Raw genomic sequence first — 57,423 nt, 5'->3', positions numbered from 1 at the left:
GGGCTTTTGTAAAGCATTTTAAGGCTATTCTACAATACTTCAGACTAGCAAAACCCTTGGGAGGTAATGAAGCTTGATGTTACTATCCCCACTTCACAGATTAGTAAGAAATGGAGCTGGGACTAAAACCCAGCTCCTCTGTCCAGGCTCAAGTGCAAAGCTCTTTCCACAATCTGTGCTCTCTCTTTATAAACTTGTGATTCAAGTGAGGGGTTGAATTATGTGACTCAAGTTCAAATTGGTCAGCATTTATTGATCTCTTGATACTTGCAGAATTTCCTACTTCTTGTAAGTAAAAAAGAGGAACAAAAAAAGGTAAGTTCTCTGCCCTTAAGGCATTTAGAATGAAATATAATAATTTTTAAAAGTCCTAGAACACTTGCTATACAACATGTAAATAAACATTGATTGCTAAGGTATAGGCAAGAGGAACTGAGTACTGAGAGAATTGATATTTCATTGATCATTTATGAACTCTGCTGGGTTCCTTACTGTAAAAGAAATATGTGTGTAATGTCTATGACACACAGCACCTGCATTAATTTTACCATCCCAATTCTGAGAATCCTTGCAGAAGTTGTAGTTCTTGTTTGTTTGTTTAAATAGTCTTCCCTACTAGATTCTCAGCTCCTAAAACAAGTTGATGGTGATGAAGAAAGATAATGATAGAGAATGGTTTATTCGATAGAATTCATCAGGAAAAATCTAACTGCCAAAGACTAGAGTTTTGAATTGAATTCTTTGGTGGAGGAAGGAAAAAAAAGCAGAGCCAATTGAATCTGTATGTATGTTTTATTTACCAAACAAGTAATTAAAAACTAAGAAATATCCCGGTGAATGAGTTTTCCTAGTTCTTCCCAACACTCACAATACCCTATACTCAAAGGAGAGCTAGATCCTCATTAAGGAGAGCTACATCCTCTGTCTTCCACATACAATCCAACTGATGGAAGGAGCAGGGCTGGTAGGCAGAGAGAGTGCTGAAAGTCGTCATAGTACTCATGTTAGTGCCCTTACAAACTATATTTTTAAAGAATTCCAGCCCCGTTTGGTTTGGTGGATATAGCATTAGCCTGCAGACTGAAAGGTCCTGGGTTCAATTCCAGTCAAGGGTACATGCTTGGGTTGTGGGTTGTGGGCTTGATCCCCAGTGTGGGGCTTGCAGGAGGCAGCCAATCAATGACTCACTCTCATCATTGATGTTTCTCTCTCACTCCCTTCCTCTCTGAAATCAATAAAAAATATATTTAAAAAAATAATTCCAGCCCTAGCCTGTTCGGCTCAGCGAATAAGAGTATCTGCCTACTGAGTGAAGAGTCCCAGGTTCAATTCTGGTCAAGGGCGCATGTGCTGGTTGTGGAATCAATCCCCAATAGGGGGCGTGCAGGAGGCAGCCATCTCATCCTTGATGTTTCTATCTTCCTCTCTGGGGAAAAAAAATTACATGTGTGTGTGTGTGTGTGTGTGTGTGTGAAAAAAAAAAAAAAAAAAAAAAAAAAAAAATATATATATATATATATATATATATATATATATGCTTATTTAAAAAAGAAAAAATAATTCCATGAAAGGCTATGCCCTTTTTTCTAATAACTCAAACCACGTGAGTTTCCAAGTAAGTTATTTTTGTTGTTTATCCCTCTTCTCTTGAAACTTAAACTCTCTCTGAACTCTGAAAATAAAGGTAGGAAAGAGGCAGAAGGCTGGCCTTCCCAATAGCGACTAACCCACCGGTAGCCGGTAGCCGAGAAACTCGGCTTCTACTGGAAAACGTGGAGAAACTCGCGCCCCCAAGAGGTCTTAACGCCCAGATCAGCAGAATCCAGGAGGCTGGCATCACGTGAAGTGGCAGCGCGGCGGATAAACTACAACTCCCAGTGGTCCGCGCGGCCCGCCGCGTTACGCAGCTTTCGTTGATTGGTCGCTGGGGATATTTGAAAGGAGGGGCTGGCGCGGAAACGAAGGTTACATTTTGGGTCCTTGGCGGAGTACTCAGCCTGGCGGGTAAATCTTAGACCTGGAAAGGTGGGCACCTCTGGGACAGCAAGGAGGAACTCGTGAACTTGTGTAAGCACCAACGTGAACGGGGTTCCCAGCACTGACTTGAGGGAGCGGCGGGAGCGGCTCTGCCAGGGAGGGTCGGAGATGTCGGGACGCCCTGGTAGGTGTGGAAGGGCTCCGTGGGGCATTGGGATGGTGGGACGGGTAGAGTGAGTCCTGGGATCGGCCGCCTAGAAGGAAAAGCGGAGGTTTCGGTTTATAACGGGAGCCCGGCGTCCTGACTTTGGCTTTCTTCCTTTAAGATTTCTAATAAGATTCTTTGCTCCTGCCCTTCATCTAACTCCATTACGAATATCTTCTCCGCCCTCTCTAATCCGTTCTCCTTTCCCCTAGCCCTCCAGCGCCATGAGGAGCTTTAAAGGAGTCAACTTTGGGACTCTGCTCAGCAGCCCGAAGGAAGCTGAAGAGTTGCTGCCTGACTTGAAGGTGTGGGTGCTGCCTGGCTCTACATACACCTGGCTTTCCAAGCTGAGCTGTTTTGTTTCTGCCTTATGGGAAGAGACAGATTAGTAGGAACTCCATTTGTAGTTCCTTTCCTTATCTCTTTCCTTTTGTCCCATTCACATCTTCCTCTCCTCCTAGGAGTTCCTGTCCAAACTTCCAGCCGGTTTTCCCAGCTGCAAATTTGATGCGGAGAGAAGACATACTTGTGATGCCATCCTGAGGGCTTGCAACCAGCAGCTGACTTCCAAGCTGGCTTGCCGCAGGCACCTGGAGAGCCTGCTGGAGCTGGCAGAGCTGGCTTGCAATGGCTACTTGGTGTCCAACCCCCAGAGCCCACCCCTCTACCTGGAACGAATTCTCTTCATCTTCCTTCGGAATGTTGCTGCACAGGGAGTCCCAGAGGCCACACTCCGATTAGCTCAAACCCTCCATGCCTGTTTGCTGCAGTGTTCTCGACAAGCTGCCCCCCAAGACTATGAGGCTGTGGTTCGGGGCAGCTTTTCTCTGCTTTGGAAAGGGGCAGAAGCCCTGGTGGAGCCACGAGCTGCATACTCAGCTCGACTGAAGGCCTTGAGCTTTCTAGTATTGTTAGAGGATGAAAGCATCCCTTGCGAGGTCCCGCATTTTGCTTCTCCAACAGCCTGTCGAGTGGTAGCTGCCCACCAGCTGTTTGATGCCAGTGGGCATGGTTTGAGTGAAGCAGATGCTGACTTCCTAGATGACCTGCTCTCTAGGCATGTGATTAGACTCTTGGTGGGTGAGGAAGGGGACTCGCCTGGTCCTCTTTCTCCCCAGAGGGCCCTCTGTCTCTTGGAGCTCACCCTGGAACACTGCCGTCGCCTCTGTTGGAGCCACCTCTATGCCAAGGCCACTAGGGCCGTGGAGAAGGCCCAAGATTACCTAAGGAACACCAGCCTGGCTCCCAGCCTCCAGATATGCCAGCTGGGGGTGAAAATGCTGCAGGTCCAGGAGGAAGGACCCCAGGCAGTGGCCAAGTTTCTGACCAAGGCATCAGCTATCCTGAACAGCAGTATGGAGGCACCGTCACCCCCACTGCGGGCATTGTATGACAGCTGCCAGTTCTTCCTCTCAGGCCTGGAGCGGGGTAGCAAGAGGCGCTATGGACCTGATGCTGTTCTGAGCCTCTTTGCTCTTCTTGGCGGGTACTGCTCCCTCATTCGACAGCTTCGGGATGGTGTGAGTTACAAGGTCCTGGAGGTAGGGTGGGAATATGGCTCTGAGCCCTGGCTCCCTCCCTGGACTATCCTGAGAGGGCAGTGGTCCCACCTGATGTCCTTCCTGCTCTCTGGGTTGTGTCAGTTCTCTAGGGCTCTGGGTCAGGCTTTACCTTGGAGCTCACACGTTATCTCTGTTCCTCAAACTAACCTTTCCCTTCCTTCCTCAGGTCTGTGGAGAATCCTCCAAGCAGCAGCAGTCTTTGGTTCAGATGCAGTTTCAGGCACTTCACCTCTATACCGCGGTGGTTTATGACTTTGCCCAAGGCTGCCAGGTACCATCTGGGAATCAAAGAGACTGGACATGTCCTAGGATCTGGGGTTGTTCGGCTGCCCTCAGTAGAGCTTTGGGGTGGCTGTGGCTTTAGGTTATGGGGTGGATGGGTGCCACGTACCTATTTTGTCTCCTCTCACCCTCAGCCCTTCTTGTCCCTTTAGGTAGCAGACTTGGCTGACCTTGCCCAGCTAGTGGAAAGTTGTAAATCTACTGTTTGCTGGATGCTGGAGGCCTTAGAGGGCCTGTCAGGCCAGGAGCTGACTGACTACCTGGGGATGACAGGTTAGTGCCCTGGGGCCCAGCTGCAAGGTTCTTGGGAGGGTCATCACTCATTAGGCAGGCAAATAGCACTTGCTGGATGGTTCGGACCGCTGTGGGTGCCCCTAATGGCTCCAGGAGAGAGTGAAAAAGATGTGTGTAAGTATCAGTTACTCTATATTTAGCAGCAGAAAAGAAGTGATGAAACTAACTTGTAATAGCAGATACTAATTTTTTCTCATTGATTTTGGAATCTGGTTTGGTGTTTGTTTCATGAAAACGTTTTTACTTGATGTGCAACTTCATGACTTTCTATATATTTAAATTTTAAAGAACATTTACAATTTAATTTTTTAAAAACCAGATGATACATTCACCTCGTTCAAAGTTCAATTTGCACAAAAGGGCATACAATGAAAAGCTCTCCCGTTCCTAATTCTAATTACCCAAGTCTGCCTCTGTAGAGGCAGTAATATGATCAGTTTCTTATATATCCTTCTGGAGATATACTATGTTTTTATTAACTAACAAACGTATATACTTCGCTCCCCCCTTTTAATTAAAATACACTTACAGAAAAGTACTAAATCATAAATGTACAGCTTGATGAATTTTTTTTTTTTTTACAAAGTGAACATACTTTGTAACCAACATCTAGTTCAAGTAATAGCATCATTTAGACTCCATGGGCCATTGCTTCTCGGCCTTTTGGCTAAGATCAAGTGTAGACTCCATGGGCCCCCTTCTATTCACCGACCCCCAACAGCAACCACTGTCCAACCAGCAGAGATTAGTTTTGCCTATTTTTGTATTTTATAATAAATTTCGCCCTCAGTTTACAAAAAGCATGGCCCTTTAGTTTAAATCATATACACCTATCGAGTTCAGTCACTGGAAGGTTTTGGAGAGCTTGTGATATTCATGTTTTCAGTGGTTGAACCGTGTCATTGAGATGAAAATATAAGCAGGAGTCAAAAATTATTAGTATGAAAATTCTTCCCAGACTATTGAAGACTGACTTCTTCCATCTATCTGTATCTGCTATGTGCTACTGTAATAAACAGTACAATAATTGAATTGTCAACGTATTAGAAAATGATCAGAAGTCTGGGGGAAAGGACAGGGAGAGCAGGATAAGAGAATTAAAATTTCAAAGGGCGGGGGGGGGGGGGCGGCAACAAGTTACCATTGAAAACAGGATGGTCATGGTAAGCCTCATTGAGAGGATGCATGAGCAAAACAGGATATGATGGAGTTGGCCATGTAGACACCTGGGAAAGGACATCCCTGCCGAGGAAAAAGCCAGTGTCAAGGCCTTAAACTAGGAGAGGGTTTGATGTGTTCAAGGAATAGCAAGGAGGCTATGTGGCTTCAGTAGAATGAGGGAAGAAGGGGGAAGAAAGGGACAGGCCAGAGTATTTTCCTAAAATGCTGACCTTGGAAGGGAGGTGAAGACAGAGATTGGAATGTGAGGAGAGAGGAGCCCTGTTGGGGAATGAGGACTCTGCTTCTGTAAAACGAGTGCAGAGGCCTGGCAGGATGGAGGGCGCAGGCGAACGTGGAGCAGGAAGGGGAGTGCTACTCTTTTCTCATTCCCTAGCAACAGGCGAGGGCAGTGAGGACCATTCCTGTGGCCAACTGTTCGTTCTCTCCTGCAGCTTCTTACACGAGTAACTTGGCCTACAGTTTCTATAGTCACAAGCTCCATGCCGAGGCCTGTGCCATCTCCAAGCCCTTCTGTCAGTCCCTGGGCTTGGCGAAGCCAAATACCTATCCTGAAGTGCCTCCTGAGAAGGTATGGGGATGGGGAGGGAGGTAATGGTGGGGGAAGGAAGGGCCTTGAGTAGCATGAAAGGGCCTGGCCAAGACCCTGCTTTGGAGCTACATATTGGCACCATCACTTCTCAGACCTCACCTGGACTGTCATTTACTTAATTTTATTTATTATTTATTTTTTAAAATAAATTTTTATTGTTCATATTATTACAAATGTTCCTCCCCCCCTCCCCCATTGCTCTCCTCCACTAGGTTCCCACCCCATCCTCTGACCTTTCCCCACCCCCCATTGTCCTTATCCATAGGTGCACAGTTTATATTCAGTCTCTTCCCATATCCACCTCTCCCCTTTTCCTCAAGAATCGTCAGTTCACTCCCCTTCCATACCTCTGATTCTATTATATTCAATATTGTTCATCAGATTTTTTTTTTTAATTTCCTTGGTTTTTAGATTCACTTGTTGGTAGTTACATATTTGTTGTTCATAATTTTTATCTTTATTTACTTTCTCTTCCGAAAGAACCCCCTTCAGCAATTCATATAATTCTGGTTTGGTGGTGATGAACTCCTTTAGCTTTTTTTTATTAGTGAAGCTCTTTATCTGGCCTTCGAATCTGAGTGATAGCTTTGCTGGATAGATTATCTTTGGCTGTAGGTTCTTACTATTCATCACCTTGAATATTTCTTGCCATTCCCGTCTGGCCCCCATGGTTTCTGTTGAGAAATCAGCTCAATCATATAGGTGCTCCTTTTTAGGTAAGTACCTTCTTTGCTCTTGCTGCTTTTAATATTGTCTCTTTGTCTTTTGCTCTTGGAATTTTAATTATCATGTGTCTTGGTGTGGTCCTCTTTGGATTCCTTTTGTTTGGAGTTCTATGCGCTTCCTGGACTTGTAAGTCTAATTCCTTCACCAAGTGGGGGAATTTTCTGTCACTATTTCTTTCAGTATGTTTTCAATATCTTGCTCTCTCTCATCTTCTGGGACCCCCATAATTCTGATGTTGGTTCGCTTGAAGTTGTCCCAGAGGTTTCTTAAATCATCTTCAATTTTCTGGATTCTCTTGCCTTCTTGCTTCTGCGGAGGAGTGTCTTCTGGCTCTTTATGTTCCAAATCTTTGACTTGATTCTTGCGATCTTCCATTCTGTTGTTAGGACTCTGTATAATATTTTTTATTTCAGACAATGTATTCTTTATTTCTTGTTGATCCCTTATCATTTCTTGTTGATTCCTTATTAATTCTAGTTGATCCCTTTTCATATCCTCATAGGTCTTATCGACCTTTTCTAGGAAATTCTTGAAAAACCTTATAAGCGTAGATTTGAACTCTATATCCAGTCGCTTTTTGTCCTCTATTTCTTTCGTTTGCGATCTATTTTGTTGTCTCGGCATTTTCGCAGCTTCCCTCTGTTTATTATTTATTTATGTAAAAGAGAGGATGAAGGGAGAGAGGAGAGAGACATTGATGTGACAAAGATACATAGATCGGTTGCCTCCCATACACAAGAGACTGAGCTTGTAACCTAGGTATGTGCCCTGACTGGGAACTGAACCTGAGATCTTCTGGTGTGCGGTATAATGCTCCAACCGAGCCACACCAACCAGGGCAATTTTTTTTTTTTTTTACTCATTTTTTATACTTAGTTTTGTCCCAAGCCAATGGTTCCTAGCCTCGCTGCATATTAGAATCACCTGAGTGAACTTAAGAATAGAATTCTAGTGCCTTCCCTAAGCTAATTACATCCGATTGCATCAGAGTCTGTGGCACTGGGCTCAGGCATCTGGATATTTAAGGTGTTCTCCTACGTGGTCCTTTGGACAACCAGAGGGAGTCCCACTGTCTTAAAGCAAGAACACCCATGAAATGAGGGGTTGGCTGGATTGGCAGGCAAGGTGGGTCGTAGAGGGCCTTGGGTTTCATCATGAGGTACATGGATTTAAGTGGAGGCACGATAGCAGAGTGGCATCTTGGATTTTTCTCGCATCACTGTGATGAATAAACAGAGTGCAAGGACAGTACCGGGCACCCGGGTTGCCCTAGTACAGTGGTTGGTAAACTCATTAGTCAACAGAGCGACAAGCCGCGGCTCTCGAGCCACAGTTTGCCGACCACTGCCCTAGTAGCCTAGGCTGGAGAGGGTGTGTGTCTGAACTAAAGTAGCTTCCCAAGGAATAGACAGAACTGATGGGTGAAAGAAGTCAAGGTTTAACTGGTAAATAGTTGGCGGTGGGAAAGGGAGAAGGAAGAGTCAGCTGATTTATGGGAGGATTATAGGAGGAAGGGGAGGTTTTCAGGGTGAAGACTGAGTATGTGGGTGGGTTAGATTGAAGCCTCAAGTTGAGAGCACCCAGGGGATTTAGTTCCTAGGTGTCTCCTGCTTTAGGGCAAAGTGTTGGCCAGAGGACCACCCCCCCCCCCCCCCCAGCAGGTGATCTATGTACCTGTAGCTGCATGTCCTCCAACTCTGTTTTCATTGGGTCCCCTCTCCAATTTGGTCTGTTCCCTTTCTCTGGTCAGTTGCACAGGTGCTTCCGGCTACATGTAGAGAGTTTGAAGAAACTGGGTAAACAGGCCCAAGGATGCGAGATGGTGACTCTGTGGCTGGCAGCCCTACGGCCCTGTGGCCCCAAACACATGGCTGAGCCAGTCACCTTCTGGGTCCGGGTTAAGATGGATGCAGCCAGAGCTGGAGACAAGGAGCTACAGCTGAGGTGAGTTGAGGGGAGATAGACAACCACGTCTGCCCCATGGTGAGGGCTCTTTTTGTGTTCATGGTTATGTTCATCCTTATTCTGAAAAAGGCACCGATTCCTCCATTATTGTTCAGTGGGTGTCTACTGTGTGCCAGGCACTGCACTCGGTACCGGGGAGACGGTGGTTCAGGTAGTGTTCTTGCTTTCACGGCTGGACACTTACTGAGCTCTCAGCAAGCCAAAGCTGGGACTCCTTGGCCTGGGGTAGAGGCTCCATGCTTCACGGGTTCCCCTGGTGCTGAGCCCGCCCTCTTTCAGAACTCTGCGAGATAGCCTGAGCGGCTGGGACCCGGACACCCTGTCCTTCCTGCTCCGGGAGGAGCTGCAGGCCTATAAGGCGGTGCGGGCCGACACGGGGCAGGAACGATTCAATGTCATCTGTGACCTGCTGGAGCTGAGCCCCGAGGAGACGCCAGCTGGGACCTGGGCTCGAGCCACCCATCTGGTGGAATTAGCTCAAGTGCTCTGCTACCATGACTTTGCCCAGCAGACTGACTGGTAAGGGGAAAGGTGGGGAGCCCACTCTTGTTTCTTGCCCTGGGTCTTCTGACTCTGTGGAGCCTGTTTCCCTCTCTGTGTCCCCAAGCACCCCCTTCTGTGTGTGGCCGTGGGAGCTCCTTCGGAGGGTGAGGCTTGTGGTCCTGCCAAAGGCTCCAATTTTGGTTTCACCCTCTCCTTCCAGCTCTGCCCTGGATGCAATCCGGGAAGCCCTACAGCTTCTGGAATCAGTGAGGCCCGAGGCTCAGGCCGAAGACCAGCTCCTGGATGATAAAGCACAGGCCCTCCTGTGGCTCTACATCTGTACCCTGGAGGCCAAAATGCAGGAAGTATGTGGGCTGAGCAGCACTGGGTACAGGAATTGTGCTCCCTGGGTCCCCGTAAGCTAGCACTGGCCCTGTTTTTTCTGACCCTGATCTCTCATCCAGGGTATTGAGCGAGATCGGAGAGCCCAGGCTCCTACTAACCTGGAGGAATTTGAAGTCAATGACCTGAACTATGAAGATAAACTCCAGGAAGACCGTTTCCTATACAGTAACATTGCCTTCAACCTGGCTGCAGATGCTGGTAAGGACCACGGTCATCGTGTGCTGGGAGAGTCTCTATGGCTTCCTAAGAGCCAGCCGGGTACCCCAGGTGCGGGGGAGGCTGGCCCTGTAGGCTGGGAGATGAGCGGGCAAAAAGAGCAGAGGGTGTTTGGATGGCCCACGCTGAGAGAGTGGGTGGTCTCTCTTTTCTGACTTATAGCTCAGTCCAAATGCCTGGACCAAGCCCTGGCCCTGTGGAAGGAGGTGCTTACAAAGGGGCAGGCCCCCACTGTGCGGTGTCTCCAGCAGACGGCAGCCTCACTGCAGATCCTGGCGGCCCTCTATCAGCTGGTGGCAAAGGTAAGTGGGCAGGGCACTGACCCAGAACAGAAACCCAGTGCCTTCACTTTCTTTGGCCTCTGTATCTGCTGAGAAGCCAAAGGACCCAGTGTGGGCTCTATCACAGGCCTCGCTGAGTTTAAATCAAACTCCATCATTTATTAGTGCATGGCCTTAGGCAAATTACTTAACCTTCTAAGGCCAAGTTTCGTTATTTCTAAAATGAAGGTAATAACTACCTCATAACATTGTTAGCATTTGATGAGATAATTCATGGGAGATGTTGCACATAAACAGAATACTCAAATGTAAACCATAATTATAATATTAATTGTTAGATAATTGGAGACCGTAAATGCCTGAAAAATACATACATGCCTGTAGTCACAGTTCTGCATATTTGCATGCATTGTCAGAAGGTTTTACAGATTCCCTGAAGCTCTTCCTTGGATCCCACATTAGAAGCGTGGGCCTCACATTAGGAACCCCTGAAAGAGAACATGGCCCTTAAAGGATCTTTGTTATTGTGGGTCTTTGGGCTCTATTTCTAGCACAGGGAACCCGAGAATCTTCCTAGATTTGAGTCTTGGCTCTACCACGTACCTATTACGTGAAGGTAGACAACTTAACCTATGTGATTCTTAGTTTCCTCATCTGTTAAATTGGGATTAGAATTGCTATGAAGGTAAAATGAGCTGATGCATGTAGACCTCTTGGCACAGTGCTTGACACAGAGTAAGTACTCAGTAAATCCTGGCTATGGATGATGACTGGCGCCTAGGCTTTCACACAGAAGGGGGTAGGATGGTTTGCAGGCTCCCTCGCTGCTCTCATCTCAGGCTCCCTGAGAAGGGCTGATGATTGCTCTGTCTGGGTAGCCACATTCCAATCAGAGGTCAGACCAAGGTTCCAAAGAGCTCGGAGCAGAGGGTAGAAATAGAGGCTTGAGCAGGAACTGGGTAAACTTGCTGCTATTGGCCGACCAGCCCCTGCAGGCTCTGGAGGTCCTCCTGCTTGTACGGATCGTCTCCCAGAGACTGGAGGACCACGCGAAGGCAGCTGGCTCCTCCTGCCATGTCACCCAGCTTCTGCTGACACTCGGTTGCCCCAGCTATGCCCAGGTGAGTGCCCAGCCTGTCTAGCCTGGGGGTTGCAGCGGAGACATGGCTGCAGTAACCCATTTTTTCTCTCAGAAGGTAGGATACTACAGGGGCCACTTCGCTGGCTTCTCCCACCACTTGCAGCTGGAGGCTCATAAAGGGTGGAGTGGTTGGGAGGCAGGCATCCAGCTCCTTCTCACTGCAAAGCCAATTGTTCATTGGGTCTAACTGAATCTGCATCAGGAATATGATGCCAGTCCTATATTCGTCATTAACTTTTGTTGCCCTGGTTGATCCTCCTTCACTTAGGACTGTTACCACGTCCCCTAGCTGGTCTCCTTGCCTCCAGTTTCTCCCTTTTCCACGGTTGCTACTCTCATGGTCTTTATAGGAACAGATCTGATCTTAATCTCTTTCCTGCTTAAAGGATTTTAATTTGGCTTCTCCATTACCTAAAGGATACTGTGCAGACCCTTCGCTTTGTATTGACCTTCGGTATTCTGATTCTCATTTTTTTCTTGCCACTTCCACCCATGAACCTTACGCCCATCTATCCCAGTTACTTCATATTCTTTGCATGTGCCTCTCTGTCTTTGGTTGTATTAGTGTCTCCACCCGAAATGCACCTTCTCCCCCTGACCTGCTTATTTCATTCAGTAAACCTGTGCTTTCTTTTCAAAGCCTAGCTCAGTTCTTCGCTTCTTCGTAAAGCAGTTCACATGTTCTTCCCGGGCAGAATCAACCCCTTTCCCTGAGTCCCCATAGCACTAGTGGCATTGTATCGTGATTATATTGGATCGCCTGTGAGCCTACCGCATTGCAAGCTATTGGTTGGAAGGTCCTACTTACTCCTTATTTGTCTTTCTAACATAGTGGCTAACCAAAAGGTACTCAATGAACATTTTAGTGAGTGAATAACCCCTATGTAGATTATAATATCTGGAATGATATTTCATTAGACTTGTTTGACATTTGCTTGTGGATGCTTTAATCCACTTTAATTTGAAGGCTCAGCTGCCTCTCCTCACCAGTATGCTTGCAAACCCCCCGATTGCCCCCTTAGTTATACCTGCAAGAGGCGGAATCGAGTCTGAAGCTTCTGGATCAAACCACTGACGCTTACCTGCTCCTTTCCCTGACCTGTGACCTGCTGAGAAGTCAACTCTTCTATGCTCACCACAAGGTATTCCTCGCTTTCGTATACCCAAAGGTCCTGGGTATTAGAAGGATTTTAGGATTTTTCTAGATGTCTGTATGGCTTCTGAGAATTCCCTGGAGCTAAGAATATTCCTGACCCTGAGAAACATTGCTGCTTCCTAGCTTTGCCTTCCAAAGAATTGTTCACCAGCGTTCCTCCAATAGAGGTTTTTTCCTTTCCCTTTTCTCCAGTTTCCTCAGGGCAAGGAGGAAATTCTCCCAGAATAGGAACTGGGATGACACTGGAGCCCTGGCCTGAAATCCAGTGGGATCCAAAACCACCGGCAATTTCTCATAAACTAGCTGTGTGACTTTTCCAAGTCTTATGCCCACTCGTGTAATATATATGTTTTACAGCTTTTATCATTCTTCACAGCAGGGCATTGGGCCAGATGATCTCCAGGGGTGTCTCAAGCTCTGAATCGCCAATCTGACCTCACGGCTCTCCTCTGCCCCCCTCCTCCTTCAGGTGACAGAGGGCGCCTCTCTGCTGCTGGCTGTGCTTCAGGATCCTGCCCTCCAAAAGTCATCCAAGGCCTGGTACTTGCTGCGTGTCCAGGCCCTGCAGCTGGTGGCAGTCTACCTTAGCCTCTCCTCAGACAGCCTCTCAGCCTCCCTGTGGAAGCAACTCTGTGCCCAAGGTGAAAAAATAGGGGGAATGGCCCTCTGTGGATGATGTGTGTGGTTTGTGCACTGTCATCTCTTCTCAGCCCTTGTCCCCTCTGCCGTCCAGCTATGTGGATGAGCCTAACTGCATAGAACAGGCCTGGGATAGCAAATGAGTTTCAGTTCTCCTACTGACTCGAATCGATTGCCTAGTGACTGCCTGGAATACTGTACCAACCATGTTTCTGAGACCCCATGTAGTCTCAGGCAGTTCTGTGATTGATTAGCTCTTCCTGCCTTAGGTGCATATGGAAAAGAGTAGCAGCATGCTTTGCATTTGCTATCTCAGTAGTTGAAGGTGGTGAAGTTCAGGCCACATCCTCTCCCTTCTTGTCCCCTCTTCCCTCACTTGCACAGGCTGGCAGACACCCGAGACAGCACTCCTCGACTCGCACAAGCTCCTCCGAAGCATCGTCCTCCTGCTCATGGGCAGTGATGTGCTCTCAACTCAGAAAGCAGCCGTGGAGACACCTTTTCTGGACTATGGTGAGTCCGAGGAGGAGAGCAAGGTCCTGTAGGAATGAACAGGCGAGATGGTGGGGTCGGTAGTTTTGTCTCCAGAGGATCCCGGCTATGACTGAGTGATCATGGTCTGGTCTCTCTCCTTTGCTGCAGGTGAAAATCTGGTACAAAAATGGCAGGTGCTTACAGAGGTGCTGAGCTGCTCCGAGAAGCTGGTGTCCCACCTGGGCCGCCTGGGCAGTGTAAACGAAGCCAAGGCCTTTTGTTTGGAGGCCCTGAAACTTACCACGAAGTTACAGTTACCGCGCCAGTGAGTACAGGGACCAAGAGGATGCCAGTTCTGGAACCGGAGTGCCTGTGCCCTTGACTTTGGGTTCCCAAACTATCCCACAGATTAATAACACGATATGTGTGGAGGGGTTGGTGGAACCCCTCCCGTGGCTAAATAAGTGGAAAATGCTGAGTTAATCAAGGTTTGACTTTTTTTTAATTCACTATAGGACTTCTCATGTCCTTCAATATGCTAATACACATTATAGATCTCCAAATGGGAGACCTAGTGTACAGTCTTTCCCTAAATCTCTTTGCCCACAGGATCCTTTTATGGAATAATGCAGGTTGGGAACTCCTGTCCTCACACACAAGGAGGAGTTGGTTCGAGGGCAGCGTAGAAGGCTTTCCAAGGCTGGAAAAGACTGATGGCTCTGCCTAGGAAAGGAGCAAAAAGACTCCAGGAAGGCAAAAGGTTCCCCTAATTGGTTATTATCTCCTCTCCCAAAAGGTGTGCCCTGTTCCTGGTGCTGAAGGGAGAGCTGGAGCTGGCACGCAATGACATTGACCTCTGTCAGTCGGATCTGCGGCAGGTTCTGTTCTTGCTTGAGTCTTGCACAGGTGAGCAGCCATGCCCATGCCCATGGGCTATGGTAAGAGGGACACATACACTATTTAACAAATCTTCATATGTCAGGGCTTATGTTCCTTCTAAATCAGAGACTTCTGGACCCAGGGCAAAGCTTCCTTTACTTCAGTCAGACCGTTGGTGCCCCTCCTTCCGATAACCTGTCCAGGACTAACCCTCTTTGGTTCTAGTTTTCAGTATCATCTAATACATTTGGGCTACTTACAGTTAAATGGAATTTAAATAAAACTTAAAATTCAGTTCCTCAGTCACTTACCACATTTCACACATTCAGTAGCCACATGTATCTAATGACTATTGTATTAGACAGTACAAATGTAGTGTCCCCAGGAGGCTTAAGCTAATAATAAAATATTGTATTTATGTGGGGGTTTTTTTCTTACCAACCACTTTTATCTCTAGTAATTCATTTGACCCACACAATACCCTGAGAAGTCAGTTGGGAACATAGATTTTTTTTTTTCTTCTTTTTTTTTTTTTCCCATTTGTAAAATGAGAAAGTTGAGAAATTCAATGTTTTAGGCCACAGTCACAGAGCTAGTCAGGGGCAGAAGCCAGGATTAAGAGTAGTTGGGCCTCCCGGTGCTGGCCTGCTTTCCTAATCGCGCAGTCTTCTGAGCTGCAGATAATGGGGCTTTGTTGCTGTGTTGGTCCATTGTTGAAAGGAAAGATAACCTTAGGGATTTTATTAAGACAAAAAAATAAACCATACTAATATTGAGTGTTAGTGCCGTAATATGTGAGTAATTAGTAAGTAAGCAGCACACATAGCAGGGAGTTGGACCCTGGGGCAGCTCGAGAAGCACTTGGCATCATGCCCCCTGGTTGTGTCACTCTTGTTCTGCTCTCTCCTCAGAGTTCTGTGGGCCAGCCCAGCGCCCGGGCTCTGTGAAGAAAGTCCACTTGCAGAAGGGGAAGCAGCAGGCCCCAGCCCCCTGTCCCCTGGAGCTCCCAGAGGAGGAGCCCTTCCTAAGGGGCCCTGTTCTGGAGCTGGTGGCCACTGTGGCCAAGGAGCCTGGCCCCACAGCACCTTCTGCTAACTCCTCCCCAGTCCTGAAAACGAAGCCCCAGCCCAGCCCTGGCTTCCTGACCCATTTGCCCACCTGTGACTGCTCACTCTGTGCCAGCCCCGTCCTCTCGGCAGTCTGTCTACGCTGGGTCTTGGTCACGGCCGGGGTGAGATTGGCCATGGGCCATCAGGCCCAGGGTCTGAATCTCCTGCAGGTTGTGCTGAAAGGTTGCCCTGCAGCCACTGAGCGCCTCGGCCGAGCCCTGCAAGCTTCCCTGAATCACAAAGCACCTCCCCAGCCCGACTTGCGCCTCTTTGATGAGATCTTGGCTCAGGCATACACACAGCTGGCGCAGGAGGGGCTGAGCCAGCCATCAAACAGCCTGGGGAAGGTACTAGAGTCAGGGCTGAAGTTTGTGGCGGCACGGATACCCCACCTGGAGCCCTGGCGAGCCAGCCTGCTCTTGATGCAGGCCTTTACAAAGTTGGCTGGCCTCAGCTGCTGCACTACCCAACTTTTTGCAAGCTCCTGGGGCTGGCAGCCACCATCAATAAAGACTCCCCCAGGCTCAGAGCCCACGAAGCTCCGGAAGCAAACACATTCTAGACGGGGGCGCCAACAGGCGGTCTCTGCTGGCCCACCCCCCCACAATACCTCTCGGAAAGGCCGGGAAGGCAGAGGAACACCGTGCACACCTAAGCCCCCTGGCCGGCTTAGGCAGGCCGGCCCTCAAATCCCTTTCACCGTGTTTGAGGAAGTGTGTCCTACAAAGAGCAAACCTGAGGTTCCCAAGGCCCCCAAGGTGCAACAGAGAGTCCAGACGCGCCTGAAGGTGAGGTGGGACCGTGGCCAGGCCGTGTTGGTGCTGGGTGGGGATGGTCCTGGAGGAGAGTCCTATAGAGCAGGGGCCCTGACTAGCTTCCCAGGGCCTGGTGGCACCTTGAGCTCTCCTGTTACCTGCAGGACCCCTACATCTTCCTCATCTTCTAGTGCCCCTTCCTCTCCTGCTTTCCACACCCAGGGGTTACTGCCCCTGATTGAATGTGGCAGTATTTGTGGGAGGTTAATTCTTAAATCTTCCCCAATGGCCTGTGTGTTGGTGCCGCCACAGCGCCATCTGCTGTCAGGTGATGTCACTGAAGGCCCCTTGGCGCTTCTCTCTCTGCCTCCCCTCCCAGGTGAACTTCAGTGATGACAGTGACCTGGAAGACCCAGTTGAGGTACAGCTTGCAGAGGAGCCCAAGAAACGCAGCACTGCTTCTCGGGGACGAGGCTGCGGCCAGACTAGGAAGGGCCCAAGTGTGAAGACTAACGTGGCGGCTGACCCAGGCAGTGCCCTTGGGCACGCTGGCCACAGTGGCAGGACCCGGAGGGCCAAGAAGGTGGCATCAGGCCGTGGTGAGGAGCTGGGCCCCGAGATTATGCGGACCATCCCTGAGGAGGAACTGACCGGCCACCAGATGGAAATGAGCTTTGAGATCCTCAGGGGCTCTGATGGGGAAGACGCAGCCTCAGGTACGATGGCAAAGGTGGGGGGTAGAGATGCATATGTCTGGGGAGGCTGCCCTGGGACCAAAGCACAGGAACTAATTTGGCACAATAACTTGTGCCAAAAGACAGTCTTTTGTTGGCTCTGGACTAGATCCTAGAAGGGGAAACCAAGGGGAGGGCAAGAGCAGGGAGCTCTATAGAAAAGTCATGTTCTCCCCAGATGCGAAGACATCAGCCCCAGGGCCTGACACAGCCATAGCGGAGTGTGAACTGTTGAGACGGGATTCCAGCAAAGAGGAGCTGCCCGCCCTACGCCCAAGCAAGCAGACAGACAAGGATCTTGGTTCTCGGCGCCAACGTCCCGCAGCCCCTATAGCCATTGGTGAGGTCTGGTCACTTGTAGAGGGCTGAGCCTTTAGGACTCTTGATCCCAATGCTTTTCCAGTCTGTCCTTGGTTCTGGCTTTGGACCCCCACCTGGATCTGGTAGCCTTTGAACCTGGGTTTGAAGCCCAGCACTCTCTGCTACCCATGTGCAAGTCACTCAACCTCTCTGAGCTTTTGACTTAACTGTCAAGTGGGTTTGGGGAGGGTGGGACACATTCACGCATGTAAGTTACATAGGACCCTACTTGGCACATTGCCCTTGTAAATGGCAGCTGCTACTTTCCAAGTGGGAGATGATATAGGGACCTTGGCAGGTTCCTTGTCAGCTGGGAAGTAAGGGATGCATCTATAGCAAGTCTCGACCTTCATCTAGGTGTCTCTACCGTGGATTCCATCTGTGACTCCCTTAGCATTGCTTTCCGCGGGGTCAGTCACTGCCCTCCTAGCGGACTCTACGCTCACCTCTGCCGCTTCCTGGCCTTGTGCCTGGGCCACCGGGATCCCTATGCCACTGCCTACCTTGTCACCGAGTCTGTCTCTGTCACCTGTCGCCACCAGCTGCTCACCCACCTCCACAGGCAGCTCAAGTGAGTGTCCACCATCCTGAAGACTTGTTCTGGGGCCGATTGAGGGGGGAAGGTTGACTCTGAAGGAGGGAGAATTCACCTCTGTGTTGCTTGCAGCAAAGCCCAGAAGCACCAGTCACTGGAAATAGCGGACCAGCTGCAGGGGCTGAGCCTCCAGGAGAGGCCTGGCGGTCTCCCTCTGGCCCGCCTCCGGCACCTCTTTTCCTTCAGAACATCGGGATCTGGCCATTTCCCCCAGGCCGAGAAGGAGAGTTTCCAGGAGTGCCTGTCTCTGATCCCCAGTGGTATGGTGCTCTCCTGTCCTTTTATTTATCTTACTGAAAGGTTGGGTGAAGGTGTTTAAGGCATTAGTTAGCTCACATAGATTTATGATCCTTATGGAAGGATGTGTCATACCTTTTCATTGATTAGTCATTTTGTTATTCTCACCAAACAGACATACCCTAAATCTGGAAGTCTTATTTATTTATCTATTTATCTATTTATTTTTAATGATTTCAGAGAGCAGGGAGGGGAGAGAGAGAAACATCAGTGAGGAGAGAGATTCATTGAGCGGTTGCCTCTTACACGCCCCCTACTAGGGACTGAGCCTACAACTTGGGGATGTGCCTGACTGGGAATCAAACCTAGACCTCTTGGTTCATAGATTGACATTCAACCACTTCCAACACTGGTTGGGCTGGAAGTCTTTTTTTTTTTTTTTTTTTTTTTTTTAACCTCAACTTTGACTTACCAACAAATTCAATGTCTTTATTTAGGGATAAGTCCAGTTGTCCACGGGCTCCCTACACTAGCATGAAACACGTTAACAGATTATTTGAGTGCCTCCTACTGTGCAGGGCCCTTTGGTCATTTCTGTAAGGGACCCAAAGAAGTATAAGACATGGTCTCTGTTCCCAGGGAGCTCTCAGGACAAGTGAGAGCACCTTGAACTCCAGTGACCAGGGGAGACTTCTTAGAGTTGTCTTGAGTGCTAGATAGGGTTTGAGCGCAGAAGACATTGGAGGGAATTCCTTGTAGCAGCTGAATGATTCTGGGTATGTTCTGTGTCAGAGGTGACTGTGTGTGTGTTGGCCCTGGCCTCCCTCCAGCCTGGAACGGTGGGCAACACCCTCCTGCTGACTCGGCTGGAAAAAGACAATCCCCCAGTCACTGTGCAGATCCCAACTGCCCAGAACAAGGTACATTTCCTGGGCCAGGGAGGAAAGCTGGGCTGGGGTAGGCTTCTGGTCAGACTGCTCACATTCTGTGGCTGGGGATAGAGAGATGGTGATCACGTGGACAAGCAGAAATCTCACAACCCCATCTCCCAAAGCTTCCTCTGAGCTCGGCCCTGAAAGAATTTGATGCCATCCAGAAGGAACAGAAAGAGAACAGCAGCTGTACTGACAAGCGAGAATGGTGGACAGGGCGGCTTGAACTGGACCATAGGATGGAGGTGTGTGCCCCCAAGGTGGGGTGGGGTAAGGCCTGTCCTATGAATGACCTGGGGGTGCCAGTGTCTTCTTTCTCAGGGGTACCCTGTCAGTGCTCAGGTACCTCGAATCCTTTCTGGAATTGTAGGCCTAAATAAAAAATTACGTTACGTGGAAAGGATTTTAAACAAGAGCCCAAAACATGAAGGGGGTTACGGCAATGAAACATTTAAAGATATACACAGAAAAAAGGACTTAAGCCTTCATGTATCAGCTTCCCAGCTTTCTTTCACCGCCTACCTGTTCATATTTATACTCCCCCAGAGTCTCACCAAATGAAAAATGTGTCTAGTTTCTTGCCTTTTTATTAGCAGATACATAAGACAAATACACACATTGGAAAACCCATCTCCTCATCTCCAGATTGTCGGTGCCTGTGGGGAAAGAAACTGCTGCATCTCTGACTGCAGGTCCTGTTCTCTCTCAGGTCCTCACCACGTCCCTAGAAAAGGATGTGCTGGGCTGCTGGAGGGGGCTGTTGCTGCCGCTCAGCGAGGACCCGGGCCCTGCCCAGGAGGCCTCCCGCCTCCAAGAGCTGCTGCAGGAATGTGGCTGGAAATACCCTGATCCCACTCTGCTGAAAGTGAGTGGAGAAATCAGGGAAGGGAAAGAAGCTAGACTTAATTCCTTCCCACCTGCCACTGTTAGCAGACATGGAAGTGATGGCGCTCCCACCGTTCCCTTACAGATCCTGCTCAGTGGTGCCAGCACCCTCACGCCTCAAGACGTTCAGGCCCTGGCCTGCGGGCTGTGCCCGGCCCGGCCAGAGCGAGCCCAAGAACTCCTGAGTGAGGCCGTCGGACGTCTTCAGGGGCAAACAATACCAAGCAGTAGGCACCTTGTCTTAGTGCTGGACAAGGTAAGGCGCTAAGGGCCAGAGAGGCAGTGCCTGGTGGGCAGTGGGCACCAACTCACCCTCTTCCGACTCCTGCGTACACCCAGCTAGGGACCGTAACCTCTGACTGCTTTTTGCCCAGGATCTGCAGAAGCTGCCATGGGAGAGCATGCCCAGCCTCCGGGCACTGCCCGTCACGCGGCTGCCCTCCTTCCGCTTCCTCCTCAGCTATGCCATCATCAAAGAGGTAGGATTCAAAGTGGTTGGTGGCTATTGGGGAGATAGGAGAGGGTCTCAGGAATGGATCAGTCATGGAATGGGGCTTGGAGTTTGTTGGGGCCAGACCAGGGTCCTGATCACCAGTGTCTCCCCCTCAGGCTGGGGCCTCGCCAGTGCTGAGCCAGGGGGTGGATTCTCGCAGTGCCTTCTACGTTCTGAACCCTCACAACAACCTGTCAAGCACAGAGGAGCAATTTCGAGCCACTTTTAGCAGGTCAGGAGGATAAGAGTGAGAAACAGAGTGGGGAGGGGTAGCAACAACATATAGGGACAACATGTCCTTTTCTCAAGAATCAGGTATTGTAGCCAACTTTCTCATTAGTATTTCCCCTGCCAATTTGCCACATGACCCTTATTCTTTTTTATATATATATATATATATATATATATATTTTTTATTTATTTATTTATTTATTTATTTACTTATTTTTACTGATTCAAGAGAAGAAGAAGTGGAGAGATAGAAACATCAATGATGAGAGAGAATCATTGATCGGCTGCCTCCTGCATACTCCACACTGGGGATTGAGCTCGCAACCTGGGGATGTGCCTTTGACCGGAATCGAACCCGGGACCCTTTAGTCCGCAGGCAGATGCTCTATCCACAGAGCCAAATGGGCTAGGGCGTGACCCTTATTCTTACTCCTCCCTTTTCCCTGCAGTGAATCTGGCTGGAAAGGAGTGGTTGGGGAGGTGCCGAGCCCGTTACAAGTGCAAGAGGCCCTGACGGAGCGTGACTTATATATGTGAGTGCTTACGGGGGGGGGGGGGGGGGGGGGGGGAAGCAGCAGCAGAGAAGGGTATTGCTTTGGTTTGCTTTGGGGTTTTAAAGCCCCTGGCTGACTCGGGGCACCTCTGGAGACAGCAGAGGCCTAGTATAGCCAGGTCAAACTCATCTCACCTTCTGCTTTAGCTACGCAGGGCACGGGGCTGGTGCCCGCTTCCTGGATGGGCAGGCCGTCCTGAGGCTGAACTGTCGGGCAGTGGCACTGCTCTTTGGCTGCAGCAGCGCAGCCCTGGCTGTGCACGGAAACCTGGAGGGGGCTGGCATCGTGCTCAAGTATATCATGGCTGGCTGGTGAGTCTTGAGGGGCATGTCCATCCTCGGTCCCAGCCCCAGGCTTTTTCCTAGGTCTGAAGTTTAAATCCTTCCTCCTTTGTGCCCCACTTTCCTCCCATCCTAGTTCCCAGGGACTTCCTCATTGGCTCAGTCTTCTCTACTCACCCACCACCACCATTAATTGTATTTTCCTATGTATTCTGTTTCAAAGTCCTTTGTTTTTCTTTTCTTTTTTTTCTCCAGTCCCCTGTTTCTGGGTAACCTCTGGGACGTGACTGACCGTGACATTGACCGCTACACGGAGGCACTGCTGCAGGGCTGGCTTGGAGGAGGCCCAGGAGCCCCTCTTCTCTACTATGTCAGCCAGGCCCGCCAGGCTCCCCGCCTCAAGTATCTTATTGGGGCTGCGCCTGTCGCCTATGGCTTGCCTGTCTCCCTGCGGTGACCCCTTGGAGCTGTCCTATCGCTGATAGAAGCCATGTGACTGTTCTACCTCCCATACTTAGATTTAACCCTCAGGAAAAATATTTTCAAGTGATTTCCCCAATATTTTATATGAAACATTTCCTTTTAACTTAATATAATAAAGATTTATGGGTTAAACCCAGTTCTGTGTAGTTCATTTGAAAACATGTGAGGACAAGACTATTGCCCCTCCCACTGTGTGGTATGACTATAAATGGGACAGCTTGAAGCAGTTCCTCTGAGAGCATTGGGAAGAACGGCAAGACCACAGGACAAAATGGCCTGGCTTGGCCTCAGCAGAAAAGGCTAAAAGAGAGGGGCATCAAGATGCCCTAAGTGGGGACAGAGTTGTCAAGAAGGGTAGAGGTAGACCCATTGAGTCTTGACCTGATACCATCACCTCTGTCCTGTCTTTGCCCTCAGGTATCCTGGGAGTGGCCAGCTTTAATGCCTCACTTCCCCGCCCCTGCTATGTGAACCTTAAAAGCTGATGTTTTCTCCCCATATATAGCTGTTACACTTGTCAGTGTACTGTGGTAGCAGATTCTGTAGGATTCTGCTGCTTATAGTTTTTCTCACCACAATTAGATTGTTAATTTCCTCAGAAACACATATCTTACACGTTCATGTATCTAACACATGGTATAACTTATGTATTGATTAATAAACTCGTGCAGGCCCAGCCAGTGTAGCTCAGTAGTTCTGAATCAAGCTATGAGCCAGGAGGTCACAGTTATGTTGGATTTCCAGTCAGGGCACATGCCCAGGCTGCAGGCTCGTTCCCATAGGAGGTGTGCAGGAGACCGATGATTTCTCTCTCATTGATGTTTCTCTCCCTCTCCCTTTCTAAAATAAAAAAAATATATATTAAAATAATAAACAAGTGTTGTACTTGGTTGACAATATGCCTCCGCACTGTCCTACCACCAGACTCTTCTATTTAATTTTCCCAAAGCACCACTTTCCCAATGCTATCCCCTGGCCAGAGAACTTCTCCGGCTTCCTGGCTAATTGATCCCTAGATTTATACCACACACTTGGAGTAGCATACATTGCTTTGTATGTTATAATTATGGCCTATTTTATTTATTTTTTTTTATATTTTTTATTTTTTATTTATTTATTTTTTTTGCCGAAACCGGTTTGGCTCAATGGATAGAGCGTCAGCCTGCGGACTAAAGGGTCCCTGGTTCGATTCCGGTCAAGGGCATGTACCTTGGTTGCGGGCACATCCCCAGTGGGGGGTGTGCAGGAGGCAGCTGATCGATGACGCTCTCTCATTGATGTTTCAAACTCTCTATCCCTCTCTCTTCCTCTCTGTAAAAAATAAAATATATTTTAAAATTTTATATATATATATATATATATATATATATATATATATATATATATATTTTTTTTTTTTTAACTGATTTCAGAAAGTAAGGGAGAGAGATAGATAGAAACATCAATGATGAGAGAGAATCATTGATAGGCTGCCTTCTGCACATCCCATACTAGGGGGGAATCAGCTCGCAACCCGGGCATGTGCCCTTGGCTGGAATCGAACCTGAGACCCTTAAGTCCGCAGGCCGAAACTCTATCCACTGAACAAAACCGGCTAGGGCATATCTTAAAGATTTCTAAGCTCCTTGAAGCAGCAGTCATGTCTGCTACAACTTTACTGCGCTAGACTTGGGATGTTTTATGAAAACCACGCGCCGCTCCCTTGAGCAGAAGGCGCGGCTCTGGCTTCCCTCGCACACGGAGACCATAGAGACGTCCGTGCGGCGAGGCCTCCGGGCGCGGCCATGGAGACGCACCGGGGACGGCTAGAGCGTCGCTCGAGAAGCCGGTTTCGGCTCTTTAAGTCCTCCTTCCCAACATGGCGCAGTCCGTTAACATCACGGAGCTGAACCTCCCGCAGCTGGAAATGCTCAAGAACCAGCTGGACCAGGTGGGGACGGGCCCAGAGACTCACACCCCCTCCGCCTCACCCCTCTGCCCACGCGAACGCCCTCGCCCCCTCCCCTCCTCCCTGTGTGGGGGCCTCCCTGCCCGGGAAACCCTCGCCGCCCCTCCGGCGGAGCTCCTCCCCTCCAGCCCACACGGACTCTCTCTCTCTGTAGGAAGTGGAGTTCTTGTCCACGTCCATTGCCCAGCTCAAGGTGGTGCAAACCAAGTATGTGGAAGCCAAGGACTGTCTGAACGTGCTGAACAAGAGCAATGAGGGTATGGGGGCGCGCGGAGGCCGCCGGCGGGGGGGGGGGGGGCGGTGCGGCGAGCGGCGTCTGGTCCCGCCTCCTCAGCCAGTCTTTCCCCGCTGAGAGGAGAAAGCAGGCCATTCCTTACTCTGTACCTCTTGTGAGCGAGCCTCTTGCATGTGGCCCACCTAGCATTGAAATGTACAGGGCATTGCTCCTGTTGCCCCCGTTGCGATCTGCGCGGTGCCCTCTAACGTCTTAACGTTGGAGCCTGACAACCTTCCCCAGGTGTTTGTCTTGGTTGCTTTCACAGGGAAAGAATTACTTGTCCCACTGACGAGTTCTGTATCCTTTCCAGAGGAACTGTCCAGCCCTCCTCTTCTCTCCTGTACCCCTCTGGGGGGAGTTTTGATGACCCCAAAGTGCCCCATGATTCTGAGAGCTCTTACTGTACACACTGCCTAGCTCTCCTATCTATATCCTGGGGCCAACATCTAGCTATTGCCTTGTAAGCTCCGAAGAGTATATGTAATGGAGGTGTGACTATTTCCCTTTTTCGTCTGAAGATAGGATCTAATATAAAGATAAAACGTGGTTTACACTTTTACTAATAAGTTAGAACACATAAGCAATAGGAGAATAGGATATAGAAACAAGGGGGTTGACGCAGTTTATTCTCAATTTCAGTTTAATTGTGGCTCTTATTGTGGCTTTAATTGTAGCTCTTATTCCTAAACTGAAGTTACTATGAAACCTGGATTATGTCTGCCTGTTGAGTGTTTTACTTGATCAAGTTATGATAACAGGACATCTGTAAACTGTCGCCTGAGAACTGACAGGCTGAGAGAGGAACACCGAAATAATAGTGTGCTGTTATTTAGGGGTTACCTAAATAATGAACATTAAATCCATTAGCTTGTTCATGGTTGGGCGTGTTGAGGGGAAGTGGGGCTGGCTTCCCACTTTCCCTACTCTACAGCAGTAAGCAAATATTGTATCCAGTCTTTCTGGAGGGGCTAACTCGGAAAGGGTGGGAGATGGCTTCAGGGCAAGAGAATGTCTCAGTGTGTCTGTCATTTTCTCCATAAGAAACCAACTTCTGTCTCCACATGTGGAGTGTACAGGTATAAGTCCTAAAGCCTCCAGATTATCCAGTCCCTGCACCTTATAGCTTTTTAGAAAAGAGGGTCTTAGGCTGACAAGGAATCATGGCTCATGCTGGGCTAGTTTTCCCTTAATTGTTGCTTCTCAGATGTATGTCCCTGGGAAACTACATGATGTAGAACACGTGCTCATCGATGTGGGAACTGGCTACTATGTAGAGAAGGTGAGTGGAAAGAACCAGGTACATGGCCCCCTGAGCAAGGAAAGGAAGTTTAGGGGAAATTTTAGAGAGAGCATGGGGTGTTCTTTTTTTTTTTTTTTTAAGAGAGAGTAGGTGAGGGGGTGGGAGGAGTGAAAAAGAGAAGCATTGATGTGAGAGAGACACATCCATTGGGTTCCTCCTGCACACATCCCAACTGGGGCAGGGGATCAAATCTGCAGTACAGGTACATGCCCTTGACGGGGAATTGAACCTGTGACCCTTCATTGTGTAGGCTGATGCTCTAGCCACTGAAACGCTGGCCAGTCCTCTTAGCCCCTCATTCACCTCTGACCTTTTAGACAGCTGAAGATGCCAAGGACTTCTTCAAGAGGAAAATAGACTTTCTCACCAAGCAAATGGAGAAAATCCAGCCAGCCCTTCAGGAGAAGCATGTCATGAAACAGGGTAAGCTTGGCCTGAGGCACCTCTTCATCCTTTGTAACTTCATGATAAAGAACATGGTTTGCAGTGTGGACCATGGGGATGTCCCCTTTGCTGGATTAAAACCATATCTTTCTCTTTTGTGTCTTGCGTTATTTTCTAGATTCAGTGTATTACATACCCACTATTTGTAGATTCCTGGGTTAGGTGTTTGAGAAATTTAGAGGAAAGAAATAATTTCTGTGTTCTTAATGGGGAAAAATATACATGTAAATGAACACACAAGAAAGAAATAGCCCTTACTAAGTACTAGCAATTGCAGCTTTGGCTATACATTAGAATCAGCAAGGGAATTTGAAAAGAAAGCCTGGGTCAATGCTCAACCACTGAGCTACACCAGCCGGCTCAGTGGTTGAGCATTGACCTATGAACCAGGAGGTCAGGGTTCGATTCCCAGTCAGGGCACCTACCCGGGTTGCAGACTCATCCCCAGTGTGGGGCATGTAGGAGGCGGCTAATCTGATTCTCATTGATGTTTCTCTCTCTGTCTGTCTCTCTCTTTCTCCCTCTCTCCCTTCCTCTCTGAAATCAATAAAAATAGGTTAAAAAAAGAAAGAAAGCCTGGGGCCCGCTCCAAACAAACTAAAGCAGGGTAGTGGTGAGGGCTAAGGGTGGGCAAGGATTCCAGGATTCATTTTTTTTTAATGCCCCAAGTCAGGGGTGGCAAACAGCAGCTTGTGAGCCACATGCTGCTCTTCGGCCCCTTGAGTGTTCTAACGCCACTTCTTCAAAATAGACTCGCCGAAAACTGACTTCTGCACATGGGCCACTAAGTTTCAGTCGCACTGTATGTGCGTGCCTGCACATGGTATTTTGTGGAAGAGCCACACTCAAGGGGCCAAAGCCGCGTGTGGCTCGAGAGCCTCGGTTTGCCGACCACTGTCCCAGGTGATGGTAGTCAAATCATAAGGCACAGGTCTCGTAAAATGTCCCGGGTGATTATGTAACACAGTCAGGATTGAGAACCACTGTCCTAAAGGCAAAAGCAGCCGGGGCGCTGGAGCTCAGTGGTTGAGTGTGGGCCTATGAACCAGGTCTCGATCCCTGGTAGGGGTGTGCTGGAGCAGCCGATGGATGATTCTCTCTCAATATGGATGTTTCTCTCTCTCCTTCCCTCCCTCTCTCTGAAATCAATACAAGCCTATTTTTAAAAAACTTCACATTAAAAAGTAATAAAGGCAAAATATTTTCACGTTATAATTTTTTGTTATATCTGACTCAATATTGTATTTTGTTCATTTTTATATCCCAGTGATGTATCATATTTACTGATACATTGTAGATTCCAAATTTTGCAGTAGTGGATCACTGTGTTAAAAGTTTTATTAACTATAGTTGGTGTCTACCACCCCTTAAAATTCCCTGTGGCTTTTCCTTAACTCTGGGTTCTTCCCTTCAGCTCCTGACCAGAGTCTGACTTTTTCCGCCCACAGCTGTCATGGAGATGATGAGCCAGAAGATCCAGCAGCTCACAGCCCTGGGGGCAACTCAGGCTGCCAAGGCCTGAGGTCCTGTTTTGCAAACCAGGCAGAGGGACCCTACTTCAGGGGCCTGGGACTTCGTGGTGGGGAAGAGAAGGGTTTTGTATTTAATGCCAATAAATGTTCCAGCCGAGCAGAATGGTGGTCTCTTCTTGCATCAGTAGGGACTGGTGAAGAGGTGGGAGGGCGGGGTGGAGAGTGTGCCCCTCCCCAGAGCCTGATGCAGGGCTTACCCCAGAGGCCTTACCTTGGAGGAGCGGGAAGGCCTTTGCGCTGGGCGGAGCCTGGAGCCGTGGGAAAGGCTGGCAGGCGGAAGTGGGGCTGCGCGGGCACTTCCTTTTCCGGCTCGGCGCTCCCGCCTTTGCACCGGAGAAGCCGCATGGGCGGCCGCTTCCTGCGGGGACTCCTACCTTTGTTGTTGCCGCCGCCGCCCCTCCGAGTCCGGCTCCGCATGCACAGCCTGGAGTGCGTCCAGCCCTCCAAGCGACCCCGCCGCGGCCTCATGGCTCCGCCCCGCATAGGCACGCACAACGGCACCTTCCACTGCGATGAAGCCCTGGCGTGTGCCCTGCTGCGCCTCCTGCCGGAGTACCAGGTACGGTGCGCCTGGGCGGCCCGAGCCCCCTCAACCCTTCCGACTCCCTAGAAACCCAGACTTAACCCCCTGGCCGCTCCTCACCCCCGGTGCCCCCTGCAGGACGCAGAGATTGTGCGGACCCGGGACCCCGAAAAACTGGCTTCTTGCGACATCGTGGTAGATGTGGGTGGCGAGTACGACCCTCAGAGACACCGATATGACCATCACCAGAGGTGGGTCCCCAGATACCTTTTCTTCAGCCTGATCCAGCGCTCATTTCAGCCATCCGCTGCAGTGGTCTGTGTCACAAGCACTGCCTCATCCGTGAAACAGCCTTCCGTCCTTCTACCTGTCTACCTGGCCTGGGACCTCCCTGAGTCTAACCGGCCCAGGCCTCCCTTGGCTCCTAGGCAGTCCTCAGGCCCCTCCCAGCTCACCTCCCTCTCCGGCTGTCAGACTTTTCCCACCAGTACTGTTTTCTCCCCAGTTCACACCCCAGCTGGGATTAACCCATTCATGTGCCCTTGCTGCCCCACTTCATACTGTTGGGCCCACATGATTGTGGTGGTTGGTGACAGTTCACATATGTGTGGTTTTCTACTTCATTCCAATCCTTTTCCCCTCTCCTCAAGCCCCTAGCTCATCAGCCTCCTGTTTCCCACTCTTAAACATCCTCAGCTCCCTCCTTCCAGTGCAGCAAACACCGCTCCCTTCTGTTTTCCCCTTTCTAATCTATTACTTTCTCCTCCTGGACTTCCCACCAGTTTCTGCTTTTTGCCAATAACTTACAACTCTAGTTAGGCATCTCTCATCTTGAAAATAGAAATAGATACAAAATCCTCTCTTGTACACCACACTGCTTAAAGTGATTATCTGTGAGGGATTAAGTGTGCATGCTCATAAATGGTGCTAGCAGGGAACCCTCCAGTATTTACAGCCTAATCTCTCACGATCACTCTTCAAAAGAAGAGCTGACCCTGGCTCCATATCCCTTCCAATTCGCGTCGTTCATTCAGGTGGTTCTCTCCCAGTCTCTCCCACTGGTTGCCTCCCACATGTGTCCTAGCCCAGGGCAGGGAGCAAACCCGCAGCCCAGGTACATGCCCATGACCGGCATTCAAACCTGCAACCCTTCGGTGCATGGGCCAGGGCTCTAACCACCGAGCACACTGGTCATGGCTATACTTTATGTGTATTTTATTAAAATGTTTTGTATTTACTCAGTATTTAATAAAAATCATTTTTTTAAAAAGAGCTCCCTAGGTGATTCTAATTAGTATTTACAATTATAGCTATAGTTTCTACTTCCTTAATAACTTTTCCCCATTCTGTGTTCCACTGCTATTCAAATTCCTGCTTTCCTCACTTACCCGGACCACTGCAGGTAATCTTGTATCTGTTCTCCATGCTGGCTGGCACAGTGCTCTTTCTAACATGCACTTGACTACTTAAAGCCTCTCAGTGGCGCCCATTACATACAAATAGAAGTCCAAACTCCAAAGAATGGCATGCAAGGCCTACCATGATCTGGCCCCTTTCCACCTTTTTTTTTTTTTACCACTCACCTATCATACCCAAGCTCCTGTCTTGCAATTCCATGACGAGATCTCTTAGCCATGTACATGTCGTTTCCTCACCCTTTATCTGGTGAACACCCCATAAATGAATTGCTCAGGTATGACCTGAAAGCTCTCCAAACACACACACACACACACGCACGCACACACACACACACACACACACGCGCGCGCGCGCGCGCGCGCCCGCGCTTCCTTGCTTATAGCTACAGCATTCATTCGCTTGGTTGTTTGTGTGTCTGTCTTACCTGCCTTTAGCAGGTAAACGTGAGGACAGGGACATGGGCTGTTTTTTATCCCCGATGTCTACACAAAGCCTGGCACGGTGTGAGCATGGAGTTCACATTGTCGAATGCATGCACAGACTTTACGCTGTGTCTCTGTGACCCTAGGAAAAGCCAGAGCCTCTCCAGGGGGCCGTCTCTCCCAGTTCCCGCAACATTCCCCAGCCTCCCGACCCCGCGTTGTGCCTGCACATGCACATGCACATGCACAGGTTACCTGGGGCCGCTCTGCCTCAGCCCCACCTCCCTGTGCTCCTCAGGTCTTTCACAGAGACCATGAGCTCCCTGTCCCCGGGGAAGCCATGGCAGACCAAGCTGAGCAGTGCGGGACTCGTCTATCTGCACTTCGGGCACAAGCTGCTGGCCCAGTTGCTGGGCACTAGCGAAGAGGACAGCATGGTGGGCACCCTCTATGACAAGGTGGGGACCTGAGGACAGATGCCTCACACGTGCACCCCCACCAGGCCAGTTGGGAGTAGCACTCACGCAGCACTTAGGACTGGGCCTCACATCAGAGTTCCCGCCCACAGCCAGCCCACTGCTGTCTCCCTCAGTCAGGCTCATCTCACAAGGCATGCGGGGGTGGTGAGAAGTGACGTGTGGAAAAGAGCTTTGGAAACCATAAAGCAGTGTTTTCAGTTCTTTTCCTGACCTGACATACATAAAAAAATGACTGTTCAGTAGAGGAGGGTGTCTGGAAGCATATGGCTCAGGCTCGGCTGTCCTGCAAGGGGAGAGGCGCCTGTCAGGCACCAGTCATTCCGCAGAGGCTCCGGCGTTGAGAAGGCTCCGGTTATAAAAATATCTTCAGGTCCCACCAGCGCCTCCTGAAAGCGGTTCAGCAGATTCCTGCTGCTGGGGAAGGAACAGGGCTAGCACCCCTGGCGTGCATGTCTGATCAGTGATTCCGAGGACACCTACTAGACCCTCCTCCTGTGAAGTTCATAAGTCAAACCAGACTCAGCCAGCTCTGTTTTTTGCGGACAAACTGTTCACTTGCTTCTCTGACTCGGCTTACCTGCCCCTATGGCTCAGCATTAATATCAGCCAAAAAAATATGGTTAAATTGGAGCCTGGGATGCTAAGGTTGTAAACTGCCTGGGTTAGTTTTTCCTTCTGCTGAGGGGTTTCTAAGCAACTGAACTAAACTACACCCAAGTTTTAACTGATTATCACCAGTGGCGGCCTCTGCATGGACGAGGGGGCTGGGCATAGAGGCGTTTCTTCTTTGGCTCTCCCTGAGAATGCTTTTTTCACATACCACACGTGATGATGTGTAAGTCTGTTTTGTAGGGCAATTTTGCCTTGAACACTGATATCCCATATCGTTTCTGCCCCCAAACTCTTGAGGCATTGTCCTGCCATTTCCTAAGGCTTAGGAGATGCAGCAACTGCTGCTGCCACGCAGCCCGCCGGGGATCTCTCTGGGACCACACCCAGCGCTTGGTGGCTAGTCCAGCACCTATTCTCTCCCAACTGACCCCTGTGTTTGGCCAGACCCTCCTGGGCCTCATGAAACAGGTCACTGAGTAGCCTGCTCAGCCCCTCAGAGATGTACCCTCCCTCAGCCGCAGGGATCCATCCCACAGAGCCCCTCCTGGAACTCCAGATCTTTGCTCAGAAGGCAGCAGCCTCCTCCCCACACATGCTGCCTCAGCTAGGGCCTGTGTGATAGAATGAGCACTAGATTAGCAACCAGTGATCCAAATTCCAGCACTATTAGCTCTGACCGTAAGCAAGCTAATGGACACCTCAGTTCCCCTTTCCTCACCCACTGACTCATTGCATTGAGATTAAATAAAAGAGTGTATACACATAACTTTGAAACCTGTAAAACTTTACCATGCAAGTGGTAGGTACCCTAAAAGCATTTCTGCTGCCGCCTTAGATGTATGAGAACTTCGTGGAGGAGGTGGATGCAGTGGACAATGGGATCTCCCAGTGGGAGGGAGAGCCTCGATATGCGCTGACCACTACACTGAGTGCCCGGGTCGCCCGGCTTAACCCCACCTGGAACCAGCCTAACCAAGACACCGAGGTAAGGAGGGCCCAGGGGAAGGAAATGAGGCATGTAAGACCTCAGGGGAGGAAATGAGAGTGGCTCTGATTTCCAGGCGGGCTTCAAGCGTGCAATGGATCTGGTTCGGGAGGAGTTTCTGCAGAGACTAGACTTCTACCAGCACAGCTGGATGCCAGCCCGGGCCCTGGTGGAAGAGGCCCTGGCCCAGCGATTACAGGTACAGGCATGGGAGGAGGCACTGTGGATTAGTGACTCCTGGTGGGCTGCTGGTCAGCAGAGGCTCCTTCTACCCTGAACCTTCCAGCCACACCCCACTTCCCCCCTTTCAGGTGGACCCAAGCGGGGAGATAATAGAACTGGCAAAAGGTGGATGCCCCTGGAAAGAGCACCTTTACCACCTGGAATCTGGGCTGTCGCCCCCAGTCACCATCGCCTTTGTTATCTTCACTGACCAGGCTGGACAGTGGCGGGTCCAGTGTGTGCCCAAGGAGCTCCATTCATTCCAGAGCAGGTGAGGCCCTGCTGCAGCCTGCAGAGGCCGCCACTAGTCGTGGCCTCTGTTCTGTTCCCCTCTCCGTTCCTCAAGGCCTCCATGTGCTCTCACCAACTTGCTCTTCCTGCTCGCTTGTAGGCTGCCCCTGCCGGAGGCGTGGCGGGGTCTTCGGGATGAGGCCCTGGACCAGGTCAGTGGAATTCCTGGCTGCATCTTTGTCCATGCCACCGGCTTCATTGGTGGGCACCGCACCCGAGAGGGTGCCTTGAGCATGGCCCGTGCCACCTTGGCCCAGCGCCCAGCACTTACACCTCCCTCCCCTCCCCTCATCCAATAAAGTCTCTTCTCTCTCACACTGACCAAGTCTTTGCCACATTCCCAACCTGCACCATCCTGGCAACTTGCTGGAACTTGGGGGAAGTGAAACATCTATTACATGCCAGAGCCTATGCTAGATCTTCAGGACTTTTTGTATTTTTTCCACTTTTCTTTCACATTCACTTGAAAACCATCCAGTTCCTAAGGCTACATAACTTGACAAACTCATGAGAAGTGGTTAAAAGTGACAGAACCAATATCTTAACCCAAAGTCTGTGCCTTTTTTTCTTCACCATACCCTAATGCAGTTCCCTTGAGAAGAGTCTCAGAATTGAGTGGGAAACAGAAGTTTTTATTATTGGAAGTGGGGGTGAGGGGAGTGGGACCGGGCAGGTGGTGGTCCCAGGAGAGGGTCCCAAGGAGCAGAGGTTGTGGATGTCTCAGTGAAGAGGGGCAGATCATGAATAGAAGCTCCACTCCCAGCTGGGGGCTCTTGGGTTCGGCCAAGCACTGGGCTGAAGTGTGGGAACTGGGCGTTGACAAAGAACAGAGGGATGTGGGCGATGCGGCCGGTGGACCAGCACTGCAGAAAGGAGAAAGAAAAGTCTTAGTGGGCTGGGCTCAGAGGCCATGTGGCAGAGCCCGCAGCAGCCAAGGCCCTCAGCTCCTCCACCTCACTTTGAAACCCGCAGCCTGGCCCACTCACCACGCTGAGCAGAGCCCCTTTTTTGAAGGAAGGATGGAAAGTGATGCTCTGGGCCTGGGCTCCTGGCTCTCCCTGGATGATGCCGCTAGGGGGGGAAGAAACAATAAGCAGGCAGCAGGAGGCAGAGGTGGGGTGTGGTAGTGGGGGAAGGCTGGTGAGGAGCCCAGATCTAATGGCCTGCCCAGCTCTTACCAAGGAAGTAGCTCAAACACAGGGCTGTTGCGAGTGCGGAAGAGGAGGATGACTGGCTTACCATCCTGGACCCGGGGATTTCCTGGAAGAGATGGATGCAGGAAGGAATCTAGAGGCCGAATCCCAGGCAGGGGCAGAGAACTGCAGCCAGGGCATGGACACCGGTAAGGTGGCTAGGGCCTGAGCACAGTCCCTCCTCCCCACCTCTTACCTTTCATGAGCACAGCCAGACGCTCCCCACTGGGGTCCCAGACCATGGAGTGAGCCTCTCCCCCAAGCCTGGGTCAGAACAGTAGGTGGGGAGGGTTCAGCACGGCCTCTCACATTCCACTGTCCCCCTCCCCCACTCCGCTCACCTTTCCTCTCCGTGCGGTGTCTGTACTGTGGTCTCGGACAGATCTGCCACAATCGTTGCTGATTTTGCACCTCCAACACGTCCCTTTCCCTCACCTGTGGATGAGGGCAGGGGCGCTTAAGTACAGGAAACAGGCATCTGACTTGTCCCCTGCCTCCTCCATCACACCTCCCATCTCCCAAGCTGCTTTACTTCCCTTCACCCTTCAGAGTGGCATGTTCCAGAGGGTTCTTGCCTCCCTCTGACTGCCCCAGAGATGGTCTGCACCCTGAAGTGTTTCCCCAAACTCACCACACCGTTGTGGGAATGATAAGGAGTAAATCAGTGGCTCCCCCAATACAGTGAACAGCAGCCGGTTTCCATCTGGGCTCCAGCAGCCTGTCTGGATCAGGGAGCAAAAGGCAAGGAGAGGGTGGTCTGCAGGGGAATGGAAGAGGAAAGGAAGTGGGGAGACAAGCTTGGGGAACCGGGGGCCCAGCTTCTTTGAAACTCACTTGACATCGCCCTGACAGAGTGGGCCACCTCTCACAAGTCCACATCTGGGCCTCCCAGACTCTGCACCAGAGAGAAGCAAATCACAGCTCAGGACCTCTGGTTCCAAAATGTAAACCTCACTCCCTCTCAGTCCCGGGTCAGGCCAAAGAACAGGAATGAGGACAGAAGGTCCTTCCTGCTTCAAGTTCCAGGAGCCAAGTGCTTTCTCCAGGGCACTCTGGCCCTCCCTCCGTCCTCCTCCCACTCACCGAAACACAGCTGAGGGAGTGGAAGCCAGGACTTTGCTGCCATCTGGGGACCAGACCAGGTTGGTAACACCTCCTCCCCGAAACCAGGGAAGGGGAACACAGGTCTCTGTTGAGACATCCCATACCTAGGAGAGTGGGGTCAGGAGAGCAGACAGGAAACTCGAGCACCCCTATCACCTCACAGGGGCTCCCTTTAAGGCACAAAGAACCAGAAAGGGAGGGAGCAGGAGAGGGGCTGTTAAGACAGGAGGAAATATGCCCTAGCCCACTGCTCAGTGGTTAGAGCGTTGGCCTATAGACTGAAGAGTCACAGGTCGATTCTGGTCAAGGGCATTCTGGTAAGGACACATACTGCAGTTGCAGGCTCGATCCCCAACCAATCGATGTGTCTCACATCGATGTTTCTCTGTCTCCTCCCCACCCTCCTTCCACTCTAATAGAGAAAACATCCTTGGGTGAGGATTAACAAAAAAAAACACACAGGAGGCCAAAGCCGGTTTGGCTCAGTGGTAAAGCGTCGGTCTGCGGACTGAAAGGTCCCAGGTTCGGATTCGGTCAAAGGCATGTACATTGGTTGCGGGAACATCCCCAGTGGGGGGTGTGCAGGAGGCAGCTGGTTGATGTTTCTCTTTCATCGACGTTTCTAGCTATCTCTCTCCCTTCCTCTCTGTAAAAAATCAATAAAATATATTTTTTAAAAAAACAGGAGGAAAAATAAGTTTTATGTTTACAATCTGAGTCTGGATGATGCAGCTCCTTCGCTAGGTAAGTTAAGACTGGATGGACAATTCTCCCTCTCCTTCCTAAAGGGCACTGCCCACCACTAGCAAAGAAGGCTCTTTCCTCAACCTGAAGAGTGGCTGCAATGACCAAAAGGGTGGGGACCAACCTACCAAGATAGCAGCATCCACAGGTGAAGCTGAGAGGAGCCGCCCCCCGCTGGGCGCCCAGGCCAAGCTGGTGACGGGTGTGTGCCCAGGGTGCGAGAGCACTTGGGCACAGCCAGAGGAGGGTCTGCCAAGAGGAAATAGGGTAAGAAGTCAGAAGACAAGAAAGCCCCTGATTTTATTTCCTTGCCTCCTCCTGATAAAATTTTCAAATCCCAATGGCCCCTCGGAGCTCAAATCCAGGTTGGAGAAATGAATAAAGATTGAGCAAGTTAAAGAAAAAACTAAGGAAGGAAAGCAATGTCACCACCAGTAGGTCCTTAGAGGAAAATGGGTAAAAGGGAGTAAGCTTTCACTATAGTCCTCAAGGAGAAATAAAACTTCCTCACCAGTAAAGCCAGAACTGGTAAGCTGGGAGATGTCATGCTCCACCAGAGAAGACAGCCCTCTTCCCGCAGGACCGTCTCGCCAGGGGCCTGGTATAAATTCTCACCAGCCCTGATTGTTTGGCTCAGTGGATAGAGTGTCGGCTTGCAGACTGAGGGGTCCCAGGTTTGATTCCAGTCAAGGGCATGTACCATGGTTGCAGGCACATCCCCAGTAGAGGGTGTGCAGAAGGTAGCTTACTGATGTTTCTAACTCTCTATTCCTCTCCCTTCCTCTCTGTAAAAAATCAATAAAATATGTATTTTTAAAAATTCTTCTCTCGCCAGAATCATCTGCCACTCCCCAGAACTCATCCTGTGCTGCAAAACCTGTATTTTTGCCTTTCCTTATAAGAATCAGTCTCTTGCCCTAACCGGTTTGGCTCAGTGGATAGAGTGGCAGACTGAAGGCTCCCAGGTTCAATTCTGGTCGAAGGCATATGCCCAAGGTCGCAGGCTCGATTCCTAGTAGGGAGCGTGTAGGAGGCAGCCAATCATTGATGTTTCTCTCTCCCTCTTCCTCCCTTTCTGAAATCAATAAAAACTTTTTTTTCTTTTTAATCAGCCTCCCTCCTCTGCTCCTGCATTCTTTTCTGCTTGCCATAAAGATGCTGCCTAGGGGCTGGCCTCCAACACTAGCCTGGGAACTACTTGAGGGCACCACCATCTCCAGAGCCACATGTTTGGCCTGACAGGTACAGGCCGCTGCCTGAATTAGTGCCACCCTCTGGCTTTTCCACTGAACCATAACCACTTTTAGCTCCAATGAGGTCTTCTTAGGCCACTGATCTACAACTTACGCTTTAACATTACAGTAAATCATAGTTACCTTTCCAGTTCATAGAGACCTATCTTATTCTTTTCAGTAGTTTCCCTGTATTCTACTGAACAGATAACCATAATTTATTTAGGCATGGGCATTTCAGTTTTACATCACCTTTTTTTTTTAAATGTTTTTTACTGATTTTTAGAGAGAGGACGGGAGAGGGAGAGAGACAGAAACATAAACAATGAGCCCCAGCTGCTTTGGCTAAGTGGATAAGCGTCAGCCTGTGTACTGAAGGGTCCAGGGTTCAATTCCAGGCAAGGGCACATACCTCGGCTGCAGGCTCCCAACCCTGGTTGAGTGCATGTGTGGGAGGCAACCAATTGATACATCTCTCTCACATTGGTGTTTCTCTCTGTCTCTCCCTCTCCCTTCCACTCTCTCTAAGAAAATATATCAATGGAGCCGGGACCGGTTTGGCTCAATGGATAGAGCGTCGGCTTGGGGTCTGAAAGTTCCCGGGTTCGATTCCGGTCAAGGGCATGTACCTTGGTTGCGGGCATATCCCCAGTAGGGGGTGTGCAAGAGGCAGCTGATCGATGACTCTCTCTCATCGATGTTTCTAACTATCTCTCTCCCTTCCTCTCTGTACAAAATCAATAAAAAAGAAAAAAAAAAGAAAATATATCAATGGAAAAAGTATCCTCAGGGCCCTAACCGGTTTGGCTCAGTGGATAGAGCATCGGCCTGCGGACTCAAGGATCTCAGGTTCGTTTCCGGTCAAGGGTATGTACTTTGGTTTTCGGCACATCCCCAGGAGGGGGTGTGCAGGTGGCAGCTGATCGATGATTCTCTCTCATCAATGTTTATAACTCCTATCCCTCTCCCTTCCTCTCTGTAAAAAAAATAAAATAAAAATCAATGAAGTAAATATATTTTTAAAATATCCTCAGGTAAGGATTAATAAAATAAATAAATAATGAGGGTGAATCATGCCTCCTGCATGCCCCACACTGGGGATCGAACCCTTCACCCAGGTATGTGCCCTGAGCAGAAGTCAAACTGACCTCCTGGTTCATAGGTCAACATCCAACCAGTTGGATAGTTTCTTAGTTTTGACAAATGTAACAGGGAAATATATTTAAAATGGGGAAACTGCATGATGGATATATCAAACTCTCCACTATCTTTGTTAAAAATCTAATCATCTCCCTTGCTGATTTTGCTCAATGGATAGAGCATCGGCCGGCGGACTGAAGGGATCAATGATTCCCTCTCATCATTGATGTTTCTGTTTCTATCTCCCTCTCCTCCCTTCCTCTCTAAAATCAATTTTTTAAAATTTAAATAAATAAAATAAAATTATACTAAAATATTTTATTAAAAGTAAAAAATTAATCAGAAGGATTTCCTACTTTTTCTATGGTCTGAATTAGCATGAAGATGATCTTTCTTTGACAATTAGATAAAACTCTCATAAAACGATGTCAGCCTGGCATCTTTTCAGTGGCAGAGCTCATCCCTTTTAATTTCTTCAACAATCCACTTCAGTAGTTTATATTTTGACAGAAAAGTGAACATTTCCTTTAAACTTTCAAATCTCTTAGCCTAAACATGTATATAATATTCTTTAATAACTCCATTTTCTTCCATATCTGTGATTATCTCTCCTTTCCCATTCTGAAAGTAGCATACATACTTTGATTTTCTTTTACCTCAACAAGGCTGACCAAAAGTTTTTCTTTTTCTTTTTTTTAAATATATTTTATTGATTTTTTAGAGAGGAAGGGAGAGAAGGATAGAGAGCTAGAAACATCGACCAGCTGCCTCCTGCACACCCCCTACCAGGGATATGCCCGCAACCAATGTACATGCCCTTGTCCGGAATCAAACCTGCGACCCTTCAGTCCGCAGGCCGACGCTCTATCCACTGAGCCAAACCAGTCTCAGCCAAAAGTTTTTCTTTATTCATAATTTAAAGAACCAATTTCTAGTTTTATATTAGTTAATTCTCCTGGGTTTTATTTTTCATTGGCTTCAATTTATATCCATATTAACTCCCTTCCCACCTTACCTTAAACCTGTATCTGACAGTCTTCTAAAAGAGACAGTCTTTCCACTCCTTAATTCATAGACATACACTTCCCAGAATCCCAGGAGCCCCTACTTCTGTCTCTTTCTCTAGATCAGGGGTCTTCAAACTTTTTAAAGTGAGGGCCAGATCACGGTCCCTCAGAGAGCTGGAGGGCCGGACTATATGAACTACTAATCCCTACTGTAATACCTTGGCTGCGCTCACTGCCCAAAAAACCTGGCGGGCAGGATCAGACTCCCCTGGGGGCTGCATGTGGCCCGCGGGCCGTAGTTTGAAGACCCCTGCTCTAGATTAAAGTATTTAGCACCTTGACCTTAGGTCTCTTTCTCCCGTGGGATCTGCTGTGAGGACAGAGAACTTCTCCTTGGAGTCCTCCTCACCACTCCTAGCAGGGCCAGCACCTGAGACCATGGTAAGACAGAGTGGGACCCACCTGGTAGACAAGGAGGTGGGGTCCAGGGTCCAGATGAGAATGCAGCTCTGGCAGGCCACGGCCAAGATGGAGGCACTGAGGGGCTTCCAGGCCAGAGCGGCCACGTTGCGCTGCAGCCGGTGCTTCAGGGAGGGGACGATGGTGCTGCGATGGGAGGGGGGAGGCGGGAACACTAAGGCTCAGAGGAACGGAGTACAGTTGAGAGGCAAATCCACAGAGAAGGCGGCTCACAGGGCCGGGGTGCTGTGGGGCAGGATAAGATACAGGTTCTATCTGGAGAGAGGACACTCCAGTTCCAAAGGAGCCCTGTGGGCCAGGCCCAGGGACTGCAGGACTCTCCTGGGCCCAAGGCGGGAGAGGGGAGTGGAGACGAAACCACGGAGACTGCAGTCGGAGCTCGCCCAGAAGGCCCCACATACCTGTTAACATTATACACGCGGATCGAATCATCCAGCAGGGCCACCGCGAACTTGTTGGTGTGGGGGTGCCATGCGAAGACCCGCAGGCAGCAGCTGGACCTGGGCAGGAATGAGCATGAAGAGTCCAAATCTATTCCTGTCTTTACCCCAACCCCGAAGTTCAGATTCCTTTTCATATAAGGACGTTATTGTTTTTTTTACTTTTTATTTTATTGGGGGGGGGGGGGGTAAAAGGAGTGAGAATGTGGGAGGCAGTCAGGAAAGGGGTGGGAGGCATCTGTGCATAGACTTCCCTCTCCCCAAAAGAAGCTGCAAGTTTCAGGACTTCCTTCCTACCACAGCCTCGGAGCTGGCACACTCACCAATTTGTGACTTGGGCAAATTCAGCAATCAGATCCTCACTCCGGAGCTGTAAGATCAGATCGGATCAAGGATGCACTGGGACAAAAGGAGCTAATCCCCATAATGTTCCCAGTGGACCACACCCACCTTCCGCAGGTTTCCCGCCCAGCCCCGCCCTTAAGGAAATGGGGAGGGGAGTGGGAGTGGGAAGGGCCAGGGGAGAAAGCTGAACTTACAGACAGGTGTGGGAACAGGGACCCGTGGAGGGAGGAGGCCCATCGACAGAGTGCCAGGGCCCAGCTGGATGCGGTCTTCACCCACTCAAATACTGCGGGGTTGAGAAAACAGCTCTGACTGAACCATTCTCAGGGCTTCTACTGGGCACCCTCTTAGGTGAGGGAGGAGCACTCCCCAGGTCCTTCAATGGAATAGTGTTTCTGGACACCCACTCCGGGATATGCAGGGTAGGGAGAGGGGAGAAGTAAAGATGGCAGCAGCGCAGACAACTGGCCGGGGAAAACAGGGCTAAAGGGAAAGGGGCTGGGCCAACAGGTACCAGGATGAGTTAGGGAGACTATGAAGGGGTGATGCCAATAGCAAAACTAGAGAGGGCTGGAGGGAGAAATACTTACCCTCCTCCTCCGAGTTAGCAATTTCATTCAGCACCCCAAACAGGCCCATATCACACCTGACGAGAAGAGGAAGCTGTGAGTCAGAATACTCTGATCTCTTCAGTCTACCTTCTACAAATGTCATCCATTCACTCAATAAACATGTATTACAAATAAGAGAATTCACACTTATTGAGTGGCAACTAAGTGCCATGCACTTCATATATTGTTCTTTCATTTAATTATCGCACTAAAATGGGCATTCTGCACATTTGACCAATTAAGCAACTAAGGCTCAGATATCTTCCAGGGCCTTGTGAGCCAGTCAAGGAATAAAGACTAGCCCTACGTCAGTGAATGGAGAGCCAGGGAAGGATTATTAAGCAGAGGCATTTTAGAAAGATCAGTCTGGCTGCAGGTTAGAGGGGGTGTTTGGCAGACAAGTGAACGCCCAGGTGTGGAGCATCAATTGCAAGCCCAGCCAGGACACCAACACCTAAGGGACATCAGGAAGAGAAGCAGCAGCTGGAGAGGCAGAGAGTGAGAAAGGGCCAGGACTGAATAACTTTCAGACAATGAATTGATACTTAACTTCACTCACATACAAAGAGACATGCAAATTAAACCATACTATAATACCAAGTATTGAAGATTTTAATATATTTTTATTGATTTCAGAGAGGAAGAGAGTAGGAGAGATAGAAAGAAACATCGATGATGAGAGAGAATCATTGATTGGCTGCCTCCTGCACGCCCCCTAGTGGGGACTGAGCCCACAACCCGGCATGTGCCCTTGACCAGAATCAAACCCGGGACCCTTCAGTCCGCAGGCCAATGCTCTATTCACTAAGCCAAACCAGCTAGGGCCCAAATACTAAAGTCTGACAGCACTCTCATACACTACTGGTAGGACTATAAATATGAACGATTTTTTTTTTATTTTCTTTGATATTTTTTTCTTTTTTTTTAAATATGTTTTTATTGATTTCAGAGAGAAAGGGAGAAGAGGGAGATAGAAACATCAGTGATGACAGAGAATCATGGATCGGCTGCTTCCCGCATGCCCCACACTAGATAGGGATCAAGCCTGCAACCCTGGCACGTGCCCTGACCGGGAAGTGAACCCAGGACCTTCAGTCAACAGGCCAACACTCTATCCACTAAGCCAAACAGGCTAGGGCCAGAGGATTTTTTTTTTTTTTTAGAAAGAATGGAAGGGAGGGAGAGAAAGAAGAGAAACATTGATGCAAGAGGCACACCAACTGGTTATCTCCCACACTCACACCCTGGTGCCCGGACCAGGACTGGGACTCAAGCCTGGAACCTACAATGGAGGTACGATTCTGGACCAGAATCAAACCTCACCCCAAGCTGACTCTCTAACCACGGAGCAAACCTGGCTAACTATGTATGCACAATTTCAAAAGAGGACTATTTGACAACAGCACATGAAATTACAAATGAACATACCCTTTGAAACCAGCTCCTTCATTTGTAGGAATTCACTCTACAAATGACAATGATAATAGCTAAGTCTTGAGGGGATTCATATGGGACAGGCATTGTTCTAAGTATTTTACATCTATTAATTCGTTTAATCATCACTCCACCCTTGTGAGACAGGTGTCATTTTACAGATGGAGAAACTGAGGGACAGAGTGAATAAAGTAACTTGCCCAAGGTCACACGGCTAGAAGTGGCACAGCCAGGAAATTAATCCAGGCAGTATGGCTCCACTCGTACATGTGCAAAATGAATGACCTAGGCACAAGATTATCCACTGCAATCTTACAGCCAACCTTGCTGAGTAGGGAGCAGGTTCAAACCAGAAAGCAAAACAAGTCATTAGAGCTGAAACGGAAAAACTGTTGCACAGCCTTGAGCTCCACAGTGAAGATTGAGAGTCTATCAGCCGAGGCAGAGAGGTGGTGACCTCATCCAGTCCAGGAGACCCTTTGCCATGTCTCACCAAATATTGATGCATCTCTTCCACACTTGCTCCCGATGATGGATGAAAGCAGTTCTTGTGCCATGGTCCAGCCTCCCCGGATTCTTCAGGGGGTCCTTGGACAGGTTTAGGACAGGAAAATTGATCCACTAGAGCCCAGAAATGAGAGGTTGACAATGAGTTAGTCTCTTTCCCAGGTCTCTGATGAACTCCCTGTCATCTCTGACCCATGGCTGGACCAAGGGTAAGAGGCTCCAGAGACTAATTTCCCATTTCCACAAAAACAACACTTGAGAAACCAGAAAACAGCTCTTAGCTCCCTTATCTGTAAAAAGGACAATGAAATTTCATAGGATTGTTGTGATTATTAAATCTTACAATATTTGTGAACACCTAACTCAGAGCCTCCTTCTTACAGAATAAACGCTCAAGAAATGTCCTTTTTTCTCTTCCTTTTCCTTCCCAGGAACACCAAAGGGGGAAAACACAAAACTCTCCAAGTTGTGCTTTCTCAGTTTCTCCCAGATACCGATCCCAACTTTTCAGTCCTTCTCCTGCACCCTCACACCCCCTAGGTTTGCCCTCACAGTCTCTCCACTCTCTTTATGCCTGCCCCACAGCTTCTCAGCACCCCTCATCCTCCAATCCCAGCCCTAACACACATCCTGCTCTTCTATTCTCCAGCCCGGGCTGGGCAGTTTCCAGTCCGCCCAAGTGAGGACTGGCAACCCCAACCCCGCCCCCACCGCACAGCCTCGGGTCCCCGGTTCCCCCTGACTCCGCCCAAGCCTGTAGGTCCCCTCCCTCCGCGCCCCGGCCACCTGGCCCCGGAAGTCAGGAGGAGGGTTCTCATAGCTACTGCCCGTCACCAGCTCGTTATTGTGCTCGTAGACGGTGACCTGGCCCCTAGGCGGAGGCGGAGGGAACAACCCTAGGGAGCACATCAGGCCGCTCCCGAAGACGTCCGGGACCGGCAAACTCGCGAACGCAGCGCCTCTCTCAGTTCCCGGGCTAGATTCGGACGCGTACGGGTGGCCGTCTGGGACAAACGGCGAAGTAAAGCTCAACGGAAGTGAAGAGCATAAAGGAGAAGGACGCTTGCGCAGTCGGGGGGGGGGGGGTTGTTTGAGGGGAGATAGACTTCTAGCGCTTCCTCGCGCGCCACCTGGCGGCTGGAGGGAAAACGGCGTGGACACGTCCGCAGGCCCAACCCCTTGTTGGGAGGTTTTTGTTTTTTTCCTGTGGGGCTGCTGTTTTTCCCAGTTCCGAATTCCCAAATACCATCTCCCGCTCTCTTGGAAAGCCCCAAGTGAGCCACGTTCAGGGAAGTACCTCATTTAACCCCCCCAGGACTGTGAATCACACCGAGGAAGACACATGGGCTGGAAAGCCTCCAGGTGAAGAAAAGTCATTGAGAGCGAGAAGTGTTGGCTGCCAGAACTTAGGGCCCACAGGGCTAGGCGTCCTGGAAGGAAAGCGGGGAACAGTGGGAAAACAGTAAAACTTCCTGAGCATGTATTATAAGCGCTTGTATAACCTTTACAACAACCCCATGAGGAGAACAAGACACTGAGAAATCTGACCTGAAAATATCAAAACCAGGCATTCTAACTTCAGAATAAAAGTGAAATTGATCTTATTCTATCTAACTCCAAGGAGACTAATGCAGAATAGTGGCTCCTCGGCTTACAGCTCCATGACCTTGGGAAAAATCATTGAATTCTTTAAGCCTCCACTTCCTCACTTGCAGTGCCCTAATTATTTCATGTGGTTGTTTCTCATTCAAAATGGAAATGAAGCCATTTAATAAATTATAAACCGCTAAACAGATATCAGAGATCATTAGTCATAGCTGTCATGGACTAAACAACTTAGGCATTGGTTCATTCACTCAACAAAATTAATGAGCAAATTCCAAGGACCATGCTCTGGGGACAGAGAAATGTTTTTAATGTTTTTATTGGTAGAGGAAGGGAGGGGGAGAGAGACATAGAAATATCAATGATGAGAGAAAATCATTGATTGGCTGCCTCCTGCACAATCCCTACTGGGGACTGAGCCTGCAACCCGAGCATATGGCCTTGACCGGAATCAACCCAGGACCTTTCAGTCCTCAGGCTGATGCTCTATCCACTGAGCAAAACTGGCTAGGACGGGACAGAGAAATTTTTGAGGCACAGTCCTCACTCCCAAGAACTGCTCATCTCATGGTAGGTATTATAAGGGCTCATTATAAGTTAGCACTCTTAGATTCTGTGTCTGCTGCTCCTTTCTACCAAGAGTTATTCCCAGGTCAGAAAACAAGGACTCTAGAATGTTAATGGCCATACGACTCATCTGAGGATCTTGCTAAAATGCAGATTCCGAGTGGACCTGTGAAGCTAAATTTCCAAAAAGCTCCCAGGTGATAATACCGCACAGGACAGTTTTGCTAGCTCCGTTCACTGAAGCCTGGGAAGTCCCAGAAGGCTTGCAGAGCATAATGTAAAAACCCTTTGGGGATCTCGTTAGGGAAGTTCTCCTTGGGAAGGGGGAGCAGGACAGGTTTGGAGGTAGAGGGAGTCTGTGACTCTGACAGATTAGTGGAAAGCGCTGAGAACCCATCACAAAGATTTAGTTTTGCCTCAGGTGTGACACCATCCAACCCAAAGATACCCCCACGAAGTTACTACGGCCTCGGCCTGCAACTTCCACCTCCCTTTGGTGAAGCCTGATTTTCAACAGGAGGTTGTGTTATAATTAATGGGTGGGCGCTTGCCTCCTAGCCCGCGATGGGAACTGGAAAGAGGAAGTATGTGCTCTGTGTATTCCCATTCTGACACCGCCTTCCCCATACTCCTCACTTAATGTTCCTGGGATGGTTTTCACAACTTGCAGACTCTGGGGGGACTGCAGCGCGGGCCTGGCGCACTCCCCGCGGGCTCCACCAAGGGGCGCCGCCGCCCCGGCGACACCGCGACGGGGACCCGCAGCCCCGGGGGCGGGGGGAGCTTGGCGGGAGGTCGCCACCCACCCACCCCCTGCGACCTGGGCGGGAAACCGAGGCAGCGCCTGACCCGGGCCCCCCACTTCGGGCGGCAGCCCGGGAGCCGGGTGCTTGGCGCGCGGCCCGCCGCCCCTTCCCGGCGACCCGGCCGGGCCTTAACCAGGCGCACATGGCCCGCCCGGCCCTGTTTGTCCTGGCGGCGCGCCGCCGCTGTTTGAGGCGGTTTTTATCTCCCCGAACCCAGCAAACCCCAAGCGGAGTCTGGGGAAGATGAAAGGGGCCGCGGGGCGGGGAGGGAGGGCCGCGGGCTGCGGCGGGCCGGAGCTGGCACCGGGCAGGCGGAGGCCGGAGGCCAGCGGGCCAGGCCCTGGGGGGTCCGGGCGGGCGGGGCGGGACCGGGGTCCACTCCAGGCTCCCCGCGCGGGCAGCTCCCAGCACCCCGGCCCCGGCCCCTCGGCCCCCCGACTTCTTCAAAGCGCCTTTGAAGCCGCGCCGGAGGCAGGAGATTTCGCACCTGGCGGAGGGCGGCCGGGTGGGGAGGGGGCTGGCGCCCCGAGACCGCCCGGCTCGCCGCCCCGGACCCGCCGCCCCGGCCCCCCACTCCTCCGCCCGCCCGCCGGCCCGGCCGCCACCTCTGGCACCTCCTCGCGGCTCCCGAGCCCGCGATGGGGACGGTGGGCCGGGCGCCCTCGCAGTCGGGCCCGGGCCCGGGGGCGCGGCCCTAGAGCCCCCTGGGCCAGCAGGGGAGCCCGGGGGTGAGGGCCGCACAAAGCCCTATTGTGGCCGCGGACGGCCGCCACAGACCGGCTTTTGTTCCCCCGCTAACTCCGCGGCGGGCACGGCTGATTGCGGCCGGGATGGGGGCGGGGGAGGTGCCAGGCCGGGCGCCCGCGGGGCCGCCCCTTGGCGGGGCTGGGGCCGCAATTGGTACGGGCCTGCAGGGCCCATGGCTGCAGGGTCCATGCTGCAGGGTCCATGGCTGCAGGGTCCATGGCTGCAGGGTCCATGGCTGCAGAGTCCATGGCTGCAGGGCCCATGGCTGCAGGGCCCATGGCTGCAGGGCCCATGGCTGCAGGGTCCATGCTGCAGGGTCCATGGCTGCAGGGTCCATGGCTGCAGGGTCCATGCTGCAGGGTCCATGGCTGCAGGGCCCATGGCTGCAGGGCCCATGGCTGCAGGGTCCATGGCTGCAGGGCCCATGGCTGCAGGGTCCATGCTGCAGGGCCCATGGCTGCAGGGTCCGAGGAGGAGCAAGAAGAAGCCCCTCCGCCTCCCCAGCTCGGCTGAGAGCTGTACGCGGTCAGCGCCGTTCTCGCTGGAGTGCTGGGGACGAAGCTTCTCCAGCGGGCACCCTGTGCCAACCAGCTCCCCAGAACGCAGGCCCCAGTTTTCCCAAGAAAAAAAGTCCTGTGGCTCACCCTTTTCCCTTCCGAGCCCCCTTTTCTCACCAGGACAAAGTTTAAAATCGAACTTTTATTTATTAAATTAAAAAAAGAAAAAAGAAAAGACTCCATGAGGGCATGATCCCTTCCCTTCCATTTTATTACCCTCTCCCCAAGCCCCAGCGGCTTGAACCCTCTAACCGGGGCCTTTGAGGGAGCAGGAGACAGAAAAGGAGGATCCAAAGTCACAGGAAAGGTATTCAAAGGCACGAAGCGGCTTGAAAGTCACTGGAGGTGGAGGTGGGAGCGTCAAAAGTCCCCAGTTGGGGGCCTGTGTATGCACCCCAATCAGCTTAGGGACCTATGTCCTCCTAGCTCTGTAACTTCTTTGTCATGGCTTCTAGGCACCGGCCTTGTTCACGGAGTAGGCACTCAATAAATACTTGATGTTTTTTCATCTGACCCCAGGGAAAACCTTCCCCACCTATTCTGCAGGAGAGGCACCTCCAGACCAATGACCTCCTCCTGTGAGGTGGGCTTCTCCCATGAGCCTGTCTAAAATGGCAGCTGTAAATTCTCCATAACCATGGCAACAAGGGATTAGCCCGATGGGGTCATGGTGTCAGCGGAGGAGAAGTGGAAGAACTGGTTCTGGGTTTGAGGAAGCTGGGGTAATTCCAGTCCCCCTCCCCCCTCCATAGGACTTGAAGTTTCACAGCTTCTGGCTGGGGGCGGGAATATTAGGGATCCCCTAATTGAGAGATAACCCCATCACTCTTTAACAGTCCAAGCTAACCAATCCTATTAGCAGATTCCATTAAAAGAGAAACCCCTTTAACTGAGACCCTGATGATAGAAATTCTATTAACAAGATCTCTCCTAACACTTCTATTCCGAGATGCATTTGGCTAAAATTTCCATAGCAGAGACGGACCTCCTTCCCCCGTCCCCAGCTCACTCTACCTGACCTGTCATCATAACTTAGATAAATAGAATTATTATTATTATTCATTTCTCTTGGAACATAGGGGTTAAATATACAGGCCTGGGGGCAGCCTCCCTGACCCTGGGGGTCACCCCATCTTTGGGATCAGATCCCCAATGGTCTGCCCCCCTTTTAGTACCCTGCTCCCTGCCAGGTCACTAACCCCAATCCCCCTAACTCTGGTCCCTAATGAAGAGGCCACCAGGGGGCAATAAATTATCATCATCACCGTCATCGTTATCGTCGTTGTGTTTGTAAAAAGGAAGAATGCTCTGGAGCAGGGACAGCAGTGGAATGAGAACTCGGGGAGCCTGGAGCCTGGAAGCAGAGGGAGAGTGGTAAATAAGCTTGGGAAGCAGGAGGGTGGGTGTCCAGGAGTTAATAAGGTGGAGCAATAAGGTGTTGGGAGTCCACGGGAGGAAAGCGAGTTGGTGTGATAAGAGCAGAAGCGGGGGAAGCTGTGAGCAAGGGCGAGGAAGAGTTTCGGAAGCCAGAGGACAGAAATCGGGCACCAGGTGAGGAGGGCCTAAGATGAGAGCTTATGGGATGGGCTTATGGCAAGGGGACGCGGGGAGCTGAGGAGGCATGCAGGGTGATACCCAGGCTCAGCATAGCCTGGGAGAGATGGAGAGCACCCCAAAGGGCAGCATGCATGGGGCAAAGGAGCGAGGGCCAAGCAGTGGTCCACGGGGCCAGGAGAGGCTGGCGAGCAGCCCTGGGGCTGGAGACCCTCCCCCCGCTCAGATCTCCAGCAGGTTGCTCTGCTCCGGGCTGCCCTCGGGGGCTTTCTCTGGGGGTGCCGGAGAGGCTGGAGGCCGGGGTGTCTGGTTGGCCTCCTCTTCCCCCACGCCGCGGCCCTCCCCCAGCTCCTTGGAGCCGCCGGGCGGGGGGCCCGGGCCCGGCTCGCCGTGGGTGCGCTGGTGCTTGCTCAGGTGGTCGCTGCGGGTGAAGCGCTTGGAGCAGAGCAGGCAGGTGAACTTCTTCTCCCGGGTGTGGGTGCGCACGTGGCGCTCCAGCTCGTCCGAACGGGTGAACCTCTTGCCACAGAAGAGCCAATTGCAGACGAAGGGCCTCTCGCCCGTGTGCCAGCGCAAGTGCGCCTTCAGGTGCGAGGCCTTGCCGTACACCTTGCCGCAGCCGGGGATGTGGCAGCTGTGGATGGGCTTCTTCCGCAGCCCGGCCGCCGCCGCCCCCAGGCGCTCTATCTCCTGGCAGTTAGGGCAGTCGCAGGAGGAGCGCCCCGCTCCGCTGCCCCCATAGCCACCGCTGCCCCCTGTGCCTGTGCCACGGGGGGTTTTGGCTCCACCGCTCCCCTCCAGCTGCCCGCTATTGCCCACGGCCTTGGACTTATAGACATCTTGGGGTAAGACATGCTGAGGACCCGGTTGCAGAAGGTGAGGAGCTGGGTAGGGGGATGGATTAAGGGGGGCAAAGTCGGCCGGGTAGGTGGGTAGCTGGGGGTTCAACGGAGGCTGAGCGGGGCCTGTGGGCAATGTCCCCTGCAGCCCATCACCCTGGCCCTGCCCGCCTCCCAGCCAGTTGCCCCCAGGGTGCATGTCCCACCAAGGTGTAGGAGCATTGCCCGGGCCCGGTGAGATGCCTGCGTGGATGCCTGCCTTGTACCAGGAGCCATAGGGGTGCGCCATGTCCAGAGAGGTGTAGACGCTAGGCAGGCAGTCAGAGGAAGTGTGGCCCTTGGGCACTAGGAGCCCGGGATCCTGGGTGCCTGTGGGCCCAGAGAAAGAGTGAGAAAAGGCGGGGTAGTCGTTGGCGTAGCCCGAGGTGGGTGCCGGAGGGCTGCCTGCAGGGGAGAGGAGCCCATTGGTGCTTGAGAAGGGGGCTGGGTAGGCGTCGCCCATGGTTTTCGGAGCCGAGAGGTCGCTGCCCACGGAGTATGGTTTCTTGGTGCCTGCTTTGCCCAGGGTGGTGGAGTCCCGCAGAGGGCTGGAGCCGCCGAATTTGCTGCACGCCGCCGTCAGCATGGCCAGCGGACTGGAGCCATAGTGAGCTTCCTCCTGGGGAGACACGGAAGCACGGCTTAGGGGGGAGGAGGAGAACTCAGAGAGAAGGTAAACTAGGATTTCAACCTCCACACAAGGAGAAGAGAACGGAGGGGTCAGGGAAGAATTTGAGAGAATGGGGAAGGAGAGGTAAGAGGAGGGGCCAGCGAGGACTGGGTCCCAGGACAGAGCTCAGGTGGCATTGTGGAAGGAAGGCAGAAGCCAGGACTACAGCTTAACACCCAACTGAGGAGGCAAGAAAAGGGCTCACGTAGCTGGGGGTGTGCAAAGGCCTCAGAGAGACAGGAGCTCCCTCTTACAGAGCCCGGGGAAGGGCCGCCACACCTGGACGAGGTAAGAATTAGGGACCCTGATCCCTGGGAGTGGTCCGGAGCAGAGGCCACAGCCAGGGACTGGGAGAGGGAAGATGAGGCTCAAAGAGCAGCCTGGGAAGGAGGAAAAATATTAGGAGACTGAAGCTACCCCCATTCCAGATTTTCCCAGCATTGCCCCATATTTCACTTCCTGTCTCCACTTCAGCTCCTGACTAAGGCAGTGGCCCAGGCTGGTCTCCCCAAGGCCTTGTCCTCATGTCCCTGGTAAGGAATCTCTTGGCAGGGACCCCGGGCCTTGGGAGCGAGAGGAAGCGATGGCTGAGACACTGAGACATTGAGAGGGAACAGGGCTGCCGCCAAGCCAAGACTGTGGCTGAGGCAAGAATGTCTTTCAAGCGGGCAGTGGGCACCTCCTGCCTCGTGGAGCCAGCTGGTACCCCGTTTGTGGGGCAGAAGAGCTTGAAGTCCCCAGGCCCCTCCAGGGTAAGAAATTGGGGTGGCTAGGATACTGGCTCGCAGCCACACCCCTCCATGCCTCAGTGTCCCCTGACACGCAGCCCAAGTAGCTGGTCTCTTTGCACCCTTCCAGCACAGAGAGTGAAGGAAGCTCTGCAGAAGTGGGGCCTGAGGGGCTTTGAGAAGGCCCTTAATGCCCCTCCTGCTGTTGCTACCAGACTAGTCCTCCCTCAGGAGCCTGGTACTCCTCCCTGGGACTGCCTGGAGGAGGTGCCCTCCAGAATTCCTGGCTGGCATAGACAGGCATCCATTACTGAGAATCACAAACACACACACACACACACACACACACACACACACAAGATGTCCTCAAAAGCTGACCCTGGACAGTTCCCTGACTGGGCTCCTCAAAAGCCAATGTAGTCCTAACCGGTTTGACTCAGTGGATAGAGCATCGGTCTTCGGACTGAAGGTTCCCAGGGTCATTTCTGGTCAAGGGCATGTACCTAGGTTGTGGGCACATCCCCAGTGGGAGGTGTGCAAGAGGCAGCTGATTGATGTTTCTCTCTTATGGATGTTTCTAACTCTCTATCCCTCTCCCTTCCTCTCTGTAAAAAATCAATAAAATGTATTTAAAAAAAAAAAAAAAAAAGCCAATGTACTTGGTGGTGCCTTCAGTAAAGCTGAAGAAGAACCCAGGAGCCCAGGGTTCCCAGCCCTGCCTGCCAACATGTTGTGTGTGGGTGATGCCAATCCTCAAGGTAGGCCTAGGGCCTTGGGGTTGCAGTGAAGGGCGCGTGCACTGCTCCCCAAGTGCAAGCCTGATGCTCCATGGACATGGACTCCCAAACCGGAGGCACCAAAGCCCCCTCCCATCTGGCCATGATGAAAGCCCGGTGCTTCCCAGCCAGGGTTCTCCTGGAGCCTCCGATGCCCCAAGCAGGGGGTGGGCTGAGGCGGGGCAGCAGCTGGGGCAGGAGCAGGGTCCCAGCAGGACAAAGAGAGACATGGGGTAGGAAGGGGAGAGGCAGAGACCCAGAGACCCGGGGCCAAGCCTCTGGCACAGGGTGAGGAGATTATGTAAAAGCCCCCAGAGGTGGGGGAAGGAAAAGAGGGGGAAACTGGCCTTGGGGACAGAAAAGGCAGGAACCCCAACAGAGCAGGAAGGTGGAAAGACAAAAGGGAGGGAGCTAGAGGAAACCAGTATAAACAAAGAGAGGTGGTGGAAAGAGACTGGGCTAGGAAGGCAAAGGAAAACAGAGGGGAAAGGAGGAAGAGGAAGGGGGAGCAGGAGGGGAAGGAAGAAAAGCAGATTTCCTACCGAAGAAAACCACCATGCTGCCGGGCCCCAAAACACCCCAGACCAGGCCGCTTCTCCCGCCTTCTCCCCCTGACTGCCCCCTCCTCCTCTGCCCAGCCCAGGCCGGCTCCGTTGGTTTCCCTGCGGTCGGTTTATTTTTAAAAACGCCGACGCCGGCCCCCGCCCGGCCCTCACACTGTGGCCACAGGGGCCTCAGCCAAGCCCAGGGACCCCACCCAGCTGTGGGGAGGGGAGGAGGGGTGAAAGGAGGCCAGCAGCCCCAGGCCAACAGGAGACCCCAGCCCCGGGGAGCGGAGGCCCTCAGGGGCCCTGGGGGCAAGGAAAAGGAGTGAGACCTCAGGCCCACGCAGACTGTTCTAAGAGCCAAGGGCTGGGCCCCTGACTAAGCTTAACCACAGACTCAGTTTCCTTCCCTGGCTGCTTGCGCTCTCCTGAGACCTGGGGAGAGGGCGCTGGTGAGGGGCTCTAACTAGGAGCCTCATATCTAATCAATTGCATTACCTTCTCAGGACCCAGAAATCTTACCTTCCGATTGTTTTCACACCCACCTTCTCCCACCCACTAGTCCTCAGAACAACACCACAAAGCAGACTTCAAGGATGGGAGGGGGCCTCTGAAGGAGGAACCAGAGGAGCGGTCCCAGCTCCCTCACCCAGGTGCTCAGCTGGGAAGGTGTTCCGGGCGCCAGGCGGACCTCCCACTGGGACATTGGCTCACGGCCTATCTGAGGACGGACTGGCCATCGGCTGTGAGCACCCAAGGTCCCAGTTTCCAGTTGTCCACTTTTCCAACCTCCTCCCAAGTTGTTCCGTTCTCCCAGCTTCCAGCTCTCCATCTGCACCTGGCCCTGACCGCACGCACCCCGCCTGCCTGTTCTCCTGCACCTCACGCAGCCCAGGGGAGCTTCCCAGCAAGCAGCAACTGCGTCCCTGTCTGAACCCCACGTTCTTCCCACCGTCACAGGTCCCACTCGTACCAGGCTGAGGGCTTCCTGGTGGTGGTGGTTGCGGAGAAGGGGAAGGAAAGTCGAGGACCCAGGTGCCCCCAAATGGGTAAAAGACATGGAGGGAACAGAATGCCTTTATGTTGGAACATCTCCAGCTCCCAGGGAGTGAGGGCCATGGCACGCTCCCCTTGCCAAGTGCTGTCCCTGTCTGGTGTCTTTCCAGCAGGCCTCTGGGTCCCTTTCCCCCTGGCACCAGTGCCACGCTGGCAACTCTCGTGTGACGCCCACGCCCACTGACACTGCCCCTGCCTTGGGTGGGCCCAGGATTTCCATGCACCTTAGTCCTCCTGCTTCCTCAAGACCAACCAGTGTTTCAATGATGGCTCAATACAGAGTCTCGTGGAGAGATGACAGGGAGAGCAGGCTGTCCCCATTGCAACACCTGGGACTCCTGACTGGGTAAGGGTGCTGACAAGGGACATGGCGTCCACGCCATTGGCTTGTCTGTCATTCCCTCAAATTCAGTCACACACTGTCTCTCAGCCTTACCCGTACGCCATTCCCCCCACCTGAACTAACAACTATGTCCCAGCTCACACACACACACACACACACACACACACACACACCTGCGCTCTCAAAGAGCCAGCCACGCATGCAGCCCTGCTTTACATTCTAACACTTACACTCAGGCCAATAAACACAGGCATTGAGACTCCGGTGCCATCGCACACACACCGCTCCTGCAGGCCGAATGAGTTGGCTTCCTGTTTGGCCCATCACCCCCGGGACCTGAGCGAGGGCACAGGAAACAGCCATGGGGGCTCCTGAGGGGCCCAAGACTATGGGAGCGTCAAGGCCATGTCAGGAGGTCGACGTTCAGGGAGGGCTCCCCGGCTGCAGGTTCCCGCAGAGGGACCCGGACAGCAGGTCAGAGATGGCGACAGAGAAACAGAGTCAGAGACCCAGGAGCCGAGAAAACGCAGGACGTTGTAAAACAGCCCCTGAGCTGTGAGTCCCCCTTTCCAGCTGTGTGCCATGACTCCCTCGGGAGCCCTGGTGGAGTCAGGGATTTCTCAAGACCCCGAAATCCTGACCCCGTGGTACCCCAGTTCCCTCCGTACCCAGTGCCGGAGGAGAGAGATGCTGGGGTCCCAGCCTGGAGGGGAAGTGGCCCGGTCCGCCCTGGAGCCTCCCACTCCCAAAATAGAGCCGAGTTTGTCTTTGGCTGAAAGCTAAATATTTGTGAGCTGGGCAGGCGGCCTCAGACCCTGGCCCTCCTCCTCGGCTCCTCTCAGGCCCGGGCCCAGTTCCTCTGGTCAGCCCCCGCTCAGGCGCTGGGGCACAGGGCTGCCTTCTCCCTTCCTCCTCGCCCACCTCCGCTCCCATACACACCAGCCCGGAGGCCCAGCCCCTTCCCACTACAAACCGGACAGACACTGCTCAGGCTGAGTCCCTGGAGACAGGACCCCCGAGGACCTATACCCAATTGCCACTCTGTGCCCGCTCAACCAGTCCTGTCTCCTTCTCCTTCTCCCCCTGTGTGCTACCAGCGTACCTATCCCCTGCCCTTATTTCCCCACCGTCCCCTCCATTAGCTCCTTCCTCCATCCCCTTTGCATTCCTCAGAGTTGGTGTGCTTGGTGGACCATAGGGGTCCTGCCTTCTTTTTGCCTAATCCTCTTCCTTAGGCTGCCCTCTGACCCCTGGTCCTGCTCTCCTCCCCTCCTTTCTCCTGCCCCCTTCTCCCCCTCCTCTGACCCCATTCCTCTCTCCTCATCAGAGGGGCCCTTGAAAGTGACAAGCACCACAGCAACTGTCTGAGTGAGTTGGGAGGTGGGGGGCGGGCGGGAGGAGGACCATGGAGATGGTGGCTGGTGTCCTGGGAGGGAGCGGGGCAGTTACCTCAAGCAGGGAGGACGCCATCCTGAGGCTGGGGAACGGGTCCCAAGGAGCCAGGCAGATGGAGAGAGCCGAGCCGGAGAAAGAAGGAGAGGGAGAGGGCGGGAGAATGGGAGAATGGGAGAGAAGAGATCTAAAGTTAGTAGGGACTGGGGGGGGGGAGTGGGGGGGGGGCTGCTCTCTGTCTGTAGGGATCCACCCTCTAATTACAGCTTTCCCCGAGGAGAAGGCTCCGGATCCAATGAGCAGGGCGAGAGAGGGAGGCAGAGGGTCCAAATTTCCTGCTCCATTTGCTGAGCTCCCCAAAGAAAGGATCTGGGCGGGAGAGGAGAAAGGGCTCCCGGGGAAGGGGTGGGAGCTGGAGGGGGGTAAGGACATGGGCAAGGAGTCAGGGCATCCTGGGGGCTGCTGAGGAGGAGGGTTGAAAGGTTGGTGGGCCCAGGTGTCCCACAGCCCGGCCCCCAGCAACCCCACGGGCATCTATGGGCACCCCTCCCAGCACTCCCCGGGGTCAGATACCTGGGGGATCTGGGGCTGGGTGTCCTGGGTCTCTCCTCTGGAGGTCTGGCAGTGGGGGTGCAGGCAGTAGGTGGCCTGAGGGTCCTGGGAGGGCTCGGCTCCTCTCCCAGGCCAGCTCTACTCCTGCTCCCACTTGGGCTCCGATCCTACAATCCTACTGACTCCAACGTCCTGGCTGCCGCTCTCGGCTGCTGCTCGGCTGCTACTCCTGCTGCTGAGGCTGCTGCCGCCGCTGCTGCCGCTGAGGGAAGGAACAGGAGGGAAAAGGAACAAACCCCAAACCACTAATTAGAGATCCAGGGGGGGGATGGGGGATTGGGGACGACACTCACACAGAGAGACTGGAACACACAGCATACACACTCATGGACAAACATAGGATGATACATGCACACGTACACAGAGAGTTGCCAGGGGGACACAGCCACTGTCATGAATGAACACAGACAAACTCACACACAAATGAGCTCAGTGGCATGGCTGGAGGCGCACACACCACACACACACACCCGAGGTGACCACAGAGATGCTTGTTTCCCCAGTCACCCACCTCTAGATCAGGAGGGCAGTGTATGTGTGCATGTGTGTGTAGATGCATGAGTGTGTGTGTGTGTGTGTGTGTGCGCGCGTGTGTGTTACCAAAGACGGGAGGGGGAACTGTGGGGTGAAGGCTTCTACTGCCCAGGCTTTTAGGATCACGTAGGGAGGTTCCAGAGCAAAGCCTGGAGGAAGGGACAGAGAGTGGGGGAGGGCTCGGCACAGGCTTGGGGATTCCCCAGTCTTCTTCCCAATGCCTCCTGGGAAGTGGCACCCAGGCCCACCTCACTCTCTGGAGCACAACCTGGATCTTCAGATTCTGGGAAAATTAAGGCAGGCAGGAATGGGAGTGGAGATAGAAGGTCATTGGGTCAACTCATCCATGCTCAAGCCTAGCCCCTTTGGAGTAAGCCCCAAAAAAGGTATGTGCTTCCTAGCTCCGTTATTCCTTGCCTTTTACCCTCCCCAGGTCCCTCCTGGCCACACATCAAGTCGTCCTTGGATGTTAGTTCTCATGAGCGATCACACTTTCCTGGAGGGAGCTCCTGTTCCCTTTCCCATCGCCACACACGGTTCCCTCCGCAGCAGGAAGGACTGAAGTTAGAGTTCAGGTAGGACTTCTTATCAAAACGGGGTAAAAGACAAGGAAGGTTGGGAGAGGGAAATCAAAGCGTCTGTTCACTGAAACCTGGATCCTGAGGAAAGTCTGTGGGGGAGAGGACTAGGCAGCCAAGTAGTAGAACCAGCATCTCTCCCGTGGAGGGGCCCAGCCAGCCGGGGTTGTTTTACAAGTTATTCTCCAACACACCCCTCTCCTCCAGCCCAGCCCTGCCCCTCGGAAGAATGGGGCCCTGTCCTTCCCTCCCCACTCCCCCTCTCCCCCCCCTCCTCACTGTCTCTTCCCCATTGCCCACTTCCTGGCCCCTTTGCTCTCCCAGCTCTCCACGGAAAATGTGGGAGGGAGTCGGAGCTGGTGGAAGTCCAGGGAGCTTGACCAGCAGGCAGGATCAAAGTTCTGCATAGGGACCCTAGATTCTAGATTCCAGCCCAATGATTTGATTTCCCCCAAGGAACACTGTGGACCCAACTTTTGGGGAGAGGTTTAGGGAACCAGGGTGACTGCCAGACAAAGGACAAGAAGCAAAAGAAGAAACACAGAAAGCCAAAACCGGTTTGGCTCAGAGAGGAGACCTGCTGACTGAAAGGTCCCGGGTTCAATTCCGTTCAAGGGCATGTACCTTGGTTGCGGGCACAACCCCAGTAGGTGGTGTGCAAGAGGCAGCTGATCAATGA

At 51.8% G+C, this 57,423-nt stretch overlaps 5 protein-coding genes across 11 annotated transcripts; 3 read left to right on the top strand and 2 right to left on the bottom strand.

The window, feature by feature from the left end:
• The first annotated feature begins 1,899 nt into the window (after positions 1–1,899).
• On the top strand, positions 1,900–22,235 carry ESPL1 (extra spindle pole bodies like 1, separase). Of its 3 annotated transcripts, none has more exons than XM_084876742.1 (31): positions 1,900–2,004; positions 2,395–2,487; positions 2,644–3,702; positions 3,911–4,015; positions 4,179–4,299; positions 5,934–6,070; positions 8,568–8,761; positions 9,062–9,301; positions 9,486–9,630; positions 9,730–9,868; positions 10,049–10,188; positions 11,154–11,288; positions 12,331–12,450; positions 12,934–13,105; positions 13,488–13,616; positions 13,746–13,902; positions 14,374–14,483; positions 15,368–16,353; positions 16,700–17,036; positions 17,233–17,394; positions 17,772–17,985; positions 18,082–18,269; positions 19,039–19,166; positions 19,301–19,423; positions 19,888–20,043; positions 20,149–20,319; positions 20,438–20,542; positions 20,673–20,788; positions 21,237–21,320; positions 21,488–21,652; positions 21,878–22,235. In XM_084876742.1, the coding sequence occupies exons 2-31, from the start codon at positions 2,407–2,409 to the stop codon at positions 22,077–22,079; spliced, it is 6,321 nt and encodes a 2,106-aa protein (XP_084732868.1). In that variant the 5' UTR covers positions 1,900–2,004; positions 2,395–2,406; the 3' UTR covers positions 22,080–22,235. The 3 variants fall into 3 exon arrangements, with proteins under 3 accessions (XP_084732868.1, XP_084732869.1, XP_084732870.1); XM_084876743.1 differs by having other exon boundaries at positions 1,930–2,067; XM_084876744.1 differs by lacking the exon at positions 1,900–2,004 and adding an exon at positions 2,142–2,161.
• Positions 22,236–23,890: 1,655 nt separating this feature from the next.
• On the top strand, positions 23,891–27,709 carry PFDN5 (prefoldin subunit 5). Its single transcript, XM_084876750.1, has 6 exons — positions 23,891–24,035; positions 24,208–24,310; positions 24,596–24,627; positions 25,535–25,609; positions 25,948–26,053; positions 27,523–27,709. The coding sequence occupies exons 1-6, from the start codon at positions 23,964–23,966 to the stop codon at positions 27,594–27,596; spliced, it is 462 nt and encodes a 153-aa protein (XP_084732876.1). The 5' UTR covers positions 23,891–23,963; the 3' UTR covers positions 27,597–27,709.
• Positions 27,710–27,892: 183 nt separating this feature from the next.
• Positions 27,893–32,880, top strand: MYG1 (MYG1 exonuclease). 3 transcript variants are annotated; one of them, XM_084876748.1, is made up of 7 exons: positions 27,893–28,165; positions 28,268–28,380; positions 30,269–30,428; positions 31,897–32,046; positions 32,123–32,245; positions 32,484–32,539; positions 32,660–32,880. In XM_084876748.1, exons 1-7 carry the CDS (start codon positions 27,950–27,952, stop codon positions 32,856–32,858), a joined length of 1,017 nt encoding a protein of 338 aa, XP_084732874.1. In that variant the 5' UTR covers positions 27,893–27,949; the 3' UTR covers positions 32,859–32,880. The 3 variants fall into 3 exon arrangements, with proteins under 3 accessions (XP_084732874.1, XP_084732873.1, XP_084732872.1); XM_084876747.1 differs by having other exon boundaries at positions 27,896–28,165; positions 32,135–32,245; positions 32,358–32,539; XM_084876746.1 differs by having other exon boundaries at positions 27,897–28,165; positions 32,358–32,539.
• A 290-nt stretch (positions 32,881–33,170) lies between these two features.
• On the bottom strand, positions 33,171–43,848 carry AAAS (aladin WD repeat nucleoporin). Its single transcript, XM_084876745.1, has 16 exons — positions 43,583–43,848; positions 42,783–42,910; positions 40,835–40,890; positions 40,439–40,530; positions 40,223–40,269; positions 39,861–39,959; positions 39,442–39,585; positions 35,729–35,849; positions 34,836–34,960; positions 34,587–34,647; positions 34,384–34,474; positions 34,094–34,187; positions 33,949–34,016; positions 33,738–33,819; positions 33,546–33,630; positions 33,171–33,422 (listed from the first exon to the last, which is right to left on the bottom strand). Exons 1-16 carry the CDS (start codon positions 43,703–43,705, stop codon positions 33,195–33,197), a joined length of 1,644 nt encoding a protein of 547 aa, XP_084732871.1. The 5' UTR covers positions 43,706–43,848; the 3' UTR covers positions 33,171–33,194.
• A 3,357-nt stretch (positions 43,849–47,205) lies between these two features.
• On the bottom strand, positions 47,206–56,068 carry SP7 (Sp7 transcription factor). Of its 3 annotated transcripts, none has more exons than XM_084879062.1 (4): positions 56,050–56,068; positions 55,594–55,834; positions 55,078–55,105; positions 47,206–50,129 (listed from the first exon to the last, which is right to left on the bottom strand). In XM_084879062.1, the coding sequence occupies exons 3-4, from the start codon at positions 55,096–55,098 to the stop codon at positions 48,855–48,857; spliced, it is 1,296 nt and encodes a 431-aa protein (XP_084735188.1). In that variant the 5' UTR covers positions 55,099–55,105; positions 55,594–55,834; positions 56,050–56,068; the 3' UTR covers positions 47,206–48,854. The 3 variants fall into 3 exon arrangements, with proteins under 3 accessions (XP_084735188.1, XP_084735187.1, XP_084735189.1); XM_084879061.1 differs by lacking the exon at positions 56,050–56,068 and adding an exon at positions 55,993–56,041; XM_084879063.1 differs by lacking the exons at positions 55,078–55,105; positions 56,050–56,068 and adding an exon at positions 55,993–56,041.
• Positions 56,069–57,423: the final 1,355 nt, after the last annotated feature.

This window comes from Pipistrellus hanaki (genome assembly GCF_964339955.1).
Source record: "Pipistrellus hanaki genome assembly, chromosome: 3".
NCBI classification, from domain to species: domain Eukaryota; kingdom Metazoa; phylum Chordata; class Mammalia; order Chiroptera; family Vespertilionidae; genus Pipistrellus; species Pipistrellus hanaki.
Note: the sequence above shows the minus strand (reverse complement) of the source record. Positions and strands in the feature narration are given on the sequence as shown.

Excerpts from the sequence above, each read along its gene's own strand:
- ESPL1 (XM_084876742.1), top strand. The coding sequence starts at position 2,407 with ATGAGGAGCTTTAAAGGAGTCAACTTTGGGACTCTGCTCAGCAGCCCG. Across the intron at positions 16,354-16,699 it reads GAGTCCAGACGCGCCTGAAG|GTGAACTTCAGTGATGACAG; the intron begins GTGAGGTGGGAC and ends CTCCCCTCCCAG. Across the intron at positions 19,167-19,300 it reads TCCCAACTGCCCAGAACAAG|CTTCCTCTGAGCTCGGCCCT; the intron begins GTACATTTCCTG and ends CATCTCCCAAAG.
- PFDN5 (XM_084876750.1), top strand. The coding sequence starts at position 23,964 with ATGGCGCAGTCCGTTAACATCACGGAGCTGAACCTCCCGCAGCTGGAA. Across the intron at positions 24,036-24,207 it reads TCAAGAACCAGCTGGACCAG|GAAGTGGAGTTCTTGTCCAC; the intron begins GTGGGGACGGGC and ends CTCTCTCTGTAG. Across the intron at positions 24,628-25,534 it reads TTGTCCCACTGACGAGTTCT|ATGTATGTCCCTGGGAAACT; the intron begins GTATCCTTTCCA and ends GTTGCTTCTCAG.
- MYG1 (XM_084876746.1), top strand. The coding sequence starts at position 27,950 with ATGGGCGGCCGCTTCCTGCGGGGACTCCTACCTTTGTTGTTGCCGCCG. Across the intron at positions 28,166-28,267 it reads GCCTCCTGCCGGAGTACCAG|GACGCAGAGATTGTGCGGAC; the intron begins GTACGGTGCGCC and ends TGCCCCCTGCAG. Across the intron at positions 28,381-30,268 it reads CGATATGACCATCACCAGAG|GTCTTTCACAGAGACCATGA; the intron begins GTGGGTCCCCAG and ends TGTGCTCCTCAG.
- AAAS (XM_084876745.1), bottom strand. The coding sequence starts at position 43,705 with ATGTGCTCCCTAGGGTTGTTCCCTCCGCCTCCGCCTAGGGGCCAGGTC. Across the intron at positions 42,911-43,582 it reads CTCCTGACTTCCGGGGCCAG|TGGATCAATTTTCCTGTCCT; the intron begins GTGGCCGGGGCG and ends TCTGGGCTCTAG. Across the intron at positions 34,648-34,835 it reads ACTCCCTCAGCTGTGTTTCG|AGTCTGGGAGGCCCAGATGT; the intron begins GTGAGTGGGAGG and ends TCTCTGGTGCAG.
- SP7 (XM_084879062.1), bottom strand. The coding sequence starts at position 55,098 with ATGGCGTCCTCCCTGCTTGAG. Across the intron at positions 50,130-55,077 it reads TGGCGTCCTCCCTGCTTGAG|GAGGAAGCTCACTATGGCTC; the intron begins GTAACTGCCCCG and ends GTGTCTCCCCAG.